At 40.6% G+C, this 72,089-nt stretch overlaps 1 non-coding gene across 1 annotated transcript; it reads left to right on the top strand.

Moving 5' to 3' along the window:
• The first annotated feature begins 46,840 nt into the window (after positions 1 to 46,840).
• Positions 46,841 to 46,947, top strand: LOC141650717 (small nucleolar RNA R71). The gene has a single exon (XR_012546735.1). It is a non-coding gene; the product is annotated as a small nucleolar RNA R71 (small nucleolar RNA).
• The last annotated feature ends 25,142 nt before the right edge of the window (positions 46,948 to 72,089 follow it).

The following is a 72,089-nucleotide window of genomic DNA, read 5'->3' as shown; positions in this document are numbered from 1 at the left end:
CATGAGACGTTTTGTGTAAGACATTGTTTCTTCAAAACCTAGGAGGTTAAATTCGTCACTTGTAAAAAATGATGAATTCATGCTACTTTTAAGAAAGTAAAGAGCTTATAACTTACAAAAGAAATTGTTTGATTAAAGTTGATTACTTCTAGAAAGTAATGAACAAATGACTTACAAGAGTATTTAAGTCACAACTCAATACAAGGCTTAGAGCCATGAGAATCCGAAATAAAAGGCCTGATTAGTGACAAAGGGTTTTGCACTAATAAAGAGATATTTCATAGCAAGATTGGTTGCAAAGGGTTTTGCACTAATTGAAATGCTTAAGTCTATTTGGATCTTCTTAGGGATTGTGTTTCATTATGAGGTTATGAAATACATAGCGAGTGAATCTAAAACTCACTTCTTCAATAGAAGGAATGTATTCAATACATGTCTTGAGTTTAGTAGATTCTTGCAATCCTAAGATAATGTGAAACTTAAGAGAGGGTCTTAAGTAGGACATCAATGATTCAGAATCAACATTTTGATCATGTGATAAAACATTTCTCGATAAGTCGAGAAGTTGTGTTTATACATGAAGTTTAGTGGGAGTTACGGAAATTTTAATTAGTCCGATATGTGGATGACATATTGATCATTAGGAATGATTTAAGACTTTTGGAGTATTACAATACATCTTTAATATCCAGATTTATGAAGATAAATCCACATGATATTAGCGTCAATAAGAAGTCTTATGTTGATAAGATTCATGACTAGTTCAATTAAATTGAACATATTTGATTGATTCCATTTGCTTCCGCTTTCGCTTGGGATCAATTAAATGAATAATGATGTATAACACTTCATATACTTTGAGTATGATGAATTGTTTCAAATCGAAATTTAAGTAATCTTTACCAAGTAAGCCATAAAGATTACCCTTAAGTGCTTGCAGAAGCATTAAGGCTATGAGCAAAGTGTTTATGATGCAATATTGTGTAAGGGTGTTACACAAGTGACAATTGACAATTGAGATTGTGCATGGTTTCCGACAAAACCATAATCAAAACACATTAGGATGGTTAAGATACCATTGTGGCAATGTTAATTAAGAAGTAGATTTTCTAGATTCGTTCTAGGCAATAAAGAACAATGAGAGATATTTATAACGGAAATTGAGTACACTTGCGATCATGAGATGTGCAAGAAGGATGAGTCCCGCACACTGTTAAAACAGTGGGAGCTATTCTTAGGCTAGAGGGCCTATGTCTTGATTGGATCTCGACACGTATTCTAAAAGTTTTGTGATGCAAATGTATACATTACAAAGGAAAACGAGTATGTAGTAAGGTTGAGTAAGGTACAAGAAGTTGATAAAACCTACTAACCAAAGCCTTCTCAAAGGCTAAACATGATGAGTCATACCATTTCAACTGAATTGAAATGAACAACTACATACAAGATCAAATTAGATTATAGAACATGAAATAGTAATCAAGCATTGACTATTCATATGTGATAATCGCATTTGTCGTTCAAGTTTTACTTTAAAACTCTTTTATTATACTTTGTTACATCCAAACGGGTTGTAGAGACAATTGAACCCCGTTAAAGTGAACACGGATTAGCATGGTATTCGCCCATAGTCACTTGTATGAGGTGACGTCTCGAAGTGACTAGAGTGTGATGCGATTGATGGCAAGTTCAAGTGCCATAGAGTCATGTGAGATGACTAGTCGATGACATAGGCAGACTGTTAGGAACACTTTGTCGGGCAGTGACCGCTTATAGAGTTCTGGCAAATTTATAATGTCTGGTCGTGGCGAGAGCTACTATAGTATTCTAATGAGTCGATTCTTTTGACTAAAGACTGTTCGCCTAAGATGGCACAGTTTCAGATTAACTTTGATTTGTGTTACTACGACCTTCGTAAATGGGGTCAAATGGGCATATTTTGGGTTATGATGGCTGTGGCTAGTCGAAGGGAATAAGTGCTATAGGAATTGTCCACCCCCTTGTCAGGGTTAAAACAATATCTCAGGGCCACTCGAGGAGTAATGAACTGGAAATGCGTGGCCACGCTCGGAAGGTATCTATGATAGATAAATCCGGTCAATCAGTTATTCTCCAGATCGAGGAAACCACTTTCGATATGATCACTTGCAAGTACGACCCGAAAGACACCTTGCATTGAGTGGGAGATAGTAATAGAACAAGAGAATTGGTGACGCACACTTGTCGAGGACAAGTGGGAGATTGTTGGGAAATGTGTCCTCAACAATAGTGCGATCACATGATTTAAATATCATTATTGAATCTCATACCAAGAATACGAAAGGGATGATACATTACATATATAGTCAACTGGTCCACACATATCGGTAATGATTGGCTGGCTAGAGTTTGACATGACTGTCGTGTGACTGTGGTGATCAGTTGATCCCTTGAGGTCACACCTAAAGGACAATTCCCTTAATTGAAAAGTTAATTAATTGTATACCGATACAGATTAATTAATTCCTTAAAATTGAACAAATTATTATAAGAGAGAGAATAATGACATCTTATTATAATGTGATTAAATGAGATTTCATTTAGTAATTAAAGAAGTTATATTACTAAAATTAATCGGTGTTTACGAAACACGCGAGATGAGAATGATAAGTTAGTTATAATTACAAGATATTGTGAATTATACTAACTAGTAATTAAATGACCATTTTATGAGAAAGTAATTTTATATTACTAGTCAATTTGTTAAATATGATTTATTTAATTTATAAATGATATTTAATTTGTTAAATATGCATTTTAAATTAAAACAAGACATAAGACATGTCACATGTCACATGACATACAATTGTACAATTGACAAAAATAAAATGGACTCCATATTACATGGAAAACCGGTTTTATATGTAGTAAGTGGGTTTTGATGGTTTTTGTTATTTAAATAATAAAATAGACATCATTATGACACCTACTACTAGCTAGCTTTTCTTGTGAAGAACAAAATCATATTGGGAAGAAAAATTTGACTACCCTTAGCCCTCCCAACCGGTTTTCAAGCATAGAAAATTAGAGAGAATTTTCTCTAATTAATTCATTCTTACTTTTTATGAAAAACCTCCCTTCTCTCTCTTGTTCTTCACAAAATTCATTTTTGTGAATCTAATTTGTTTAAATCAAACACTAATAATACTAAAAGTAGTATATGAGTATTAGTAATAGATTTTAAGGTAAACTACATTATAAACATCTAGTACATGTTCATTTGTGGGTTTAAGGGATTGTCTTGGGTGCAACTAATTGGAGGGCTTCTAATTTGAAGTCAAGAATGTTCATCCATTAATGGAAAGCTCAAGAATTAACAAGAAGGAGATCTTGTTGGTGCCCAATATGACCGAAATTCATATGGTGAGTAAATGTTTTCTTATCTTCTTTCATTTTAGTTTGCATGCATAAGATCACTTTTAATTTTATGACAAAATTAAATTAAAACATATATGAATATGTAAGTATATAGATCTATTTTTCCCTTCATCATAACCCGAATTTGGTAAATGGATGTTTAATTTCCTTTTTCACATGTAAATCAATCTAAATCCAACTTGACATCTTATGCTTGATATTTGGATTAACAAACCGACTTAGAAAGCTCACATGTTAGGTTAACACTTTTGGATGTGCATTCATGCATTTACACCGTTTTATCAACTCTTGCACTTAAACAACCACGATCGATCAGTAGAGGCCGCTAACGCGGGCGGGATTGGGTGTCCGATTAAAGGGCTTCCCAATACGTACCCTCACCCCTTACTCAGAACCTTTGGATAGTGGATGGCCTTATCCAGGGCGTACGAGAGTCATTTTAGGCATAGAATGCTAAAAGGGGGACGAGTCCTTATCTTTAGTACCTATGTCAAACACCGCTTTTTGCCTTGGTTGACCTAGGTATAAAGTGGATTCGAACGGGTTCCAAGCATCCCACAAATGCTTGGTGGCGACTCTGAACATCTCTAATCGTTTCGAGACCTTTACCGAGACGAAACCGACCGATCTAAAGCGATCCGGTCGAAAGCATTTTACGCCGCCGAGAGTGGCTTTCAAAAAGACCTCTGCATGTCCACAGATTGGCCTGGCGTGCAGGTGGCCCGCGACCGCGGATCGGCTTGCGGCCCAAATCCTCAGACCGAGACGTGGCCCATGTCCACAGTTTGGCGACTCCGCTGGGGAAAACTAGGACACTTGTGTCTTTGTGATCCTTAGAGTTGAAACTCGAACGAGGTCGTGGTTAAAGTGCATTAATTGATATTACGGTCATAAGTCGGGTTCCTTGTCCGGGCCCACAACCTAACCTTTTTCGAACAATTGGCTCGTCTCGTCGGCGTGAGTTTTTCTCATCCCCGCGTTTCGAATCCCGATTGAGTCAAGCATACCATTGACGTTACACATTTCTGTTTCGTCAAAGAGCTTTCATCACTTTCGAGCACGAGGCTAGGGCACCCTCCTAACACATTTTGTTTGGATTGGTATCCCTCTCGCAAATCGGGGTTTGATTGCTTGGTGTGTAACCCACCCTTTTAAGCCAAAACCCGTGTCAGCATTATGCATAATATAATGAAACTGTGAGTGCTTATGTGCTATATGATCATAAGTCCTTCCGTGTCATTTTCAAACTTTCAAAAACACCTTTTTATGCCGTTATAATGGCCGTTTCAAACCTCGGTCTTTCGCCGACCGTTGCACGCCTTTCTAGGCCGTCATAATGACGATTTTCAAACCCGGTTTTTTTATAACCATTTCAACACGCCTTTCTAGGCCGTCGTAATGACGATTTTCAAATCCGGTTTTTATAACCATTTCAACACGCCTTTCTAGGCCGTCATAATGACGATTTTCAAAACCGGTTTTTATAACCATTTCAACACGCCTTTCTAGGCCGTCGTAATGACGATTTTCAAACCCGGTTTTTACAACCGTTTCAAAACACCTTTTTAGGCCGTTATAATGGTCATTTCAAAACCCGGTTTTTATAACCATTTCAAATGCACCTTTTTATACCGTTGTAATGACGATTTCAAACCTTGGTTTTCACAAACCAATCAAAACCCCCTTTTACGTCGTCATAATGGCCATTTCAAACCTCGGTCTGTCGCCGACCGTTGCATTCTCAAAGCGCCCTTTTACGCCATCGTAATGACGAATTCTACCCTCGAATTATCAAAATTCAAAATCAATTTTTAAATAGAAACGTTTTTCAAACCGTCGTAATAACGATTTCAACCCGTGCAACTTTCCAAATTTCAAATCTCGTTTTCGAAATCAAATTTGGCTTTTCTAAGCCGTCGTAATGACGATTTCAATTCTCACAATTTTCGATTTGCATACCGCTTTCAAAGGTTAAAACGGTTTTCTAACCCGTCGTAATGACGAATTTAATCCTCACAATTTCCAATTTCAAATCTTTTGAAAACAAATTTAACCGTTTTCAGATTTCAATCAAATTTCAAATCATTTGAAAACAAATCTAACCGTTTTCAAATTTCTATCCAATTTCAAACCATTTGAAAACAAATTTAACCGTTTTTAAATTTTCAATCCAATTTCAAACCATTTGAAAACAAATTTAACCGTTTTCATGGCCATTGTGATGACGATTCCAAATTCTTCTATTCTCGATTTTCTAATCCGTGATTCAGAATTTCAAAAATCGTCTTCGGAAACAACACATTGTTTTCAGAGCCGCCGTAATTTCAAGTTCAACCGTCTTTTGGAAACAAACCTAAGACAACTCTTCAACTGATCGACTTTCGGAGATCTCTACTCTTCGGAAGCCATCCATAAAACGACAAATGAATCTTTTTGAAAATTTCTATTTTCGAAATTTCAGTCCACCTTTCCGATTCAGCCTCGAGTCGATTAGAGTCCAGTCGATATCAAGTCAAGTCGTCTAGATAACGTCGAATCTCCGCCGAAGTTAGTACCTACCCCTTGGTCCAGGCCGTGTCGCCTAATTGACGAGACATCTTCAATGGCCTTAGCAGAGTCAAAACCTGACGGGTTTTAAACTCGCATTTCCTCCACATTACGGGTCAAAGGTCAAGCATGTGTACATGTCTCGTCCAACGACGTCACGCCATCAACACACATCGAAACTGAGTCAAGAGTCGTCTGTCTGGGCATCACTATGCCAAAGTTGACACTCGAGTCTAAGTTCAACGTCATGCATCAAGAGTTCAAACACGAGAGGTCATTCACGATCTTTAATGAACTCATAACTTAGTCACACCGTTGCGTCTTCACGACGTATTTGTCTTTTATACATACGTGTCGTACTTGCCTTTGTTTGTGCGATTCCTTGCCAAGACAAGTTATAACGCCTATCATTATTTCAAATAGGAATCCCTTGGGTGCCATCGATCGCCAACCAGAAACTCAAGAAGCTGATCCATCTGCATCCACCATGACTCCTGCTGAAACCAACAACATGGTCCTTCGACTCCTAGCTACCGTGGAAAACTTGAGCACTCGTCTCTCCCGAGTTGAGGACAAAATGGCAACTGAGAATTTTCTCTCTTCTGATATTGAGCAAAGGGTTAAGCTCCTTGAAAGCCGGCTACTGGCCAACGACCAAACCAAAACCAGACAACCTCATCGGTCCTTCCCTGATTTGGGTATGCCTTATGCCACAGCCTTGGAAAGGCTAATCTCACAAGGAAAACTCAAACCGATTGGTCCAACTCCGGACCCTCTACCAAACAAGCGAGGTCGAAGATGGGATAGAAACCTCTTTTGCCAATATCACCAAGGTCGCGGACACGATACTGAAACTTGTGCCCCCCTGAAAGGTGTCATCCTTGATATGATTGAAAAGGGAGAATTACCACTACCTCCCTCAATAAACCACAAAAACAACCATCCAGAAAACCCAATTGGACACAGTCAAGAATCTTCCCTAGACTGCTCTCACCTCAGTCCTCCTGACGATGAGGAAATTCATGCAATTGATGAGGATGGCATACAAAGCGGTATAATGATGCTCTATGTCTCCATCAACAACATATTCTCAAAGTTGCAAGTGGCTATCGATGATTTGAACACTCGGGTAGCTAATTTGGAGAAAAGGGTCGGTACTACCGAAAATGAACCTAACCGCCAAGGAGAAAACCAACCCTTCATTCACCAACCAACATCTGTTGAAAACGAGGAACCGTCTGATGGTTCCCAAACCCAAGAACCCGCCAACAAAGAACATGAAATTGCCTCACCAAAATACCCTTCAAAATATCAAGCAACATCCGCAAAACCTCCCATTGACAACGGCCAAATCCTGCTTCCTCCCAGGATTGACAAAAACAAAATCAAAACTCACAAAAACATCCATAAAAACACCAATGTTGGAATCAGGGGAAAACATCAAAGGGTATTCACAGATCTGGGAATAACATATGGCACCGCTCTGAGGATACTTTCTTCAGAAGGATTACTACAACCTATTGGTCCCACTCCGGATCCAGAAGCATAAAACATGACCCAATTTTGGAATGGCTACGCATATTGTCGATATCACAGAGGCAAGGGGCATAAAACTGAAATGTGCTACGAGCTGAAGCACGCCATACAAGATGGAATTGAGGATGGCAGGTTTTCCACCTTACTCTTAACCACCCAGGACAAAAAGAACCGGCGGCCTTATAGGAAGTTCGTCGATTTGGGTGATCGAGAAGATGAGTATTCTGCCGATCAGTTGGTAAAAAGGAAAAAGGTAGATTCAACGCCATCCTATCAGCAAGGAGATGAGGCTTTAGTTAAACATGTCAGTGACTGCCTTCACCCAAATTATGCATCCCGTTTGAAGGGTTGTAACATCAAAAGCGTCGAGGACCTATCAACAGAAATTTCTCGCATCGATGAGATCATTAAAGGAGGCTCAACATCTGAGACCCCTCTCAAAAAGCAAGTCTTCCGCATTACGGAAGTAAAATATGTGGAGCCTTCTCCAAAAAGAGCCACACACCCGCAAAGACAATTTTCAGACTTGGGCATGCCTTATGCCATTGCTTTTAGAGTGCTTGTCTCTGAAGGACTAATCCAACTAATTGGCCCCACTCCAGATCTTACACCCAAGAAAAGAGGCCAGTTTTGGGACGGTTCCCAATATTGCCTATTCCATAGGGGTAATGGGCACAACATACAGATGTGCTGGAAGCTCAAATACATCATCCAAAACATGCTCGATCGTGGCAGGTTGTCTTTATCAACCCTAAATCATTTAATGGAAAAGAGTGGTCCCCATGGATGCCTTACTCCTCAAAAACGGGACAACCTTCTAGGATCTTATCCTTCCGGCGTCCCAAACAACGAGAGTGAAGTGCTCAAATGGGTCAATGCTCAAGACCAGACATTCTGCCGGATGCTTTGCAAAGGAGACCTTTGAAGAGGAAACATGATGATTAGGAGTTCGTATCTACGATTGAGTCTGAGTCCGAGTCCGAGTCTTAGGCTTTCTCATATCTATCCTAGTGTCTGTCCTTTTATTCCTAAGTGCCAAACTGGGGCTTGTCCCCATGAGTCACATGTATTCATCGAGTCTGTGCTAACATCTTATTTATCTAAATAAAAGCACAATTTCCAGCTATCATATATTCTCCTCTTTACCATTTTCCGCTGACAACGAGAATTGATTTGAGAGTTGATTTAAAACAAACAACATGTTCCAATTCAACGTGAGTACACTCGAGTGACGTTCCGTACCGAGTAAGCAAAGGACCCAAAACTCCGTGTCCATTCTCTTTACCTATTCCATGTCTGGAAATAGAAACCTTTCATTATCACCCAATTTAGAACGAGCTTCTATCAACGGGATCCTATGACGAACCCATATAACAAACCAGAACATCTCCCTGTTCATGATCAATGACGGAAGGCAAGCCCATTCCCCACAAAAACATCCCATCACCAAATTTCAACCTCTCACCAACGGGTACATCCCCATCCGCACCTTTACCTGCCTCGAACGAAGGATGGCAAAGAACCAATGCATCCAAGCCAAAGCTAAATCAAAAACCAAAACCAAAAGGTCGAAAGCCATTCGGCCAATCTCCAAACCAAAGTCAAAGCGAAAGGCCAAAATCAAAGGCCCAAGCTAATAGCCATTCACCCAAAGCCAAAGGGAAAGGCCAAAATCAAGGCCCAGGCTAATAACCATTCACCAAAAGCCAAAGCGAAAGGCCAAAATCAAAGGCCCATGCCAATATCCATTCACCCGAAGCCAAAGCGAAAGGCCAAAATCAAGGCCCAAGCCAATAACCATTCACCCAAAGCCAAAGCGAAAGGACAAAATCAAAGGCCCAAGCCAATATCCATTCACCCAAAGTCAAAGCGAAAGGCCAAAATCAAAGGCCCAAGCCAATATCCATTCGCCCAAAGCCAAAGTTCAAGGCCAAAGCAAGAACCAAAGCCGAAATCAATTCGCTCAAAGCAAAAAAAACCAAAGCCAAAGGCTACTCACCCAACGTCAAGGCTAAGACTCAAGCCAAAATCAAAACAAAACAAGATTGAAACCCTTTTCCCAAAACGGCCAAAATCCAAAGAAAGCATCCAACACACAAAATCCTGGACAAGTGAGTCCAAAATACCAAGACTAGGACCAACAAATCCAAATCCTGGACCAACGAGTCCAACACATCAAGTCCCAGACCCACAAGTCCAAAACACCAACCACTAAAACCTCAACCAAAACGCCTTCACCCCCTAAGTCCTTCTACAGACTGTTACAAGGAAACCTATCTAGGATCCTGGGGACTCCCCTCAAGATCATAACCCGAACTGCTTCACCCCTAAGTTCTTCTAGAGACTGTTGCAGGGAGACCTATCTAGGCTTCTGAGGATTCCCCCTCAAGCTCGTAATATCACACCTTAACCTTTAAGGTCCAGACATGGAAATATGATCCCATGTTATTTACCAACCATTTCGTGCTCAGGCCACATCAAGCCGGAGACCCCATTCCGCACCACACTACAAGCCGTTACCCTCCAGCCTAAACACCACAAAATTCTTGCTCCAGAGTTTTATCTGTTAAGCGAACCCATTATTACCAAGCTCCACATTCCCTAATGTTAAAGCCATTTTTCACCACAAACCCCACGAAGTCCTCGAATGCTTTGCTATCGAGAACGGGACATACCTAATCTACCCTTAGAGTCCACTTTTTAGTGTGCTCAAATGATAAGGAACATTTTCACAAATTACACCTCTTCGATTCATGATCAAGAGGTATTTATCTCCAATCAACCTTCGAGTCACCAAACGGAATTTTCCGTCGTGACGCTCAACTCCAGATTTTTATCTGTCAAACAAACCATTATTACCAAGCTCCACATTCCATAATGTCGAAGCCTTTTTCACCCTGACCCAGATACGGAGTCCTCGGATGCTTTGCTACCGAGAACGGGACCTACCCAATCTACCCTTAGGGTCCACTTTTTAGTGTGCTCACATGATAAGGAACATTTTTACAAATTACACCTCTTCGATTCATGATCGAGGGGAATTATCTCAAATCAATTTCTCGAGTCACCAAACGGCTTTTACCGTCGTGACCCACACACTTAAAGGTCCTAACATCTCGCTTAGGCACACAAACACATTCAGAACTACGATCTGGTTTGATTTCACTTCACGTGAATACGTAGGCAGTCCTTCATGGGCGCAACCATACCCCTCAAAATCATTTTAAGGTCCTAACAACTCGCTTAGGCACACACATTCAGAACTACGATCTGGTTCGATTTCGCAAACACGCGAATACGTAGGCAGTCCTATTACAAGGGCACAACCGCATACTCCTTTCACAACCATTTCCAATTTTCAATCTTCAACACACAACTCAGAACTACGGTCTGGTTTGATTTCGCAAACACGCGAATACGTAGGCAGTCCTCCAACAAGGACACAACCGCACACCCATTTCAATCTCAACCATCAACATCAATCCTCAAAAGCAGCCCACCCAGCCGCAAAAATTAATCTTATACCTCTTTACTGGGGGTTTCTTCCTTAAGACGTCACCCATTCCTTGTTTTTAAGTTCCCACCTTCTCACTCTGGGGGCTTCTCTTTCAAGACGCCACCCATCCTTTACCTTCAAACATTTTTTTTGAGTCTCAACTACAGTCCAAAATAAACCGCCTATAGCCTAGGGATCGGTTCGGACGATGACAAGGTCTTGGTTCCGCTCTCCGAATCATCATACCTCGAGAAGGGATCTCAAACGAACAGATGGTGGCGAAGATGTCTGGAGAAGATAATCAATTCATGTTCCCCAGCCGAGCGGATCTTCTACTCCGATGATTTGATACGCGTTGTCACCCTTTCTTGGCTAGGAGTTGCACTTACATGTGCAAAGTCTGTCAGAGCCACCCCCGTGTCGTGTCGATACCGACTTTGTATCACTTTCACGACCGCCTGTTTTTCAGTCTGTCAGTACGCGTCCGTATGAGTCAATGTCTTAACGGTCACGTGTCTCCAATCTATCAAATCACAGATCTACGAGTAACAAGACTCGCCTTTAAGCTTCACAACATTCAAAATTTCTATCTCCCCTCGCGTGAGATATTACGTGCTAGTTGCTTATATGCTAACTGCTCACATGCTTATGTGCTTACGTGCTTATATGCTTACATGCTAGTTTCTTTTATGCTAATTGCTCACATGCTTATGTGCGTACGTGCTTATATGCTTGCATTCAACGTGCTTGTCTATGCGACTGCGGATTTGTGTGGTCACTAACCATGCAGATAATCTTGAGAAGACAAACTCACTCCAATTAAGTACTGGGTTCTTCCCAACAAATGGCGACCCATCAAGTCCAAGGGCTATAACCCCGTCGATTACATGGCATACGCTACCTCCCAGCGAGCAGCAACTCATATCCCCGGCGAGTCCTGAGAAGTTTCTAACTCCCCAGCGAGTACCGATTTTCAAATGGATGTCACACATGCTATTTCCCACAGTAGATCTTTCGACCACCATGGCTGGCGAGCCTTTGTCCGCAAACAAGATACAACTCAAGGACGTATCCCGAAGATGCCTCGGGTACGACTCCTTTTCACAAGCTGGCGAGCCTTTGTTCGCAATTAAGGTATAATTCAAGGACGTATCCTGAAGATGCCTCGGGTACAACTCCTTATCACAGCTGGCGAGCCTTTGCACGCACACAAGATACGACTCAAGGACATATCCCGAAGATGCCTCGGGTACATTTCCTTACCATCAGCAGGCGAGCCTTTGTACGCACATAAGATACGACTCAAGGACATATCCCGAAGATGCCTCAGGTATTGCTCCTTCCTATGGCTGGCGAGCCTCCAAACGCACCGCCTTCAACACCGGCTGGCGAGCCTTTGCGCGCAAATTATTCAAGGACATATCCCGAAGATGCCTCAGGTATGACTTCTTCCTATAGCTGGCGAGCCTCTAAACGCAACACCTTCATCACCGGCTGGCGAGCCTTTGCGCGCAAATGATTGAAGGATGTATCCCGAAGATGCCTCAGGTATGATTCCTTCTTATGGCTGGCGAGCCTTTATACGTAGTCTAATGGACTTTAAACGACCCGAATCGAAAGTCGACAGACTCTAAAATGTTCCCGACGGCAGGTCCTTGACTCAAATCCCCGAGTTGCCTCGACGTCGCCCTTCCCGACGGCAGGTCCTTTGCTCAAACCTTTTTGAGTCGCCACGACGTCGCAATGGTCTTCAAGTTGTAATCTTCGATTGACCTGGAGATCATACTTTGACTTTCGCCCTGTCCAAGCCTCTGTCAAAGTGGGGGCTCTGTAGATACCCAGTATCTGCACCTTCCAAAAACCACCCCGATGATGATCGGACTATAACGTGTTTTTGATATGCGTGCGTGGATTGGCTATACATGAGACTGTTTAATGCACTACTCGGATATGAAAAATGATTTCAAAAGTTTTCTAACTTCATTTGCATTAAAATAACACTATTTAGAGTTAAAACCGTCTTCGGACCCAAAACCGACTCAGAAACCCGCAACTCGAGTCAACCTGAGTCAACCCGAGTCAAACCAAATCTCGAATATCAAAAATAATGCCATGAATGTCTTTATCATGTCATTTCCATTAAAATAACTCTATTTAGAGTTAAAACCGACACCGAGCCAAAAATCGACTCGAAATTTAAATCCCGACTCACACGGGTCAAACCCGAGTCAAAGACACAAAATACCTACCCCAAATATCACCTAAGATGAAGCTTACACGGCTAAGCAGCCATCAAAGACCATAAATCACAACCAACAAAACATTGGTTAGAACAAATGCAAAATCCAAATTTGCGAAAGGGACAACACACCCTATTGAGTCACAGGGTGGGTCGCGCCTAAAGCAGGTGTCTGCTTAGCCTCTAAGCAAACACAATCGACCTACCATCCCATATTTCTCTATAAATACACACCATCACACACCACAATCTTCACGCGAGTGTCCGCCCCCTCCTTCTCCCTTAAACTTCTATACTCGACTTCCTAAGTCACAAAATCGACACGTGTTTACGACCTACCGATCGTAAACACAAGCCTTACACATATTGTTTGGTACCGTCGCCGTGCATTCGACCGACCCATTCGACCAACTCAACATTAATCAACATGTTTTAATTAACATGCTTTCAACTCATTTTCAAAACAAAATCCTTTTTTAAGGCACTCTTTTTAAACTTCTTTGATCGCGATTAGTCACAACGAGAAAACCGTCTCTAAAGTCGTATACTTCGCAAACATCAATACACGTAAGTTTGAGGGTGTAAATATCTCATTTATTTCATGTCTTTACTGTTTTCATAACTTTATGAACATGAACAATGCATAACACGGTTCAAATATAGGTTAGACGAGCCAAAACTGAGTTTTGGCACGAGATGTAAGCTCCTTGCTATGCAAGGGAGCTCGCGCCTCTTGTGGGTCTCGGGTCAGACTCATCCGTGTTTGAGTTCGTCTTTCCTTCAAAACTTTATTTTATTCTTACTTCTTTCCTTTTACGGTTTTTACCATTTGAAATGTTTTAATTCATTTTTATGATAAACATATTTTGACCATTACAAAAATCATCCTTGGTTCTTTATACCATGACGGTTTATTCCATGATTCGATGATATTATTGGTTAATTACATTTTAATGGGTATTTTAACACCCTTTTATTTTATTTACCATTTTTCTCATTTGTTTACATTTGTAAACATATTAGTCATAATTCATAATCATCCTTGGTTCTTTATACCATGTCGGTTTAATCCGAGTACGATGACAAACTTGACTAATTACAAATAATTGAACTTAACATAATTAGTTCAAATCAAACATTTTCCTTTACCATTTTATTATGCTTTTCAAACATGCAAATCCGACAACGAATATTACTAACATAATAGTAATTATTCTGAGTCATGGAAATCATATTTGCAAACGGTTTTAAACAACCTTTTCAAAAACCAGGAGACGCCCCCTTGGGTCGGCTCATGGCTCGCGCCCCAAGGGACCGCCTGTCTTCACATTTCAAAACCAGGGCAGAGCCCCTTCCATCGCCAATAGGCTCGCGCCCCAATGGGGCTGCCTGGCGCTGTTCTGCCTCGTTTTTAGCACTTGTCTAGGACGATCCCGATTACGGTTAATCCGAATACATGACGGATCAGATTGACAAGCTTATGTTTTTACACTTTGTCATTTGACATCCTTTTTCAAATAAATGGATCGTGTTAAGCATCATAACCCGAATTTGGTAAATGGATGTTTAATTTCCGTTTTCACATGTAAATCAATCTAAATCCAACTTGACATCTTATGCTTGATATTTGGATTAACAAACCGACTTAGAAAGCTCACGTGTTAGGTTAACACTTTTGGATGTGCATTCATGCATTTACACCGTTTTATCAACTCTTGCACTTAAACAACCACGATCGATCAGTAGAGGCCGCTAACGCGGGCGGGATTGGGTGTCCGATTAAAGGGCTTCCCAATACGTACCCTCACCCCTTACTCAGAACCTTTGGATAGTGGATGGCCTTATCCGGGCGTACGAGTCATTTTAGGCATAGAATGCTAAAAGGGGGACGAGTCCTTATCTTTAGTACCTATGTCAAACACCGCTTTTTGCCTTGGTTGACCTAGGTATAAAGTGGATTCGAACGGGTTCCAAGCATCCCACAAATGCTTGGTGGCGACTCCGAACATCTCTAATCGTTTCGAGACCTTTACCGAGACGAAACCGACCGATCTAAAGCGATCCGGTCGAAAGCATTTTACGCCGCCGAGCGTGGCTTTCAAAAGACCGCTGCATGTCCACAGATTGGCCTGGCGTGCAGGTGGCCCGTGACCGCAGATCAGCTTGCGGCCCAAATCCGCAGACCGAGACGTTTCCCATGTCCACAGAACGAGGCTAATTCGGGGACTAAATATACTCAAATAATGGTCACATCAAATATCCCCAAACCGAACCTTTCCTCGTCCCGAGTAAAGAGGTGATAAAACTAGGACCCTTATTTAAACTATCCTACTAATATAGCCGACATGAGACAATTAGCGGGTCTCACTCCACCCCTTCAACTCAAAACAAGACAACCATGAGGTAGGATGCCTTCTTGCAAGGCAAGGTGGGTCTTGCCAAAATGGCGACACATCCAATCATTAAAGCACACAAAATCAATTAATGGATGCATCTACAAAAGAATAGCCACTTTCCTCATCTAAGTGGCGGAAATTATCTAAAGGGGAAGCAATTCAAGGGTACACACTCCTTCATAGATGCAATTTCTTCAAACTACTAAGCCTAGAAGGATACCAATAAATCACCTCCAAGTTGTGTCAAGCTAGGGTACCTTTGTCCTCAATCGTTAAATGCTTTTGTCAAGAATAGGCTCCCTATGGTGTTAGAAACACTAGAGGATCGCAGAATTCCCCCTCTTTCCTAGACAAGAAGAAGGGTCGTCCCCTCTCTACCATGCACAAAAGTGGATACGATGGATAAAGGGATTGATAGAATTTGAGTTTCAATTGGGAGTTTGCTTTTGTTTTTCCCCTCAATTTGTTGTGGCATATAACATTTGAGAACACTTTCTTTTTGCCATTTCTTTTGATTTTGGCATTTCAATACTTGACAATTTTCAACTTTTGCAGTTTCTTTTGAACATTTTCAAAGTCATCCCAATTTGTAACGAGGGTGCCTTATATTAAAGCATAGGAGTTTTCATTTTTGTTACTCCTCTTTTCTTTTGATGCATTTTGCAAACTTTTTCTTTTCTTTTCTTTTCTTTTCATTTCTTGAACTCAAATTTTGAATAATTTCTTTTTGTGCCCATTCCCTTTGATGACAAAAATATGGTAGAACATGGATGAATGATGGTTGCATGGTTTCAAGGGTCACCTTGGAATAAACGGTAGCCAAGGAGTTATCACACCATAAGGTATTCTTGACTAGGCCTTAATCCATGGGTCAAAGGATACTAGCACGACACATCCTAGGGTGTTTTACAAGTATTCTAACAAGCAAAGTCTTAAGAAGAAAAAGCATCTACTAGGGCCTATGTACACTTGTCAAGCTTCCCAAGTAGACGGTTTCACAAAATTTTTCTAACATGCAAACTACATGCCATGATGCAACTAACATATATATATCCTAATGCATATGCTTCTACCAACTAGTATGCCAAATAATCTAAATACAATCCTAAATTCACATTGTTTTTACCGCATCAATCAAAATAAAGCCACATAGTCATTAACATAAAGAGGAAAAAGGAGATTGGAAAGATCATACCATGCGGTCTTCAATATCCTCATGTCTCGGATGTGGCGTAGTCAATCAATGTGAACAAGGATGAACAAACACAATGTAACATTCCGTTTGATGTTATGAGGATTTTGGTAGTGTATGGAGTTAGTGTTGAGAGAGATATAATGGAGTGGATACGATATCGTGAGCCATGTTGTGGAGGTAGGAATAGTTAGTGGAGTTGGTGTTACGAGTTCATGTTTGAGTTGGAGTTTTGTTTTGAGTTCTTAGTCACGTTGTGGTGTCTTGATCGAGTTAGTATGTTTGTTTTCATGTATGGGTTGAACTTCGGGGACGAAGTTCTTTTTAAGGAGGGAAGACTGTAATACTCCGTATTTATGAGTCTTGGGGTACTCTATCGAGTAGGCCTTACTCTGTCGAGTAAGGGTAAGTTGCGTTTTAGAATAGTTTCTGACCTGTTGGGTACTCGATCGAGTAGCTGGGGTACTCGATCGAGTAAGGGGGTACTCGATCGAGTAGTCTTGGGGTACTCTATCGAGTAGGCCTTACCCAAGGCTACTCGATCGAGTACCCCCTTACTCGATCGAGTACCCCAGCTACTCGATCGAGTACCCAACAGGTCAGAAACTATTCTAAAACGCAACTTACCCTTACTCGACAGAGTAAGGCCTACTCGATAGAGTACCCCAAGACTCATAAATACGGAGTATTACAGTCTTCCCTCCTTAAAAAGAACTTCGTCCCCGAAGTTCAACCCATACATGAAAACAAACATACTAACTCGATCAAGACACCACAACGTGACTAAGAACTCAAAACAAAACTCCAACTCAAACATGAACTCGTAACACCAACTCCACTAACTATTCCTACCTCCACAACATGGCTCACGATATCGTATCCACTCCATTATATCTCTCTCAACACTAACTCCATACACTACCAAAATCCTCATAACATCAAACGGAATGTTACATTCTACCACCCTTAAAAGGAACTTCGTCCTCGAAGTTTACTCAGACTCATAACACCATCCTCCAACTGTCAACACTATACAAAATATTCTCACACTCTGAAGCATCACACTACTACAAGCACGGCCATGGCCTTTTATAAGTATTATCCACAAAACAAATCCCTCCTTTACGCTACGCTAACACTCTACTTCCAATTATATTACCGCATGCACCACCATGAAACTCTCTTTTATTGCATCCTACTCCTCTTAAGACAAATGTTACGTCCTCGTAACTCACTAATACTAAATCCTCAGCTATGTTTCATTACCCTTTTTACCACTACATGTCAAAGATAACCGTTTATAAACCAAACACTCACTATTCTTATATCCAAGGCTCCCGTACATAAACATTTCTCATTCCTCAACTCATTCGGCATAGCACCTAACCTATACCATAAACTCGTAGCAAATCGCCATACCCACTCTTCATTATTACTGCCAAACCAACATACCTCGCTATGTAAAGCACTTATCTTCCAGAAGCATAACTCCCGATCCACACTCGTTACGTATACTCACACTAGATCCTCAAGTTCCTTTCCTTTATTACCGCAAGCCTCATACATAACTTAACCTGACACTAATTCCCAATACCCTACACTCACTGTCTCAACAAAAGATTATGAACCACCTGCATCTTTCGGGTCATTACCACACATGTTCTACGACTCACTTGCCATTACCATGTCTACTGAAACCTTAACTAGAACAAGATCATAATTATTGTAACAACCTCTCACAACCGTGTCCCATTAACAGAATGTCACTATACCATGACAACAACGAAAACATATACAACTCTCTTTATATTAAACTCTACCCTCCTTCTCAAACTGAAACTTGTAAGAAACATTAGCAAACAAAACAATAGTCTATTTGTCCAAACTGAAACTCACAGGAAACAACAACAAATAAAACAACAATCTATGTATGACTGGTATGTATTTTCGAAAACTCGTATCATAATCATCCCGCCTACTCCACCACAACCGGTGACGGCATCACAACACCGCCACCAACAGCCACACCGTAGTGCGAAAATACCCGCATCACAACACTAAATATCGAGCCCGGATCACCACCCGAGGCACCACAACCACATCGATAGACATCACAACTACATACAATTCCATAAATACTGACTCGGAAATAACCTTTCGGACAAGAAAACTTACTCAAATCCACTTTACTCAATCACAACGCAACATATTATATGAATAAACAGATAAGCATCTCATGAACATCATCTCTACCATTTCACGGAATACACATGTGTTATTAATACACATAAAATTATAACTAGCCATGTCAAATTAATCAAATTATTACCCTTTTGGATATCATTCAATTAAACTACCGTATCCAACATATATATTACAGAACATTCATAAAACAGCTTTATAATTGTCACACCATACCACTTCTTGTGAGGTCAGAACCTCACACAAACATTTACACATATCATAGACCCGTAATCACAACCAACTAGTCAATCCTGACCACGTAAGTTACCACTCGATAAAGGTTACCTGTCGTCCGAGTTTAACTCATATGCCCCTCATAACATATTCCCCCATTCGCACAACCATCACTTCCTGCCAAATATAACCATACCTTTACTATTCAACTATTAGCATCCGCCTCATCTAACCACATCTTATACCCTCTCACAATCATACACAACAATCAGGTCCCTACCAAATCAACCTCTTTAGAATTGCTACCTTTCTAATATACCATCACTCTTAACCACTAGTGATAACACCACAATGCCACCACTGCTCGTATATCAAACCTCTTACACTCATATCAAAATAACATGGTTTTTCTCCTATTTTTGGTTAACATTCCAAATAACGAACAAAGAAACCCATCCACAAAATTACCTCAACATTATTCCCAATACTATCTTATTTGTATTGTCATCCAACTCTCCACCAAATATTTCGTATCGTGCCAATACTCCACCAACTTCCTACTCCCTTAATTCCTCGAAACTCATTATCAATCATGTTGTCCTGAAGCTCCTATATAACCTTCAGCTAACATCCTCGTGATACTATCACACATTTCGATGATTCCTTACCTTTATATCACATAACTCCGGTGAACATTTTCCTCAGCTTACTTTTATCCTTCTTTTCTCTTTACACTCAATAATACCAATTTAATAGCTCAACTCCTTATTACTTATACCTAACCCTTTAGTGCACCAATTACCTTCTCATCGCTCCAAAACTCAAATCCCATTATTTTATATCGATATCATCTTCCTCTTTCTTACCACAAATATTCTCTTATTATGTCATCAATCACCCTTGCCACTAATCCATCCATAGAATCAACGTTTATTGTTCAACAATTGCATCTCCCTTCTTACATCTCTAGAAATCAAAATTCCTTTCATACCGCTAATTGCCCAAGGAAAATCCACAATAGTTTCATCTCTTAATAAGCCAAATTCTCATCACTCAAACCCATGTCCTCAGCATATCTAGATTTCTCATTGAACTGCCTGTAGTACTCGACCACGTACATCTCGGCGATCATCTTAAACTTATCAAACTCCTCCCTCAACTTACTCCTCACATGTTCCGGCACAAACTCCTTCCTCACAGCCCTACGAAACTCCTCCCAAGGTATAGCAGGTAACCCTTGGTTGGTATACAACTCCTTAGCACTCACCTTCACCGAATCCCACCACTTGCCACCGCCTCCCTCGGATAAAATGCAGGCTGATCCACTCTCATCTCATCCGGACAATGGACTAAGTCTAGTATGTTTTCCATCTCCCTCAGCCAACTATCGAGAAGGTTAGGCTCCTCAACTCCCTTGTACTCTTTTGGGTTGAACCTCGCAATATAAAGGCTGACTTTAGCATGGTCAACTTCCTTCTCCTTTTCCTTATTCTTGTCCTCGTTCACTTTCTTCGGGTCTCAGTCAGAGCATCCTGGTGCTCTAACATCTTGACGATGTCATCAGTGGTCATAAGCTCGGCTCTCGCATACAAGGCATTTCTCTTTGGCGGCATCTTGAAACTATACGTATATAAGAAAGGGTAAACATGAACATGCGTACTAAACTTCAAAACACGAAAACTCGCGCTGCCCAAACCTACTCGATCGAGTATCCAAACCCACTCGATCGAGTAACGGGCTACTCGATCGAGTGCCCCTATGTACTCGATCGAGTACCCAAACTCCAGAACCAAACGGACCTTCTGATCTCTAACCCACTCGATCGAGTATCTAGGCTACTCGATCGAGTGATTTACTCGATCGAGTACCCCTAGCTACTCGATCGAGTGCCCCAAAACGCGATTCTGGTCCAAAATCGTCAAAAACCTATCCGATCGAGTTAGTCTCACTCGATCAAGTATCACTAATACGTAAAAGCTACCCGCATATTACGTCACATACTAACATTGCTAACTTTATAAAAATCGCATGATATCATAATCAATATGCTACGCATCTATTCTACTTATCAGTAAAATCAAATCATCATGCTATAAAAGCCACATTGTAAACACCTCAACATGCTATCATCTCATTAACATGTTCCACGTATCATTTCTTTTCACATGCTCAACTTCCTATTTCAACACCAACAATCAACACACTTCATCACTTTGTTGCACAAGTTAACAAGCACACATATATTCAACAAACACTCTCCCCCGTGACCGGTTCAAAGTTGTAGGGCGACCCCTTGCGACTTTAGGACGTCTCCCAAGCCCTTGCACTAGCTCCCACAACTTTTACCCCGGGTTCATTTTAATTGACTCTCTATGTTCATTAAGTTCATTGGTTACAGGTTTCAGGATCATCGCTCTGATACCATTTGTAACACCCCCATACTCCAAGTGCCTTACCAGGACCACTCAGGTATAAGGATGCCACCATCTCGGTTACCCGAGGCATGATAATCATAAGACAATGAAGAAACATACTTAATTAAATAAGTTTAAGTGATTACATTACAAAACCAACTGTAAGCAAAAATACAACTGTTCTCAAACTATAAACCAACTGAAAGGAACCGTCCTAACAAACACAGCGGAAGACTAAAGACCCTGATATGTGATGACTCCAACCCCAGCTAGATCCCACGCGTATCCAAGATATACCTGCCAAGCAACTGCTCACCACCCCGAATGGATCACCACGTTTTTAAAACATTTAAACGGGGTCGATTACTAATCACACAACTCAATATACATCAACAATAAGATAAACAGACAATTTGAACCGTCACACACACACACACACACACACCCCAACCAATTCCCATCATCTCAATCTTGATGTCCACTGGACCCACCACGCGATGGTGGACCGCAGCCGTTCCCACCTAAGCCCCGCTCATCATACCGAGCGATAACCCTGTCCCATTAATGTGCACATCCCTTCTGTGGCGGGTTCCACAGAAGGCGAAACTAGGGCGTGAGATCACTCCCGCAAGTGACCCCACTCAGCCGAGAACGCATCTCGAGAGCCATCAACGAACACAACCACAATCACAATCACAATTACAATCATCATATCAATCAGCTAATTACAGCACATCACCAATATCCCATTATGGGACTAATACTGAGTAGGAAATCCTACCTGGAAAGCACAACAAGCAGACGGTATCTACAGCTGTATCAAAACGCCTCTTCTATGAACCCTCCTCCTATCATATAACACACATAGACCATACATCACATACTACACATAAAAACCCCCAATTCCTAAATTAGGGTTTAACCAAACTTAATTAAACATTATAAAAACTATATTAAAAGCTTACCCTCGACGCAAGGAATCCAACGACACGAAAAACGACAAGAACCGACCGTCTGAACTCCGGGAATTGCTAAGAATACGATTAGGAAGGTGAAGTGGTTGCTTTCTCTCTTAAACAGGGTTTTAGGTTTTGTAAAAGTGATTTAGAAACAATGACGGAAGGTTATATATCTTAATCGCATAATTAACAAAACCCGAGAAAAACTCCCGAAACCGGCTTACTCGATCGAGTACCCAAGGCTACTCGATCGAGTACCCCCTTACTCGATCGAGTACCCCAGCTACTCGATCGAGTACCCAACAGGTCAGAAACTATTCTAAAACGCAACTTACCCTTACTCGACAGAGTAAGGCCTACTCGATAGAGTACCCCAAGACTCATAAATACGGAGTATTACAGTAGGCTACTCGATCGAGTAGCCGGTTTACGGGGAGTTTTTCTCGGGTTTTGTTAATTATGCGATTAAGATATATAACCTTCCGTCATTGTTTCTAAATCACTTTTACAAAACCTAAAACCCTGTTTAAGAGAGAAAGCAACCACTTCACCTTCCTAATCGTATTCTTAGCAATTCCCGAGTTCGACGGCCGGTTCTTGTCGTTTTTCGTGTCGTTGGATTCCTTGCGTCGAGGGTAAGCTTTTAATATAGTTTTTATAATGTTTAATTAAGTTTGGTTAAACCCTAATTTAGGAATTGGGGGTTTTTATGTGTAGTATGTGATGTATGGTCTATGTGTGTTATATGATAGGAGGAGGGTTCATAGAAGAGGCGTTTTGATACAAATTGTAGATACCGTCTCGCTTGTTGTGCTTTCCGTAGGATTTCCTACTCGATTAGTCCCATAATGGGATATTGGTGATGTGTCAGAATTAGCCGATTGATATGATGATTGTAATTGTGATTGTGATTGTGGTTGTGTTCGTTGATGGCTCTCGAGATGCGTTCTCGGCTGAGTGGGGTCACTTGCGGGAGTGATCTCACGCCCTAGTTTCGCCCTCCGTGGAACCCGCCACGAAAGGGGATGTGCACATTAATGGGACAGGTTATCGCTCGGTATGATGAGCGGGGCATAGGTGGGAACGGCCGCGGTCCACCATCGGCAGTGGTCCGGTCCAAAGGGGTCGAAGATTGAGATGATGGGAATTGGTTGGGGGTGTGTGTGTGTGTGTGACAGTCACTGTCTGTTTTATCTTATTGTTGATGTATATTGAGTTGTGTGATTAGTACTCGACCCCGTTTAAATGTTTTAAAAACTCGGTGATCCATTCGGGGTGGTGAGCATTGCTTTAGCAAGGTATATCTTGATACGCGTGGGATCTAGTCAAGTTGGAGTCATCACATATCGTGGTCTTTAGTCTTCCGCTGTGTTTGTTAGGACGGTTCCTTTCAGTTGGTTTATAGTTTGAGAACAGTTGTATTTTTGCTTACAGTTGGTTTTGTAATGTAATCACTTAAACTTATTTAATTAAGTATGTTTCTTCATTGTCTTATGATTATCATGCCTCGGGTAACCGAGATGGTGGCATCCTTATACCTGAGTGGTCCTGGTAAGGCACTTGGAGTATGGGGGTGTTACACACAATATATACAAAACAATATATACAAGACTACACTACAAAGGAAATTAACATGTTTTTGGATTTTTCAATTTTTTGGATTTTTCGAAATTTTTGATTTTTTTATGCATTTTTGAATAAAAGTCAAGTTAGAATTTCCCATCCCCACACTAGTATGGGCATTGTCCTCAATGGCCAATACGATAGAAAATTATGTAAGCATGATGCATGATTTCTAAACTAAATGCAAACTATACTAAGCTACACTACATGATGCATGTGTTTTTATTATGGCGGGGAGCATAATTTAAATTAGCTCCCGATGCATATGCATGGACTTCCCCAAACCAAATTTCAGGGTAGTTCATGCACATGGAATGCAATGCATGAAACTACAAATTGTCATTTTGGATTTTACAAGTTGGGAACAATAAAAAGAACACCTTAATGAAGCCAAGATGTTAGTCCTCCATGTTGCTAGGACTCCACAAACAAATGATCAAAATAAAATAAAGAAAACAAAAGAAGTAGACAAACCATAAGAGGAGTGAAAGAATGTAGGAGCCTTCAAGGTTTGCTAATCCTCCATCATATCATCATTATCATCATCTTCCTCCATAGATGTGGAATCATCTCCACTCCCACTTTCAGTTCCTTGCTCTTCCTCACTTTCTTCTTCCTATTCTTGAGCTTCTTCTTCTTCAACATTCTCTTGAACCTCTTCTTATTCACCTTCTTCATCAACACCCTCATCAACAATCTCCTCTCCACCCGGTCTTCCACCACTAGAGGTGCTAGGAAAGAAAACTTTCCTATCCGCCTAACTAGGCAAAGGACATGATGTATCAAGAAGTCCTTGCCTAGCTAGATGTAGGAGGGGTGGATATTGGGCCTTGTAAGCATCCACTCTATCATTGTAAGCTTGCTTGTGCATGTCCCTCATGAGTAGAGTTAAGTAATCATTTCCTACCTCGACATCCTTGGGTTTGAACTCGTGATACTCAAATGGGTAGGGTGGTGTGACAATGGAGGAGGAGGGTTCGTCAATCTCGCCTCTTTGTTGTTGAATAATGTACTCGGTCTCCTTGGAGAGTGGAAGAAGGTAGTTTGGTCGGTGAACACTCAATCGGCAAATCTTTGAAGGCAAGGTGAAGGATCTAGCTTCATTGGTTAACCACCCATATTTGGTGTCAAGAGAATCATGCTTGACCCACTTAAACTTGTAAATCATGGTGTCCATTGATACGTGCATTTTATATAGTCTTTTTAGCCTATTTTATGCACGTATTTCTATGCTTTTATCGTGGTTTTATGCTACGAAATGCCCCGAATATGCTACTTTGGTGTATTTTGTCTTAATTGCAGGAATGGACCATAAAGTAGTAGATTCAAGCCTAAAACATGTCCCTACGCATGCATTTGGAGGAAGAGTGAATTTGCAGCGGGAATGAAGCTATTTTGAGATGCGCATTGGAGTAAGGAAGTTAGGCGAGCCAAGAGAGTGCTTCAATTTGCTAGTTCCTGCTTGTAAGAGCCATATCTCGGGTTCTACAACATATATTCAGGTGATTCCAATTGGAGATGAAAGTTTGTCCTTTTAGCTTTCCAATGCCACCGGAATCACCCTGTTTGACCAAGTAACGAAGAAATGGCAGCCGTTTGAAGTTCAGTGCGCGAAGCAGGAATTACGCGCTGAGAAGTGCTCGATCGAGAGCCACCTATTCTGGATCGAGTGATTAAAGGGAAAGAAGTCCTCGATCGAGAGGAATTGTTCTCGATCGAGAGGAATGCCAAGGAATATCACTCGATCGAGTGCTTTAGTTAGTCGATCGAGTGGATTTTTGCTTCGGGCTGGGCTTTTTAGGTTTAATTCCGTCATTAGGTTTAATAAGCCCTGTTTTCTTATAAATAGGGGAGTCAGTATGTCGATGTAAACTCTCTCACACACACAGACTACTTCGTCCCTTTTCTCTCTGGTTCGAAGACACTGTTACTTTTGTTCTTCATTTCCGGATCCATTAATTTAGTAATTCTTTCTTCCCTTCTCTCTTTAATTTAATGTTTATTGTTTTTATTTCTTTTATTCCTGTTCCCCTTATTTCCATGTCTGGCTAAATCCCCTTAGTATGTTAGGATTAGGGAAGCCGTGGTAGCAATGCTTTAATTGTATTAAATAGGTTAGCCCTGCGATAAGAATTGTATTAGGCAATTTAACTGTTATCCGGTCGAATGAATGCATGCAGGAGACCATAAATCTAGTTAACCCCGACCTAGATCGAAAGATTGGAAGGGAAGGCTTGCTTAATTACAATAGGGTATAGCAGTGAGGGCGAAAGTTAAGCTGTTTACGCTCTAGGGCGGTTTAAGGACCGAAAGGTGACGACCATAGCTCTTCTTATCAATAGTCTAATCGCCTTAGTATTCTCGATAATATAAGATCTGATAGCTGCCACGGTGGACCGACTCCTAGCATACTCCCTTTCTCTTATTGTTAATTTCTCTCATCTTTTTCCCTCGCTTTAGTCTCTAGTTAGTTAAATCAATTCAAAACCCCCAATTGTGACACGGATAGAATAGACAAATAGATAGTACACCGCCTCCCTGTGGAGATCGACCCTACTTGCCGACTTACATTAGCGAATCTAGGTATTTTATTTTTGGTACGAAACGACAGATATCAAATTTTGGTGCCGTTGTTGGGAGGCAATCTAGTTATTTATTTGTTTAAATTTTATCTGTTTTTAGCCTCAGGGGATTTTTCCCTTGAGGCCGTTTTAATCTTTTGTTTAGTGCTGTTTTGATAGGCCTTACAGGTACTACCTAGACAGTTCTAGGTGAAAACAGTCAAAGGGAAGGCTTGAGTACCTTTGACCCATCACCGATGTCCCATTATATGGAACAGTAGGTGATCTCGCTACGGGAGATGTGTGGTTCTGCCACGAGCACAATGCAAATTTGTAGTTGTGCCGCCACATCCGACCTATCAATGGCCACCGCAACAAGATTCCCCTGATATACAAGGAGAAGACATTGCGGAGCTGAAATCCTTGATGGAGGCACTTGCATTCCAAGTACAAGAATATGTCTCGCGATTTGATGAGCTCGAGTCTCAGCTTGCTCAATTAGCAATGAGATGGAGAGAGAAGAGATCGCAGAGTCGACATATTTAATGAGAATGCTTGTATCACAAATGCAAGAGAGTGATAGATATATGGACGCTCGAATCCCGAACTGAGTCACAAATAGCTCGGTTAGCGGTGAGATGCAAGAAGAAGAGGTTTACCTTCTTTGAGAGCAGTTTTTCTCCTGAGGAAACCATGTTGCCCAATGATGAGGATGACTTCTATGACTCGGACGACGAGTTCCTTTCATATTTCACTGCCCCACGTGAAGATTTCAGCTCTATGCAGGAAGAATCACTCGATCGAGTGACTTATAATGGTCGATCGAGTGAATTTCCAGAAGACAGTCCTCGATCGAGTAATATCCCTTCTCGATCGAGTGACATACAGGAGGATAGTTCTCGATCGAGTGATGTTGTTACTCGATCGAGTGAGATGCGGGAGGAAGTTGGTCGATCGAGTGATTATTCTCGCTCGATCGATCGAAATGGCCATTGGGAGCTTTGGTTCGTCATTTTGGTTTGATTTGGATGACGAGTCGACGATGATGAAGGTTACGGTAAACCTCCCTATTCACAAAGTCGGTCGGATACACTTGAAGCTGCGATTTACGGGATGGATTCCACTGAGGAGGTTGATGAAGAAGCAGTTGAGACGGTGATTACTCCTAGCACGGAAGAGGTAATGAATTCCTTTATCTATGATCCCGTCATTAAGAGTGTTCAACCTGAGGTAGTAAACGGTAATTTCATTATTATTTGTAAATTGCCTCGTCTTATTCATGCTTCCTTTTTCAAAGCTGTACCCCCTCATATGTGGACGCATAATTTAGCAAATTCTCACCGTACATGTCATCTCAAAATTGCTAATCTGAATCGGGACCCCTATATATTGACAGTTGCTCCCGCGCTCCTTTATTATGTGGATAAATTTAGGAGCTCACATAGGAAATTTGTTAGACTCAAACGGTTGTTTAGTTTCTTTTCCTATTTCTGCATTCCACTTTGGTGCTACTTATGCTGTTGTGTAGCACATGCGCAGCTATTTGACAGGTTGTTGCGCGCTTTGAGCTGTTTTGATTGTAATTAACCATAAAGGCTCGAAGAAAAAGAAGGTCGAGCTGGGACCTGACTGAAGCTAGCGCTACCCGGGAGGCAACCCGGCGATTTTAATTTCACTTTTTTATTACTTTCGGTTGTAATAAATGGTTTTATACCATAGACTATCTCAGTGTGCTTGTTTTTGTCAGTTGCGGGCTGTTTTTCATTGCATTATGCAGGAATACGCTGCGGATCACTCGATCGAGTACTTGTTGTACTCGATCGAGCACTTTCGCTGCCAAATCCATTCGATCGAGCATTTCCTCTACTCGATCGACCACCTGCAAAAGGAGAACCACTCGATCGACCTAGTTACCTTTCGATCGAGCGGTTTTGAATGCCCGATTCACTCGATCAGCTACTATTCCTCTTGATCGAGTGCTATTGACTTGGATTAGCTCCCTGAGACGGTTTTCCGGGCCTTTAGCAACCTCCCATGTTCATGGTCGGTTTGGGGAGGTCCCCTTTATTCGCGCATTTTGTGAGTTTTTCTGCTTTTACTCTTTTCCTCCTTTAGTTTGCATTTTCCTTTCCATGTTTTGGTACAATGGGGGCATTGTACAGTTTGGTTTAGGGAGGTTATGCATCCATATCTGTGTCTGCATGTTGTTTTCATTGCATTTCAGTTATCACGTCTAATTTATGTTTGCATTGTTGTTTATTTTTGTTGAAAATTCAAAATCACATAAAAATTGAAAAAATTCATAAAAATTCAAAAAAATTTCATGTTTATTTTAGCATATAGGTTGAGTCGGAACGGTAGATTTCTATGATGACATTGTACTGCGATTGTCTTTTTGCTTAAGCCTTGCAATAAACTATTATTCTTTTAGCTTTGTCTTTTGCATATCTACGAGTTTATGTTTAAATTTAGCTGAACGAATAGACTTGACCTGAAATTTTGGCAACCTACTTATAATTTCTAAGGATTAGAGCCTTTTAAACTGGTGTCATTTATGACCAGTTTCATGTAGGATTGTGAGTAGTTACTCCTTGCATAACATGTATCATTAATTTGCACATATATGAAATTCAATTGCTTTTTGCCGTCATACATTCGGGTTAGTGGTTGGTATCACATGCAGGGAGGTGCTTACATTCCCTTTCTTTCATTTTTACCCATTTAACTCCACATTAGCCAAATTTGCCAGTTGACCCTTTAGCTACATCCAAATTTAGCCTGCCTTGTCAAGCTAGTCTAGATTGTTGTTTTGCGGTATATATTTCATTGTATCAAGTTCGGCTTGTATCTATTGTTTTGGAGTTGGTATTTATGAAGAAAAGGAGTTGAAAAAACGTGAAAAAGAAAGAAAAAATAATCGAAAAAAAAAAGAAAAAGAAAAATGAAAAAAAAGGAATGAAAAAGAAGAAACCGAGGAAATAGAAAGAAAAAAAAAAGAAAAAAAAAGATGTTGTTTGGTTGACGGTTTCTACTCCTATGTTCTATCCTATTTCATATGAGGAGTATGTTTGGTTTGGTTTGGTGAGATTTTATGCCAAATGAAGGGCATGTGCTTAATCCCATAATTGCTTAAGAATCGGATGTTGATATATGGTTTTGTTTAGGTACTAGCTTGATCACCTATACCTCCACATTCCCATAAATGTTTTGCCAATTCTTACCCATTGCCTCACTTTACCATATTTTTGTAAGCTCTCGGCTGTGACAGGACCTCGTTTGGTTGGAATGTATGTACGGTAGCTTGAATTGCCTATCATATTAGTTGCATGCATGTTATGTGAGTCGTAGTCTAGGTGAGCGACTATTTTCCTTTCTCTCTTACATACATATGTTCACCCTTTGCTTCATGAGAGAAAGAGTGATCCGTGAGAGTCCATTATTAAAGGTCTTGCAAGGTTGACGGTTTAGCTTTATTTATAAACATCTTATAACTCGTTTGCATTTGACTGTCTTGCTTTAAGTGTTAGTTTGCTTGCATTAAATTGGCTTAAGTGGGCATTTGTAGCTAGCTCTGAGTTATCTTTTTCCGTTCCTTTAGTTGCATTTTGGTTTACTCGGGGACGAGTAAAGGTTTGGTTTGGGGAGATTTGATACGTGCATTTTATATAGTCTTTTTAGCCTATTTTATGCACGTATTTCTATGCTTTTATCGTGGTTTTATGCTACGAAATGCCCCGAATATGCTACTTTGGTGTATTTTGTCTTAATTGCAGGAATGGACCATAAAGTAGTAGATTCAAGCCTAAAACATGTCCCTACGCATGCATTTGGAGGAAGAGTGAATTTGCAGCGGGAATGAAGCTATTTTGAGATGCGCATTGGAGTAAGGAAGTTAGGCGAGCCAAGAGAGTGCTTCAATTTGCTAGTTCCTGCTTGTAAGAGCCATATCTCGGGTTCTACAACATATATTCAGGTGATTCCAATTGGAGATGAAAGTTTGTCCTTTTAGCTTTCCAATGCCACCGGAATCACCCTGTTTGACCAAGTAACGAAGAAATGGCAGCCGTTTGAAGTTCAGTGCGCGAAGCAGGAATTACGCGCTGAGAAGTGCTCGATCGAGAGCCACCTATTCTGGATCGAGTGATTAAAGGGAAAGAAGTCCTCGATCGAGAGGAATTGTTCTCGATCGAGAGGAATGCCAAGGAATATCACTCGATCGAGTGCTTTAGTTAGTCGATCGAGTGGATTTTTGCTTCGGGCTGGGCTTTTTAGGTTTAATTCCGTCATTAGGTTTAATAAGCCCTGTTTTCTTATAAATAGGGAGTCAGTATGTCGATGTAAACTCTCTCACACACACAGACTACTTCGTCCCTTTTCTCTCTGGTTCGAAGACACTGTTACTTTTGTTCTTCATTTCCGGATCCATTAATTTAGTAATTCTTTCTTCCCTTCTCTCTTTAATTTAATGTTTATTGTTTTTATTTCTTTTATTCCTGTTCCCCTTATTTCCATGTCTGGCTAAATCCCCTTAGTATGTTAGGATTAGGGAAGCCGTGGTAGCAATGCTTTAATTGTATTAAATAGGTTAGCCCTGCGATAAGAATTGTATTAGGCAATTTAACTGTTATCCGGTCGAATGAATGCATGCAGGAGACCATAAATCTAGTTAACCCCGACCTAGATCGAAAGATTGGAAGGGAAGGCTTGCTTAATTACAATAGGGTATAGCAGTGAGGGCGAAAGTTAAGCTGTTTACGCTCTAGGGCGGTTTAAGGACCGAAAGGTGACGACCATAGCTCTTCTTATCAATAGTCTAATCGCCTTAGTATTCTCGATAATATAAGATCTGATAGCTGCCACGGTGGACCGACTCCTAGCATACTCCCTTTCAAAATTTGACACGTCTGTCGCGTACCTGTCAAAAATAAAACCTAACGGTCTCAACTAAAAATGTAGTAGAGGCAGTCGAGTATCGAATCCACAGGGAGGAATGTAACTACAGCTATCTATTTCTAATTCTAAGGTAACAATTGGGTTTGATTAATTTTTGGTTCTAAACTACGGAGTAAAAGGGAAGAGAAATAAAGGAAGAGCAGTAAAGCAAGAAATGAATTAAACTATCAATAAGAGAGAGGCATGTCGGAACTTCGGTTCACTACGGTAGTTTAACAACTTGGCAGTAAATGACTTAGACGAACTAACTGTGAGACGGATATTAGAAGGTCCTTTCGGTCCACTTCCCACCCTAAAATACCACTAACTTAACTTTCGTCCTCATTAGGGTAGTCTACTGTTTATAGCAGGCCTATTTAATCCAATCTTTCGATCCAGGGTTAATTGTAGCCAGTTTAATAGGTGACATAGAAGCGTGCACTCAACTAGGTCGGTGATTACGCTTATATTGCTATAGTGACAGAGTCTCTTATATCAATTCGCCTAATTCATTCACTACGTCGTCATTATTCTACCGCAGATCCCCTAATCCCAACATGAAGAGGCTTAGCTACTCATATTCATAACTAATTTAACAAAGACATAAAATCCCAAAAGAAGACATAACGGAATAATAATAAAACGCGATGATAGAAATTAGGGCAAGTAAGAATAAATGCATAAACAATAATTAAAGGCAACAAGAAGGTTAATTAATATTAAGAGAAGGAGGTGATTACAATCTGAGCAATCCGGCGTAAAGAACGACGAAATCCGAGTGCAATAATCCCAAGGTGAAAGCAACGTAAAAGTAACAAAGAGGGCTTTTTCTAATATGAATGATAGTAAAAAGAGATAGTCTAAGAGTAAAAAGTGATACCTAATTAACCTAGTAATCCTCGGTTAAATAGGAAAAGTCTAAGTGTTATGCAAAATAAACCAAACACGGCTAATTAAAGCCCACAGCGTCGAAGGCTTCTCGATCGAGTAGATTAGACTACTCGATCGACCATCGCCTTAGGGGAAACTCCTCGATCGACCTTCGTGGGACTCGATCGAGGACTAGTCATGTGTGGATCACTCGATCGAGTAAGCAGCAGCTCGATCGAGTCTTGGGAAGCTTAGGAGTCACTCGATAGACCACCAAGCAGCTCGATAGACCACCTGGGTCTTCAATTCAGCTCACGTCTTCACCAAAATGCTTCGTAATGCGTGCAACGACACTTCAAGTGCAGCATCTCACTCTGGGATGGTCCCGTCTCCTCTAAATGCATGCAAAAGGACAGAAAAGAGCATGGTTCCGCTACTTTCGCGATCATTCCTACAAAAAGGATAAAATACACCAAAGTAGCCAATTCGGGGCAGAATACCATAAAAACAGTATATAAATGCATATAAATACGTGCTGAAATAGGCCAAAAAGACTATACATTAGGCACGTATCAAATCTCCCCAAACCAAACCTTTACTCGCCCTCGAGTAAACTCAAAACTAAACTAATGGAACGGGAATGATAACTCAGAGCTAGCTTAACTTGTCTACTTGAACCACTTTAATGCAACAAAATCAACAAAGCTTAAAGCTAGGCAAAATAATACGCAAACGAATTATAAGTCGTTCGAAATAAAGTCGACCTATCGACCTTGCAAGACCAACAAAATCGGACTCTCACGTGGTCACTCTTCTCTCATGAAGCAAAGGGCAAATGTTATATGTAAAAGAGAGAAGAAAACAGTCACTCACCTAATCACTGACCTACATAGCATGCATGCAACAAAAATGAAAGACAATTCAAGTACTAATGCACACACTCCAACCAATAATGTCCGTCACAAATTTAGGGTTTGCACATAAAATGGGAATAGTGAGGTTCGGGTGAAAAGGCAAAACAAGTTATGGAAATGTGGAGGTAAAAGCGTCAAGCTAGTTCCTAACAGACCATAATAAACCATCCGGATCTCAAACCGACCGAAAGACTAACACAGGTGCCCTTCACTTGGCACAAAACTCACTAGACTGGAAGCACAATCTCCTCAAAAAATATGGGATAAAAAGGAGGAGTCAGACGGTCACAAAGTTCTCTTTTTTAAACACATCGTCTGAATCAAATTCATCGAAGCAACCAACCCTCTTGTCGATTGTACATCTTCAAACATCTTCTCAACTCTGACAAGAGGGGACTACATCTTACACAACTTTTCTTTCTTTTCTTTTGTTCACTGTACACGTGAATTTTCACATTTTTTCATATTTTTTTTTCTTTTCACTTCCTCCTTCCTTAATACAAACACCAACTCCAACGGGAATTACGGACCAAAATGCAATGGAAAACATACCACAAAAGAACAGACTAACTAGCTTGACTAGGCAGGCTTAGTTTGGAATGTAGCTAATGGGTCAAAAAGGCAAGTCTTGGTCAATGTGGGGCTAAATGGGTGTAAGATATAAAGAAAGGGGGAATTTGCAAGACCCTCCCTGCATGTGACACCAACCGCGGACCCGAATATGTGCATTTGACAAGAAATTGAATGTCATAAATGTGCAAAATGGACGAACATGCTATGCAAGGAGTACTACTCTCAAAATTCCTAATGAACTGGTCATGAATGTCACCAGTTATGGCTCTAAAACTCAGAATTTTTAAGTAGTTTGCCGTTTATAGGTCAAGTCTAAACAAATCGACTTATATTTGAACAAAAATTCGTAGATTATGCGTATGACAAAGCTAAAAACCATCAATTAAAGTGCAAGGCTCAAGTAATATGACAAGCTATAGTGCAATTTCATCACGGGAATCTACCGTTCCGACTCGACCTAAATGCAAAAATAAACGTGAAATTTTTTGAATTTTTGAACAATTTCTAATTTTTTGGATTTTTGATTTTTGAAAATAAACAACAAATGCAAACTGAAGAATTAAACGTGAATGCAAAACAAATGCAGATGCAGACTCAAAAGGATGCAATACCCTCCCCAAACCAAAACGGACAACGCCCTCGTTGTCCTCCAGCATACACCAGCAGAAAAATGGGGGATGGGGGTATACAACCGATAAAATAAAATGAAAATAAAGGAGACGAAATAAAAAGGTGAGAGAACATACAAAACACGAACTTCCCCAAACCAGCCAGAAAACTGGGGAAGTGAGTAGACCAGTAGCTACTCGTCGTCGGCACCGCCGTCTCTCAGGTACTCCGGCTCAACAAAACAGTCTCCCCAAACCGGCAACAAACAAGGGGGAGACTCAGTCGTCACCTCCAACCAGGTCCTCCGGGTTGGGTACGAACGGGGATCACTCGCCTCCTCTCTGCGCTCTCGCCGCCGCGTCGCTCTCGCCCGTAGCCGCACCTCTCGTGCTCACTGCTGTCTCTCCTCCTCTCCTCCTCTCGAGTCGAAGAAGACGGAGGGTACCCGTCCGCTGGGTATCGGTAGAAGGAAGGATGCGGCCACCCCTCTGGAATCGGTCGCTCCTCTCGGATATGGAACTCGTAAAGCGGGAATACAGCTAAAGCCATATCCCGCCTCATCTCAGTAAGGTACCTGCACATATCCTCGGGCGCCTCTAAAGCAGGAGGGCAGACAAAATTGGCCGGAAAAGCCGAACCAGAAGGAGGGTCAAGTGGGGGTGGAGTGAGTGAGGGTGTAGGCTGAGGCATGGGTGTCGGTCCAGCCTGGGCCTGAGTCGGGGCCTGGGAGCTAGAAGACGCTCCGGCCTCCCGCTTCCTCTTCTTAGTGGAAGAAGAGGGAGGGGTGAAGGTAAGGTGGTAGGTAGGTGGAGGTGGCCTCGCTCCCTCAGCAGCAGTAGGGAGCGGTGAGAGTGGCGGCAGGGTAGAGCACGGCAAGGTAACAGACGTGGAACCACAGATCTTCCACGTCCTCGCGCTCCCCTTCACCTTTGGGAACCAGGTCAAGACAGCCATGGCATCGAGGTCAAGGTAAGCCACCTCATCAGGTGCAGTGAGTGAAGGGTCAGTAGGGTAAAGGTGGCGGGCGATCCTAGTCACTAGCCCGCCGCAGACAATAGCGGTCTTGACTCGAGTCCCAATCCCGTTCCAATGCTGAGCTACCAGATAGGCAATGTTGAGAACAAACGGGGTACCATAGTCAATGTTGAGGTACCCCGCGAGAATCGCTAGCTCAGTGTTGGTCACGTTGTTGGACTCAGGGCGCCCAAAGATGGTCTCTCCTAACAGACGCAAGTAGTAACGGGGCGCAGGTAAGTGAATGTGAGCTCCCTTCCGTGAGTGGAAGGGAGTGTGAGACAGAGCAGCCCAGAGTGGCTGAAGAAGGTCTCGAGGCGGGGCAGTGAGGCCGTCACTAACTAGGCCTAAAACCTGCCCAAACTGAGCCAAAGTCCAGTGATGTGACTCGTTGCGGAGTCGAAAGTAAATACGAGAACTGGGTGGTCGGCGGCGTAAGAGTCGGTGTCAAAGGAATAGGAGCTAAAGAACTCGTACGTAAGGGTACGAATGGTAGCCTCCTGCATGGTAATCAAACCCGACATACCCGTCCCGTTCAACAAACTACAGACCTCCTCGTAAATGCCTAAGGTCTCTAGATCAGTCCGCGCAAGGAAACGGGTAGAGGAGAGGGGGCAACGAAGTAAAGAAACTAACCGTGTCCGGTGAGCCTCCGAAGTGAAACGTCACGTGGGCATCTTCGGTGCAGCGCGATAGCGCCCTCTCCCCGTAACAACGGACCTCGGACGGGGGCGGAAGTGAGGGCTAGCCGGCTAGCTGCTGGTGGGTCCTCGGTGGCACCATACCGAGCCGCGGAAAACGGGTCTGCAAGCCGCAAGCCAAAAAGAAAGGCCTGGGAGTGATGGTGGTGAAGCTCGAACCGAGCTCCCGGCCGAGCCGGGTGCGCCAGAGATCGTCCCCGCAACGAGACAAGTAGAACCGTCTTTGCAGTGGTAACCAAGGCGAGCTAGTGGCAACAAAGGGGCCACTTGCTCGCTCACGAAGAGCCGGAGGACGTGCTAGTAGAAGACAGGGAACTCGCGTCCATCCCGCAAAGTGTCAAAGGGCATGAATAAGAGACGATCTCGCTAACCGTGGTTAAAACAACCCGCTAACCAACATGTGACAAAGAAATATGAGGCCCTATCGGTCGAAACAATCGACGTACAAAGATACAAAACCAAGCAATTCCTCAAAAATTTTCGAAAAACAGAATGTGAGTGGTGATAATATGATAAAACAAAGGATCGCAAAAGGGTGAAAACAAAGATGAAAACCGAAAATGGGGGCATGTGTCACTCCTTGCGGCGAAAATAATCACTCACAAAGCAAGATTCCCAAAGAATTCACAAAGATATAGAGGCGATAGGGGACGGGAAAGCGATTAACAGCGGTTAATAACAAGAATAAGAAGGCGACAACCGCAATTACAAAGCAAAGCAACCGTCCGACAAATAAATTTCCGACTCCCAGGAACCCTAATCGCGAAAATCGCGCAAGATTCGAATTTATCATGCAAGAACAGCGAGGAGTTGCTAAAACATCATCAATTAAGCTAATCAAGGGCAAATAAACACAATAAAATCGAAACAAGTCGACTATACATGGAATTTTCGAGCCCTAACTTAAATCACCTCATAACAATTCGAAATAATTGAAGATAAAATGCAAAGAGGTTGAATGAACACTTACTTGATGATGATTGACCTACAAATTAGCAATTAAACTCCAAACAACACGCAACAAAGGCGGATTTTCAATTGGAAAACCGCAAACCCTAATTCCCTTAGAAAACCGAGAAAATGAGCATAAAAGAGGGGGAAAATAAGGGGGTATTGAAGATTAATTAGCTAGCAATAGAATGTAGGTGTTTGATTAGGTGGTTTTTGGGCAAGAGATGGGGATTTGGGGAAAATCAATCGCACAAAAGGGAGAGGTTAGACGGAATTAGGGGTTAAATGAAAAAGATTAGGGAAATAAAGAGTTTAAGAAAGAAAAACTCCCGTGTCCCTGTTCATGTCCTCGATCGAGTGATTTTAACCTCTCGATCGAGGACCTTTGATGTCCCCTTGCTCGATCGAATGTGCAGCCCTCGATCGACCAATTCCACTTTAGCCTTCCTCGATCGAGTAGACAATGGACTCGATCGAACCAATTTCCATTCGATCGAGTACAAAAGTACTCGATCGAGGACTTCCTCGTGTGAATTCCTTTGAATTTCCATCTGTACTTCCTCGAAATGCGTGTATTTCCCCAAACCTGCGTAAAACAAATCCAAACACATCCCAAAAATACCAAAAATGCAAAGAACACAGTCTATAGTCTTATTCTACGCTAAAAAGAATGTCTAAACTAATTGTCCTAATTAAAACGTAATTAAACCAATTCAAAGGAAATTCAAAACTTGTCTATTACACTTTGTTACACGGGGCATTTCCCGTTTAATTCCCATCACCGTCGCAGCCCCTTCGTGGGCTTCGATCGGAGGACGTCACTTCAACGATCTTCGACCGTCCTTTTTGACTTCCATGAACTTGAATTTCTAAGAGGAGGAGGAACATAGTTCGAATCTATGTAGGTTCGAATCTGTCTTTGTTCTCGCGCTCCGTCGCTTCCTTGGCTTTCTTGGCTCCAGTTTGAATGACAAAGTGGTTCCACCTGTCCTTTGATCGCTCCTTTCTTGCCTTCATCCGTACTGCAAAGAAGGACAACAGACGAATTTTCCTCCTTGTTGCTCTCGACCGAGGCGGAGGGTTAGCAATAATAGCAATATTCTCCAAACTTTCATCTGGAGTGTCAATAATAGGGTCAACAGAAGAGAGGGCATTGCAAGGCTGAGCTTGCATGGGAGCCCTCCGGAATTGGGACTGACGAAAAGTCAACTCCTCATCCCCTACCTGGAAGGTCAAAGTCTTCCCCGACATCTATCACTTTGCTCGGGCAAAGTGGACAAAAATGGTCTCCCTAAAATGATAGGGGTGTGCACATCTTCGGGGATATCTAGGACGACAAAGTAAACAGGAATAAAGAACTTCCCGATCCTAACAGGTACGTCCTCTGCTACTCCTAGTGGCCGTGATAAACTACGGTCGGCCATCTGGACAGTCATATTGGTGCAACTCAGCTTTGTCACACCAAGTCTCTTAGCTAGAGACAGAGGTAGTACACTTACGCTAGCGCCTAAATCGCATAGCGCATTATCAATCAAACTCATACCTATGTGACAGGGGATCGAAAAACTACCCGGGTCTGATTGCTTAAGAGGTAACTTATTTTGAGACAGGGCTGACCCCATCTCAGTCAAAGCGACAGTCTCATTATCATTAATGGTCCTCTTACGTGCTAAAATATCTTTCATAAATCGTAAATAAGAGGGTACCTTCATAAGCAATTCAGTGAACGGCACGGAAACTTCCAAGCTCTTCAAAAGCTCAACAAATTTGCTGAACTGTTGATTAATCTTGGTATTCTGCAGCCGCCTCGGGAAGGGAACCGTGATTGGGATTTCGAGTCCCTTGTTCCTCGCTTCCAAATTATCTTCCGGAGCGAGTTCAGTATCCTTCGGACGCTTCTTACCTCTCGAACGAGGTCTTTCTGGTAATTCATCGCTTAAACGAGCACTAGCAGGCTCTCGAATAAGCTTCCCGTCATTCATATCACTCGATCGAGCAGTGTGTTCACTCGATCGAGCTCCTTCTTCAGCAACTGTGGTCGATCGAGCAACATCCTGACTCGATCGAACAACCTCGTCTTCCTTTTCATTCGATCGAGCACTGTGCTCACTCGATCGACCTGCTTCCTTACAAATTCCACTCGATCGAACTGTTTCAAAGACTGGACTTGATCGATCGAGTAATTCCCGTGTCGTAGGTCCTTTTCTCTCGAACGAACACTGTTCATCATCGATGTGACTTCCCCGAGTCTGATTTCTTCATTTCTGGTCCTTCGTAAGAGAGACCGCTTCTCAACTCTATCAAATGCACCGTCTCATTTGGATTCTTGTCATTTTGAGTTGGCAAATGACCGGCTTTTCTCGAGGATTGATTTTCAGCCAATTGGGCAACTTGAGTCTCAAGTGCCTTGAATGCCGTGTCCTTCTGCTGTAATTGCTTTGCAATGGACTGCATCATGGACTTCAACTCACCGATCTCGCTCATCCCACTAGATGACGAAGCACCTTGGTTAGGAGGGTTGAAAGACGGAGGCTTCTGATAGCCTTGTTGCTTCTGGTGTGGAGGGATATAGGGCTGCTGCTGATTCGAAGGAGCGGTGGGATTGAGTACGTTGTTCTGGTTGCTCCACCTCAGATTGGGGTGGATATTCGGCTCATAATGAGTGTTGTTTTGCCTGTAATGTTGAAAGGCGGACGTTGCTCATAAGGACTAGGACAATAATCGCGACATGTCCGTCTACCCCACATCTCGTATGCACGAAAGGACCGTCTGTCATGGCATTAACCCGGTACATCCCCGGCTTTAGAGCTCCCCCTAGTTCGTACTTGTCGAACCTAGCGATGGGGGCTTCTAGTGCGGCCACGAAGAGGATTCAAGACTCTCCTTTGGTTTCCTCTTGAATTCCCGTATTCAGCCCTATGAGTGGCTAAATCATCTATTATTTTCCAACCTTTCGTCGGCCCCAAGTTGTCAGAAAATCGACCGTTGGCCGCTGCATCTAATATAGCCCTTTGATCGTCATATAAACCATTGTAAAAATGGTTGCATAAACTCCATTTCTCGAAACCGTGGTGTGGTATGGTACGCACTAGTTTCTTAAAGCGAAGCCATGCCTCATGGAAGTTCTCGTCGGGTCCCTGCTTGAAACTGGTTATCTGAGCTCTGATGGCTATGGTTCTCGAAGCAGAGAAATATTTCTTATAAAACGCCAATGCTAGCGAATTCCAATCTGTTATGCCGTGAGCAGCTTTGTCCAAATCCCTGTACCACTCCCTCGCAGCATCGCGGAGTGAGAAGATAAACATAGTTTCTTTGATCGATCACCGTCACGCCGGTGGGAGGAGGTATGGAGCGGCGATAATCTATGAAGGTCTCCATATGCTGGGCCGCGTCTTCCTTCGCAGCTCCCCCGAACTGATTTTTCTCGACCATGCTAATGTAAGAAGGCTTAGGCTCGAACTTCCTAGCGTCTCCAGGCAGTTCGAACCCCTTATAAAGATTGTCAGCGGTGGGCTCGGAGTGACTAGCAATGGTAGCTTCCTCGGCCATTTCGGGAAATTCTGGGAAAGTGGTAGATTCAGCTGATGAATTAGAAACTGGAGAAGATGGTGGATTGGCCACGAAAAGCTCGTTCTCATAAAAGCTACTGCGAGAACTAGACTCTTCCTCAGCCTGTTGCTCGAATAATAGTCTCCTTTTTACGCGTAGAGATCTCTCAATCTCGGGATCAAAAGGTAGTAGTGGACCACCCTGCGACCTGCGCATAAGACGAAACTAAAGACAAGATATGAGAATAGTTTAAGGAACGATGTTCCTTAAACTAAAAAGGAGAATTAAAAATAAAACAGCTAGTAATTGGAACAATTGCCTCCCCGGCAACGGCGCCAAAATTTGACACGTCTGTCGCGTACCTGTCAAAAATAAAACCTAACGGTCTCAACTAAAAATGTAGTAGAGGCAGTCGAGTATCGAATCCACAGGGAGGAATGTAACTACAGCTATCTATTTCTAATTCTAAGGTAACAATTGGGTTTGATTAATTTTTGGTTCTAAACTACGGAGTAAAAGGGAAGAGAAATAAAGGAAGAGCAGTAAAGCAAGAAATGAATTAAACTATCAATAAGAGAGAGGCATGTCGGAACTTCGGTTCACTACGGTAGTTTAACAACTTGGCAGTAAATGACTTAGACGAACTAACTGTGAGACGGATATTAGAAGGTCCTTTCGGTCCACTTCCCACCCTAAAATACCACTAACTTAACTTTCGTCCTCATTAGGGTAGTCTACTGTTTATAGCAGGCCTATTTAATCCAATCTTTCGATCCAGGGTTAATTGTAGCCAGTTTAATAGGTGACATAGAAGCGTGCACTCAACTAGGTCGGTGATTACAGTTATATTGCTATAGTGACAGAGTCTCTTATATCAATTCGTCTAATTCATTCACTACGTCGTCATTATTCTACCGCAGATCCCCTAATCCCAACATGAAGAGGCTTAGCTACTCATATTCATAACTAATCTAACAAAGACATAAAATCCCAGTGAAGACATAACGGAATAATAATAAAACGCGATGATAGAAATTAGGGCAAGTAAGAATAAATGCATAAACAATAATTAAAGGCAACAAGAAGGTTAATTAATATTAAGAGAAGGAGGTGATTACAATCTGAGCAATCCGGCGTAAAGAACGACGAAATCCGAGTGCAATAATCCCAAGGTGAAAGCAACGTAAAAGTAACAGTAGGTTTTTCTAATATGAATAATAGTAAAAGAGATAGTCTGAGAGTAAAAGTGATACCTAATTAACCTAGTAATCCTCGGTTAAATAGGAAAAGTCTAAGTGTTATGCAAAATAAACCAAACACGGCTAATTAAAGCCCACAGCGTCGAAGGCTTCTCGATCGAGTAGATTAGACTACTCGATCGACCATCAGCTTAGGGGAAACTCCTCGATCGACCTTCAGGGGACTCGATCGAGGACTAGTCATGTGTGGATCACTCGATCGAGTAAGCAGCAGCTCGATCGAGTCTTGGGAAGCTTAGGAGTCACTCGATAGACCACCAAGCAGCTCGATAGACCACCTGGGTCTTCAATTCAGCTCACGTCTTCACCAAAATGCTTCGTAATGCGTGCAACGACACTTCAAGTGCAGCATCTCACTCTGGGATGGTCCCGTCTCCTCTAAATGCATGCAAAAGGACAGAAAAGAGCATGGTTCCGCTACTTTCGCGATCATTCCTACAAAAAGGATAAAATACACCAAAGTAGCCAATTCGGGGCAGAATACCATAAAAACAGTATATAAATGCATATAAATACGTGCTGAAATAGGCCAAAAAGACTATACATTAGGCACGTATCATCCATGTCAATCAGATGACCTCCTTTAACTGCCACATAAGTGTTGTCTTTGTTGAAATTTGGGTTAAAGTGCTTGGCCAAATGGGTAACTAGTCCTCCATTCACAATGAAAGCGGTGCCTTCTTTACCACAATCGACATTAAGCCATCGTTTAACCAAAAGTCTAAGAGCATTATATGGCTTAGTATATTCCCTTCCTATGTTCAAGGCCGACTCAAGAAGAACACAATCGAGCTTGGTAAGATGATTAGTGCCATTTCTTGCTATCAAAGTATTTCCAATGACCTTATGCCACACTCTAATGCCCAGATGGTGAATTAATAGAGCACGACAATCATGAAAGCGCACAAATTTCTTTCCGGAAATTGCCTCCCAAAGAGGAGCGGGGTCATACTTGTCGGGGATCTTTGTATATTTCGGGGTATCGCTAAGGCCTAAAATCTTACTCAATTCGCCATAAGTGATGCGTCTATCAACATTTGCAAGACGAAACTCGATGTGGGTTCTAGTCTCCACCCTTGTGACTTTCAAGGAACTCAAAAATTCCAAGGTGAGGGAGGGGTATGTCAATTCTTTCATGGTAAACAATTTACCCAATCCCATAGCCTCAAAGAAGGTTTTGGTTTGTTCAAGAACACCCAACTTTGTCAAGGCATCTTCACAAACAAATTTTGTAGGCATAATGGTCTTCTTAGCAAAGAGAACGAATTTATCCCTATGAGAGTCGGAAGTGAAAATTACCTCCGGATAGTTGGATAATTGCTCAATGACCGGAGTTGTTGATGTTGTAGCTTCCATAGGGGGACCTTGTTGAACCTCCAACCTTGCCTCATGGACTACCAATGCCTTTGACAATTGTTTTGCTTGAAGAGTTTGTTGCCTTTTTGAAAGTGTCTTCTTTGGGGGTGCCTTGTTACCTCCTTTAGTTCTTGCCATTCTTGATTACACCAAAGAAAGATTGAAATCTCCAATTTTTAGTTATGCCCAAATTGATTTAAGATAAAAGAATGTTGCTTTGTATCTTAAAAATCGACTCAAAAGTTGAAGATTTTGGTGTTTGAATCAATTGTTGTTGCTAAAGGAGTGATTAATTTTTTGTTGTGGGGAAGTTTAGATTTGATTTTGTTGAATTTGGTTGAGGAAATTTGGTTTTGTTGATGTAGAGGATGAGGGTTTTGGGGGGGTTTTGGGTTTTTGGGTTTTGGGTAGTGTTTGAATGTAGAAGAAATGAAAATGAATGAGGGAAAGGGTTTAAGAGACCCGTTATATTTGAAATAGCAGCAGGGGACGAGCGGACCAAGGACTGGGACGCTCGGATTCTTCGCGTTTTGCCTCAGGAAATGGCACCACAGGACGAGCGTCTTTCAGCAAAGACGAGCGGATTTTCCAATTTGGGGCGAGCGTCTTCCTGGACGGACGCTCGGATTCTGTTACAGGGAGATACCTTAAAAATCAACTGCAGAAAGACGAGCGTCTTTCCTGTAAGACGAGCGTCCAGAATTAGACGAGCGGATTCTCAATTAGGACGCTCGGATTCTGTGACAGACCATTTTTTTGAATTCTGCAGCTCTGCCAGACGAGCAGATTGTATCTTGGACGCTCGGATTCCTTGACGACGAGCGGATTTATCTTTTGGTTGCTCGGATTCTTCCTTGACCACACGGATTCAGGTCCATCTGTGGGTACTGCATAACCCGTAACATTTTCATTCTTCAATTCTCGTGTTCTTCATTATAGGGGCACTACAAAGGTATGAATAGCCTAGGCAATTGCATTCCCTACACTAGGTCAAAGCACTACACATTAATGAAATTATAAGTCCCTCCCTTACTTCTCTCAAAATGATAAATATCTTGATCAAGGCACAAAAATATAAGTCCAAAAATGACAAAAATGCAATGTAAAAATTTGAAATGCAAGTTAGGGAGTTAGAATATTTACAAATGGTGGTTTAGGGAGGACTCCACCAAACTCTCATCCAATATGAGATGTCAAGGGGGCATGTTCAAGGTGTTGTTGATGTTACTCAACACCTTGAAGAAGTAGTCGAAAGCTTGTTCATTATCATGATAAAGGTCTTTAATAGATTTTTGCACTTGTTGTTCTCCGTGATGGTCTTGGTTCATAGCATTACCAATGTAGGGATTGAATATCCCTTCGAACTCATCATCCCAAAGACCGCAAACTTCGTCTACTTGATCATTAAAAATTTCTTGAGTTGATAGAGACAACTCTCCTTCTTTCTTGTTTTGGCCAATGAGGCCATCCTCTTCACTTGTCATGGGTGAGCTTTTCAAGCTCTCTTTGTTGCTATTCCCTTTCTCTTTTGATGGAGCATCATCAACTTTCTTTTTCCATTGTAATTCCGACTTCTTTCTATCATCCTTTCGTCTATAGTGATCAACCATGAAGCATGGTTCATGCAAACGGGGAGCTCTCATGGTCTTGTCAAGGTTGAAAGTTATGGTCTCGTCTCCCACTTCTAGAGTAAGCTCTCCGTGCTTCACATCTATCACCGCACCCGCGGTGTGCAAGAAAGGTCTACCTAGGATGATCTGAATATTGGAGTCTTCTTCCATGTCAACAATGACAAAGTCCACCGGGATGAAGAATTTGCCGATTCTCACGGGGACATCTTCCCATATCCCTAACGGTGTCTTTGTCGATCTATCGGCCATTTGGAGTGTGATGTTGGTACATTTAAGCTCTCCCATCCCTAGCCTTTTACTAACCGGATACGGCATAACACTCACACTTGCTCCTACATCACACAAAGCCTTGTTGATCGTGGTGTCGCCAATGGTACACGGTATTGAGAAGCTTCCCGGGTCTTTAAGTTCGGAGGTGAACTCCCTTGAAGGATTGCACTACTCACCTTAGTGAAGGCGATAGTTTCAAGCTTCTGGATCGACTTCTTTTTCGTAAGGATGTCCTTTATGTACTTTGCATAGGTAGGCACGTGATTGATTAATTCCGTAAAAGGAATCGAGACTTCCAAATTCTTCACAATTTCCATGAATTTTCCAAGTTGGTCATCAAACTTAGGCTTAGCTTGACGACTTGGGAATGGAAGTCTAATCACAATGGGCTCCTTCTCCTTAGCCTTTTCTTGACTTTTCTTTGAAACTTCTTCTTTTGTTGGTTCATCTTCCTTAGAGTTTTGCACAACTTCTTCTTTGTCACTAGCTTCCATAACTTCATCCTCAACTTACTTCTTTGGTCCTTCATATCTTGTACCACTCCTCAAGTGAATGGCACTAACCGTTTCATGTCTTGGGGGATTACCTTGAGGTAGTAATTGCCCCTTTTGTCTTTGAGAGTTTGAAGATGCTAGTTGGGTCAATTGAGTTTCCAACATTTTTGTGTGGGCTAGGATGTTGTTGATGGTGATGTCCTTTGCTTGGCTATCTTTTTGCATTTGAGTGAAAAATTTTTGTTGATTCTTTTGCATTTGGAGGACCGCTTTTTGAACATCAAAACCTTGGTCATTTTGTTGGTTGTATGGAGTTTGATTTTGATAACGTTGGTTTTGGTTGAAAAAGGGTCTTTGATTTTGGTTTCTCATGGGAGGTGGGGTGTATGTTTGTTGAGGGTTTTGAACATTTTGGCTTTTGTATGAGAGATTTGGGTGTAATTTGGTGTTTTAATTGTAATAATTGGAATAAGGGGTACCACTCTTGTATGCTTGAAAAGCATTCACTTGTTCATTTGTTCCCCTACATTCACTTTGGTCATGTCCTAAAGTTCCACAATTCTCACATATCCCACTTGGGATTGATGAAGATGCTACCATGGCATTAACATGATGCTTTGGTGATTTTGAGGCTTCTTCAAGTTTAGCCATAGCCTTCTCAAACTTCAAGTTAATGGTATCAATATGAGCACTAAATTGAGCACCCAATTGAGTAATAGAGTCCACTTCATGCTTTCCTCCTCTAATAGCCTTGCGAGGTCTACTATATTGTGAATTATGGACCGCCATTTCCTCAATATTGTTCCAAGTTTGATTATCGTCAACTTCGGTGAACATACCATTTGATCCCATGTTGAGAATATTTCTTGAGTCTTCATAAAGACCATTCCAAAATTGTTGTACCAAGAACCACTCGCTAAGTCCATGATGAGGACATGAGCGACAAATTCCCTTGAACCGCTCCCAAGCTTCATACAAAGATTCTTCATCCCTTTGCTTAAAACCCGTAATTTGAGCTCTTAACATGTTAGTCTTTTTCGGAGGGTAGAATTTTTTGTAGAAAGCTAGAGCCAACTTCTTCCAAGAGTCAATTCCAAGAGTAGCCTTATCAAGGCTTTTCAACCAATGTTTTGCGGTGCCAATTAGAGAAAAAGGAAATAAGACCAATCGAATTTGGTCTTGAGTCACACCGGTTTGTGAAATCGCATCACAATAGTCACAAAAAGTCTCCATGTGAGAGTGAGGGTCTTCACTAGGCATCCCCCCAAATTGGCTTCTTTCGACTAATTGGATAAATGCGGATTTAGCAATGAAATTTCCGGTTAAGTGTTGTGGTGTGAGAGTACCATTGGGTAGGTTCTCCTCGGTTGGTACGGAATGTTATGAAAATTTAGGCATTGTGGGTTGATTTTGTGATTGATTTGGTGTTGGGTTCTCCTCACCTTCTCTTGCAAAAGGGTTGATGAACTCAATAGTATTTGGTTGAATATCTACAACCTCACCAATACCTCTCAAAGTACCTCTAGCAAGTCTTCTATTGGTTGTCAAAGTCCATTCAATTTCATGATCAACGGGTAACAAGTTACCTTGTGATCTTCTAGACATGCAAAATATCAAACAACTCGAAAACAATTAGAACAAACCTTGAGGAGTTTTACTTCCCCAAGGCAAAGAAAGACACAACTAATAACAATCTAATAAAATCAAATCAAGTTAACACCGTCCCCGGCAACGGCGCCATTTTTGGTCGGACTCACTTGGAGCTTAATTTCCGGTTACTTGTCGTTAGGAGCACCTAGACCAAAACAATATTTATAACTTCACAAACAACTCTACTATTAGTAAAGAGGCAAGTAAAGGTCGGATCCCAAGGGACGGGTATTGATGTAGAATTTTCGATTGTAAGTAGCGGTGTCTAGGGGTGTCACGATTTGGGTTGAGATAAGAAGATCACTAAACTAAATAGCAATAAAAGTAAACATGGAAGATGATTAAAATGAGATGTAAACAATTGATTAAAAGCACTAGGGTGTCATGGGGTCATAGGGGATTCATGGGAATTGATCATACAAACATATTCTCAAATTATAAGCAAGCAATTATTGTTGTGATGGATCGAGTTGGTTTATATCTTACAATCCTAGGAAGGTTTGGGTCCCGGAGTCGAATCGATTAGATTGTACAACACCTACAAGTCGACTTAATCCTCCCTACTCAACTATATGCATGGTCTAATGAGACTCGAGTTGGTTTATGTCTTACAAGTCTCATTGAAAAGGTAAGTGATGGGTAAAAAATGCAAGGATTCATAGGCTCGCATTTCATCAAACATAACATGTGCATAAGTTGAGATCACAACAAGCAAGCAAATAAATTATGAAAACATATTAAATTAAGCATGAATCATCCCCCATGTTGGTTTCCCCTAATTACCCATTAACCCTAGTTAAGGAAACTACTCACTCATTATCAAGTTTAACATGTTAACAAGGTTGTCAATCATATTAACACAGCAAAACATGATGAATAAATGAAGATGATTAACAATAATTAAAAAGGGATTAAGAGAATTATACCTAATAATGATTCCAAAATAAAGCATAGAATAATAGAAGTACTTGATGAATGATTGGAAGGTTGTCAATCTCCCAATGATAACCCAAATAATCTTCAATTACCCAAAATAAAAGATGAACAAAAGAGAAATTAAGGAAATGAGATTTGTATTAATATTTGATTAGAAGTTGATTACAAGATTAAGAAGAGATTAGAATTATATAAACTACACTAAGTATTGATAAGAAGAACATGATTAATTAATTAGACTAATGGGGTATTTATAGTGGAAATTAGGTACACAAATTAGGGTTTACTAAGGGCTTAAATGACGATTAAGTCCTTGAGGAATCGCTCCTCTCAGAAAAGATGCGAGTCTCCTATTTGCTAGTCTTTCGAAAATATGGGCATCTTTAATGGAGGGGAGAAGAGGACGTATAGGCCTGTAAGACAATCCGGGCGTCCAAGGGTCGGGACGAGTGGATTCTGGGGTGGGTGGACGGGTGGATTGATGCTTGGACGAGCGGATTGGGGCGTGTTTGGATGGGCGTCCCTATGGCAAAGACGCTCGGATCTTTGCAGTCTTGGACGGGCGCCTTGCTACGCTGGACAAACGGATTAGGTTCCAGCCTTCCTTTCTTCTTTTCTTCCTCTCTTCTTCCAAAAATCCTCCGGGATTTAGTCGGGGATGCAAGGATTTCTTCATCATTGCCCATCTACTATAATATGTACAAAGGCCTTCTAGTCTTGTCTTCTCTTTGATGCTTGGTCATTAGATTCGATCAATTTAGCTTTATTTTGCCATGAAATTGCAAGGTTTGCACTCCTCTCCTACCAAGGAAACAAAACCTCAAAGAATATTCAAAACAAAGGACTAAAGATAGTAAATGACCCAAATATGCACTAAAAAGCATAGGAACGAGGCTAATTCGGGGACTAAATATGCTCAAATAATGGTCACATCATAAGTACTTAGTTGTACTGACCATTTTGCCATTCTGCCTGAAAGTTCAGGTTTTCTCAGGAGAGATTTGATAGGCAGGTTGGTCCTGACAATTATTGGGTGACTCTCAAAGTAAGGTCTAAGTTTTTTACAGGATATAATTAAAGCAAGTACGTATTTTTTAAGTAGTTCATACCTTGTTTCTGCATCCAGGAGACTTTTACTTACATAATAGACAGGGTGTTGTTGCCCTTCAACCTCCTTGATCAGGACTCCACTTACTGCGGTCTCAGTGATTTATAAGTAAACCGTCAGGGGTTCTCCTTTGTTAGGTTTGGCCAGTAGTGGAGGAGTAGTCAGGTAGGTTTTTAAATCTGGGAAGGCTGTTTCGTGTTTAGGCATCCATTTGAATGACTTATTCTTTCTGAGGAGATTATATAAGGGTTCGCATCTTTCAGATGATCTGGATATGAACCTGTTCAGGGCTGCAACTCTTCCTGTTAACCTTTGGATATCTTTAACTGATTTGGGAGACTCCAGTTTCGGGATGGCTTTTATTTATTCTGGGCTGGCTTCAATCCCTCTTTTTGTCACCATGTATCCTAGGAATTTGCCTGAAGAGACTCCAAAATGGCATTTGTAGGGGTTGAGCTTCATATTGAATTCTTCCAAGATCTTGAAGGCTACTTCTAGGTCTTTTACATGATCTTCTGCCTTTTTTGATTTGACCACCATGTCATCGATGTAGACTTCCATTATGTCACCAATTTGATCTTTGAACATCATGTTGACCAGTCGTTGGTAGGTTGCCCCTACATTTTTCAGGCCAAAGGGCATTGGTGTGTAGCAATATATGCCCCTTTCCGTGATGAATGCAGTGTTTTCCTGGTCAACTGGGTGCATCTTGATCTGGTTGAATCCACTTGAAGTGTCCATAAATGTTAGTAGCTCATGCCCTGTTGTTGCATCTACCATTGCATCAATGTGAGGAAGTGGGAATGGATCCTTTGGGTAGGCTTTATTAAAGTCTGTGTAGTCTACACAAACTCTCCACTTGCCATTCTTCTTTTGTACCACAACCACATTGGCTAGCCATTCAGGGTATATTACTTCTCTGATCATTCCCATGTCTACAAGTTTGTCCACCTTTTCATTAATTATAGAGTTGCATGCAGGGGCAAACTTTATCCTTTTCTGCTATACATGCTTAAATGAAGTATCAATATTAAGTTTATGAGTAATAATATTAGCATCTATACCAGTCATATCAAAGTGAGACCAGGCAAAACATGAAGACTTATTATTAAGAAAACTTACTAGTGCTGGTCTGATATTGTCAAGGACATCAGATCCTATCAGTACATGCCTGTCAGGATACTCAGGGTCTAAAATTACTTGATTTGTTTCCATTTGGATTTCTTCCACATAAGTACTCCTAACAGGGTACTGTAATTGCTAGGCGAGAGACTTACCTGCCTTGGAAGGTTTTAAGGATTCAGTATAACATTCCTGGGTAGACTTTTGTTCACCTTTGATGGTTGTTATTCCCCACTCTGTTGGTATTTTGACGCATTGGTGATAAGTTGAAGTGATAGCTCTAACATTGTGGATCCATGGCCTGCCTAGGATTGCATTATAAGATGAAAGGTAGCCCAGGACTCCAAATCTTTCATATGATGAGACTCCTTCAACGTATGTTGGCGGGTAGATTTCTCCCAGGGTGTTCTTGGTTTCACCACTGAATCCCACCAGGATGTTTGATTTCTTTATGATCTGGCTTTCATCAATCTTCATGGCTTTCAAGACATCGAGCATTATTAGATTGACTGAGCTGCCACCATCTACTAAGATTCTTAGGACACGTGTAGTTCCAATTTGCATGGTAATGACCAGGCCGTCATGATGAATATCAGAGATTCCCTGCATGTCAGTATCATTAAAAGTAATTTGAGGTAAGTTTCTAGGTTTAAAAGGAGATTTTATTTTTGACTCCCTTGTTATTTTCTTTGCAGCTGAGCTAGTCAGGCCGCAGATCTCAGATCCTCCATTGATGAACTTGACTTCATAGATGGGTGGTGCTGGAGCCAGGTCACGTTGTGGTCTTTCCTAGTCATTTCTTGATCCGTTGTCTTCCCTGTTCCTTGATGGCATCAGATCTTTCAGGTAGCCTTTCTTCAACAGGTAAGCCACTTGTCTGCGTAGTCCCATGCACTCTTCCATGGTGTGTCCTATGTCCATGTGAAACTCACACCATTTTGTTGTGTCTTTCCTTGAGTTAGGGTTGTCCGTCTTCTTAGGCCACTTGATAATGTCTCCCATGTTGTCAAGTCTTTTGATTAATCCTGCATTATCAACAGAGAAGTTATATTCCTGAATAGGGGGATAAGTGACACGTCTGTCGTGTACCTGTCAAAAATAAACTAACTAAACTAACTATATAGCTAGGGAAGTCATGTCGATCTCCACAGGGAGGCAAGATATCTGTAGAAGTCCGTCTATTTGGTCACAAATGGGGGGGGGGGGGTTGTTTGAATTGTTTTCTAAACTACGAAGTATAAAGGGAAAGAGAAATAAAGGGTAAGAGCATTAAAGGCAAGAAATAAGTTTAAACTATCAAATAGAGAAGGAACATGTCGGGAATTCGGTTCACTACGGTAGTCCAGTGACTCAGCTGTAAATGACTCAGATGAATCAATGTAAGACGGATGTGGAAAGGTCCTTTCGGTCCACTTTCTATCCTAAAATACCGCTAACTTAACTTTCATTCTCGTCAGGGTAGTCTACTGTTCATAGCAGGCCTATTTAGTCCAATCTTTTGATCTAGGATTAATTTTAGCCAGATTAAAGAAATAACTCAGAAGCGTGCACTCAACTAAGTCGATAAATACAATTAAATTGCTATGGTGACAGGATCTCACAATTAATTCATCTATTTCATTTACTACATCATCACATTCCTACCGCTGATCCCCTAATCCCAACATGAAAGGGGTTTAGCTACTCATGTCGCTAATTAAACTAACAATACTAACAGCAGATAGATTTCCAGCATTCAACATATTAAAACTATAATAAAATCGCATAAAGAGTAAATTAGGGCAGAAATTAAATGTAACGAAACGAAGAATTAAAGCAAACAAAAGATTAATTATTATTAAGAGAAGAGAAAGGAATTACAATCAAGCGAATCCGGCGTAAAGAACACAAAATCCGAGCAAAGTAAATCCGAGAACAAGGTTACAGTGATGAAGAATGTTAACGCAGTCAAGTTTGATAAAAGCTAAGTAGTAAATAAAATCTGATGCTAATGACCTAACTAATGCGTGCTTAAATAGGAAAATAAGTAAGTTTTGCGGAATAAAACATGACACGGGCTAATTAAAGCCCATAATAGCGAAAACCACTCGATCGAGTGGAATAAAACCACTCGATCGAGCAAAACCTCAGCAGCATCTACTCGATCGAGTAGATAGTTACTCGATCGAGTAACTCATCTTTCAGCAACTTAAGGATCGAGTAGAAAACTACTCAATCGACCAACCATGGACGTAAAAACCACTCGATCGAGTGGTAAAACTGCTCGATCGAGTCCTTTGTCTTCAAATCAGCTCAAGTCCATGCCTGACTGCCTCGTAATGCGTGCCTTGACGCTTCCCAACGCAGTATCTCAATCTGGAAAATCCCGTCTCCTCTAAATGCATGCAAAAAGGACGAAAAAGAGTACGATTCCACTACTTTCGCGTTCATTTCTACAAAATGGACAAAACGAACCCAAAGTAGCCAATTCGGGGTAAAATACTATAAAAACAGTATAAAAATGCATAGAAATACGTGCTAAAATAGGCTAAAAAGACTATATATTATGCTCGTATCAATAAGTATAGGAGTTACCTCGTTACTCATGAGCATAGTTGACTTCTGATCTATTAGGCCTAGCATAGGGGGATGGTCTGGAACTGCTTCCTCTGTGATTAAAGCTTTTCCTGTTGGATCTGTCATATCCTGAATTATTATCAGTGGTCTCAACCTTTAAACTTTTGTCTTCTTCCAGCCTAATGTAGCCAGGAGCTAATGCTTAGACGTCTTCAAAGGTCAGGCAAGGTTTCATAGTCATTTAGTGATAGAAATCACTGTCCAATGGTAGCTCCTGCCTGAAAGCTTCCACGGCTGTTCCAACATCACATCTGGGAATTGATACTTTCTCTTTGTTGAATCTGGTCATGAATGCTCCGATTGACTCGCCAGGCTTTTGCTTGATCATGTACAGGTCACTGGACCTCTTTTCAAGTTCCCTGGTGCTGGCGAATTGATGGTTGAACGAGTTTATTAGATCTGCAAAGGACTTGATGCTTCTATTTGGCAGATTTGTGTACCGCTGTAGGGCAGGCCCAATCAGGGTTGTTCCAAATCTTTTGCCCATACATACTTGTCGCAACTCACTAGGTATGGAGGCTTCTAACATCCTTTATTTGTAGTAGACTACATGGTTCTAAGGGTCTGTAGTTCCATCATAAATCCTCATGGATGGTACCACAAACTTCTTTGGAAAATCTATCTTTGCTATCTCATCCACGAAGGAAGAGTCAGCATAACTTCCTGGATTAGCTTTTTTAATGGCTGCAGGTACTCCAGGGATCTTCTCAAATTTCTCATGTAGTTTCTGGATTTCCTGGAGTATGGCCATCATTATAGCTGTGTTAGTTTGATCTTGAACAGCCTCTTCTTTTGGAGTATCTTCTAAGTCTGTGTCATCTTCTCCTGCTTTGGATTTTGATGGAAAGTCGAGAGTTTAGGCTATCAATAGCTCCCTCTATTTTGGAAAATTTATTGTTGAAGGCAATGGAAAGCATGAGCATTCCATTTTGGATATCGTCGTCTTCGAGGACATTAATTTCTTCGCTATCACGAGGATCGAGGAGATGAGAACACTCTAGAAATGATTCTTCATCATGTGTAATGATATTAGACCCAAGAGGGTCGATTTTCTCGGATTGCTCGACAGAAGGTGGCAATGGAAGCTTGCCCTCTTTGATCATATCCTAGATGGTGTGTTTTAAGAGAAAACACTCTTCAATATCATGGCCTCTACCTTGGTGATATAGACAGTATTTGTTGCCCTTCTAGAGGTTTACCTGCTTCTCTAAAGGTGGATCCGGAGTCGGCCCTATTGGATGTAGCTTACCTTGGGTAGAGAGTCTCTTCAAAGCATTGGCATAAGACATGCCTAGATCAGAAAGCACTCTTTGATGCCTCCCAGGTTTCCTTTCGGTTGTTTGCGGCTTTCTAGGACGACAGTTATTGCAAGAGATAGGCTTTGGACAGCCTAGGCTAGAGGTTTCTCTAGATGGCATGTTCTTTTCCACCATCCCATTTTCAAGGGTGAGGACGTGAATGCTCAAGTTTTCCACTGTAGCTTGAAATCGTAGGACCATGGCATAAACGTCTTGGAGAGACACGGTGATTGTGGCTTGAACTGCTTCGTGACTTTGCTGGCTGACGGAACTCGTCGGATTCCTACTCGACAAAAATGACGCGCATTACAACTCGATTCGACACGAGATCACGCATGCTAAGGCAACAAACAAGGAGCACAGGAAGGGACAAGTAACCACGAGGGTAAGATGACAGATCTAGACCTGACTTGTGAATTCGTGAAACGTCGTGAGCAACTTCTCGTGTTTGAATTCACGGTGCTTGACTTTAAATTTAGACTCGAGTGTTGACTTTGACGGAGTGACATTTATATGGTTGAGCTTATTGACGGGATTGATGACACGTGATTCTAACTTGTGTGTTTTAAGACAGACTTGACTCGAGGTGTTGGGAAATGTGTCCTCAACAATAGTGCGATCACATGATTTAAATATCATTATTAAAATCTCATTTTAAAGAATACAATTGGGAAGTAATTTTTACTGTCAACTGGTCAACATATATCGGTAATGATTGGCTGACTAGAGTTTGACATTACTGTCGTACGACGGTGGTGATCAGTTGACCCCCTAGGTCATACCTATAGGGCAACACTCTTAATTGATCATTTAATTAATCGTATAATGTTACGAGTTAATTAAATCACTTGAAAAATTGACGGATGATTTTGGAAGTAAAATTTACGTATCACATCGAAATGTGATTAAATGAGATACGGTCTGAGTAATTGAATTGTATCATTACTCAGATGAAATTATTGTTTAAGGAAACAATTGAATATGAATGAATTATTATAAATACGATTTATAAATTGGTGAAATATTTTGGTACAAGTAATTATGATTTACTAAGTTAATTGTTGTGTGTGACGTATTTTTTATTAATACGTTGATTTTTATTATGTTAAAAATACATAACAAATTTATGTTACATATGACATGTGACATATTGACAATTGACAAAAATAATATGGAATCCATATTATCATAAGTGCCGAAAATTGGAGGTGGTTTAGGCTAATATTATGGTTGATTAAATAAGTGGAAAACACAATCATTCTTAATATAGCCTAGCCATGCAACCCTAGTTTGCATTGTGAAGGCAAACAAGGGCATGCATTGGGTCTTTCTCTTCCCCCTTTCTTCCCTCCTACCCGGTTTCACCCTAGGAAAGACAAAAAGGATTTTTGTCTTATATTTTGATATACACTACATGCATAAGTGGGTATCATTCAAATATTCATTCATTCTAACTTCTTAAGTTTTTAAAAAAAAGAGAAAAATCCTCCAAAATCCCTCTCCTCTAACCGGTTTTAGAGAGCTAAAATACCAAATTATTTTGAGTCATTTTACACAAGATTAATATTGTACTAGTTCATATAATATTAATTCTAATTAAGAGTAAGCCTTGGGTATTATTCCTTGGGAGAGATCCTACACTTGGATCTTTTGTTCATCCAAAAGGAAAGCTCAAGAACAAAAGAAAAGGAGATTTCTTTTGTGCCCATTAGAACCGAAATCACAATGTAAGGATGATTTCTTCTTTATTTTGTTAATTAGTTTGCATGCATAAGACCTTTATTAATTTTATGACAAATTAATTTAAAATCATATATGAATATGTAAGTATATAGATCTACTTTTCCTTCAATCGGTATCAAGAGCCACGGTTGTTTGCATGCAAATCGGTTAAAAGTTTTTCCGAGTTATAAGAATAACAAATAAAACTTGTTAAATTTGTGTTATTATGATATATCACGAAATTAATTCATGCATGTTAATATTTCTGGTCCTAAAATGTTTTAGGATATTTTGGTTAATTTTACCGATTTTTATTGTTCATATTATACAATAATGGCATTTAAATATGATTTTATGAGTAAAAATGTCATTTTCGGTCTAAAATTAGCTATACTTCGAATTTTCCATTGATTTTTGGATATGTTGTCACATATATTATTTTGAGATAACCTGTAAATTTTCATAATTTTTGGACTTGTTATGCTCGAAAAATGGATTTTTCATTATTAAATTCGGATTTAGGTGAAAAATAGGTTAATATGAGTTAAATTTCGAATCTGGTCATAGAAATTTAATATGTTGTCACATGCAATTTTACAAGATGTGTGTAAAATAATTGGCTATAAAGAAGTCTTTTTTCATGATTTGTGGATTTTTGAAGAAAAATAGCATAAATAGTGACATTATTAGTGAAAAATTAATAAAACATAATCTATGACTTAGGAAAAACGTCTAATGTTGAATTTTATTATCTTTTTCAGATCTAAAATTGAAAAGTTAATGAATATAATTTTTCCATGTTTTTATGATTATTTTAGTTAAAACCGATAAACCGCAACATTGTTTTTCCGGAAAAATTTCGAAATTTTTTAACCTAAGTTTTTGAACATTATGAGTGTCATGGTATTTTTCCAGAATGTTCATGAGTTTAAATTTCAAATTTTGAATTTATTTGAAATTTTGTGATTTATTTGAAGTTTATAGCTTATTTTTGTAATTTTTAGTCCATTAATGAACAATTTTATAAATATGAGTTAATTATGGTCAAATTATTAGTGAAGACTAATTTTTGAGTCCTAAGAGGTTAGGGTAATTAACTTATGCATAAATATGAATTTATGTAATTTTTGTGATTGTAAAATGTTGAAATCACGCAAATCCGTAAAAACCGAGTAATATACGATATTGGCTAATTAAAGGCGATTTAGCATAAAATTGAGCATGTTTATACATATTATAATGCTGCATTTTCTTTATGATTGTCATAATTTTAATTTATGTAATTTTTGTATTATGTAATTTTACTTAGTATGGCCTTAGATTTTTAATTGGTATTTCCCGAAATGTATGGGAATATCGATTCGGTTGTAATTTTATTGTGATCTTGTATCACCGTTTTGTAATTTAATAAATTTATTTTATTTTAGTTACAAATGTATAATAGGAAATTATGTAATTTATTATGTAATTTTATTCATTCCGGAGTTCCCAAAGACGGATTTCTTCAAGAATGGCGATACATAAAGACGGTGTTACCTCGAGATGCGTGCCACAACCGAAGTTCAAGGGACCAATGGAGTTGGTTTCCGAATTTGTAATAGTTAAATAGTTTTTCTATTTTAGGAAAGGCCATACTAGGATTTATTTATTTTTATGCTTGCATTTTATTTTATGTCACATGCATCGCTAAATCGCCATAACTAAAACATGCATTTTCTTTTATCGAGTTTTTCGACCGTGTCAATTAAAATTATCGTAGTTCACCGCTTTAGTTCACTTAAAACGTGATAGATAATAAATTGACATGAGCTCTCGCTAAAACAATTAATTGAGACATAGCCTTACCAAATAGTAGAAACCATGAAAACCTATTTCGCGAGGGAGTGCACTCGGCTACCCCGGGGTACAAACCTTGTTACGTAGGGGAAGTGGGTGATAAATGTCTAATCCACCGAATTCATGTTAATGAGGGTTTCATCGGCTACCCTGTGCCTAAGTTAATATGGGTTTGGATAATGGACACATTTATTCGAAATTTGGATTGAACTCAACAAAAGTAATTGATAAGGGTTTCATCGGCTACCCCGTGCCCTTGTTAATGTGTTTTGGGCTATAGATAAACATTAGAGTAATTTTATCGACCAAGAGTTCTAAAAGTAGAATCGATTAAGAAGTTAATCCACCGAGTTATATTGATGAAGGTTTCATCGGCTACCCCGTGCCTAAGTTGATATGAATTTGGGTCTTGGAATCATTTATTATAGTTGGGTAGAGGTCACTATATAAATGTTCATATCTTGTTAATATTTTACAAGTATGATTTAAAAAGACAAATGTTAATATTTCCTTTTCCTCCATATTTGTAGTTCTTTACAATGAATCCATCAAATGCTACCGCACCAATAACTATTGAATCTTATCACAATGTTCTTGACGACATTTGCTCCAACCATGATTTCGACACCACTAGAGAACTTCATTTCGGGATAGGTTCGGATGGAAACCTTAACTTCATCACTACTTCTAAACCACCTACTACTACTAGACCTCGTGTGAGTCCGTCTCAGGAAGACTACCTCATACAATCTATAGGGTCTTTGTCTCTGGAAGATAAAGATGCCAAAGCTAGTGGGAGCTCAAGCAATCAAGCTCTTGCTTCTAAGGGCAAAAGGTTCAAGAAGAAAGGAAAGAAAATCAAAAACTTCAAGCAAGTTAATGATGAGTGCCATTATTGCTATGGCATGGGACATTGGCTTAGGAATTGTCCCGTATATTTGCGAAATATAAGGGAAGGACTCATCACTCCAAAAGGGTTTAAGAGATGTGGAGAGGCTTAGCAAGGGAGATGTGGATCTACGCCTTGGAAATGGAGCTCGGGTAGCGGCCGAATCCAAAGGAACTTATGTTTTAGCTTTGCCTAATGGATTTGAGTTGTATTTGCATAATTGTTTTTATGTGCCTACACTCTTTAAAAACATTATTTCAATCGCCATGCTAGACATGGACGGTTTTTGTTTTGTCATTAAGAACAATCGTTGTACTATTTCTAGGAACGACTTGGTTATAGGCCAAGCTTCCTCTATCAATGGCATTTACATTTTAGAGACCTCAAATCCGACAAATGATATTTATAACATTCAATCAAAGAAACTCAAAACAAGTGACCCAAGTGAAACGTTCATTTGGCATTGTCGATTAGGTCACATAAACGAGAATCGCATCAAAAGATTAATTTCAACTAATGTGATTACACCATTTGATTATCAATCATATGGTACATGCGAATATTGCCTACTTGGCAAAATGACTCGTAATCCTTTTAGTGGTAAAGGGACACGAGCTAGTGAGCTATTGGGACTCATACACACCGATGTATGTGGACCAATGAATATCACCGCTCGTGGTAATTATGACTACTTTATAACCTTCACCGATGACATGAGTAGATATGGGTATATCTATTTAATGAAACATAAGAGTGAAGCATTTGAGAAATTCAAGGAATTTCAAAACGAAGTAGAGAACCAATTGAACAAAAGGATTAAGGCACTACGATCCGATCGTGGTGGAGAATACCTTAGTCTTGAATTCGATTCACACTTGAAAGGTTGTGGTATTATATCACAACTTTCTCCACCCGGAACACCACAACTCAATGGTGTTGCCGAAAGGAGAAATCGAACCCTACTTGATATGGTTCGATCCATGATGAGTCAAACCGAGTTACCGAACTCGTTTTGGGGATTTGCAATCCAAACTGCAATTCTATCTTTAAATAATAGTCTCACTAAAGCCACCGAAAAGACTCCATTTGAAACATGGAAAGGAAGAGTTCCTAATCTATCCTACATGAAAATTTGGGGATGTGATGCTTACGTCAAGACAAAACCCGACAATAAGCTTGCCCCAAGATCCGAAAAATGCATCTATGTAGGCTATCCTTTGACCTCTCGAGGTTACTACTTCTACAAACCTCAACATAACAAAGTGTTTGTGTCTTCCGAGGTTGTCTTCTTAGAAAGCCAGTTTATTTCTAAGAGACAGAGTGGGAGAAATTTTGAACTTGATGAAGTTCAAGAGCCACAAACCGAGGTAGAGACGCAAGAAGATGTTCCTTCGTCGTCTAACGCGGTTGTACCTCCTCCACTAAGAAGGACGGGCCGAGTAATTCGCCATCCCGATCGATATGTGGGACTTATCGAGGAAGATGGAACACTCGATGTGTTACTTATGGAAAGTGACGAGCCCGCCACCTACAAGGCCGCAATCTCTAGTCCAAATTCCTCCTTATGGCTTGAAGCCATGAAGTCCGAAATGGATTCTATGCATGAAAACCAAGTTTGGGACTTGGTAGATTTGCCTAAAGGGGCAAGACCCCTTCAATGCAAATGGATATTCAAAATCAAGAATGGCATAGAAGGACATGATGATGTCTACAAAGCTAGGCTAGTGGCAAAAGGATTTACCCAAGTCCAAGGTCTCCATTATGATGAGACCTTCGCCCCGTAGCCATCTTTGAGATCCATACGGATTTTGTTAGCGATTGCCGCATTTCATGATTATGAAATATGACAAATGGATGTCAAAACCGCTTTTCTAAATGGGCATTTAGAAGAGGAGGTGTACATGATACAACCCGAAGGTTTTGTTGATTCTAAAAATCCTAACAAAGTGTGCAAGCTTAAGAGATCCATTTATGGTCTTAAGCAAGCATCTAGAAGTTGGAATCATCGATTCAATCATGTTATAAAGGAAAATGGTTTCACTCGAAGTGTTGAGGAACCATGTTTATACATGAAATTCAGTGGGAGCAATGTTGTGTTCCTAATCTTGTATGTCGATGACATACTACTCATTGGAAATGATATTCCAATGTTGTCTTTCGTTAAGAAGTGGTTAGGTAACCACTTCCAAATGAAGGATTTAAGAGAGGCACAACGCATATTAGGTATCCAGATCCATAGAGATAGATCCAAGAGGATATTGGCACTAAGTCAAGAGTCTTATGTTGATAAGATTCTTCGACGGTTCAGCATGGACAAATCCAAAAGGGGTTTGGTACCTATGGTAACCGGGACAATATTGAGCAAGACTCAATGTCCCTCCGAACCCCATGATGTTGAACGCATGAAGTTGATCCCTTATGCTTCCGCTGTTGGATCAATCATGTATGCCATGATATGCACACGTCCTGATGTCTCATATGCCTTGAGCATGACGAGTAGATATCAAGGAAATCCAGGTGAGAGTCACTGGATTGCAGTCAAGAACATCCTTAAGTACCTGAGAAGAACTAAGGATTCTATCCTAGTGTTTGGAGGAGACACTGAGTTGCGTGTTAATGGATACACGGACTCAAGTTTTCAAACAGATAGAGATGACTTGAAATCACAAGCTGGTTTCGTGTTTATGCTCAATGGTGGTGCCGTAAGTGGAGAAGCTTCAAGGAAGTCAGAATCATGATTCTACAACGGAGGTTTGAGTACATCGCAAAGATCGGGTCGCTAAGGAAGCTGTTTGGATCAGGCAATTCACGGAAGGTCTAAAAGTAGTACCTACCACCAATGATCCTATCACTCTCTATTGTGATAATAGTGGGAAGATCTTCCAAGCTAAGGAGCCGAAGTCTAGTAATAGATCTAGACATGTACTCAGAAAATATCATGTAATAAGAGATTTCATTGAAAGAAAGGAAATTGCGATTTGTAAGGTTGGGACGGATGACAACATAGCCGATCCGCTCACCAAGCCTTTATCGCAGGCTAAGCATGATGGACATGTTACGTCCATGGGACTTAAACGTGTACCAAGTTTTTTGTTAGATTTTGAAATGAAATAAAAGTGTTGTTTTTGTTCATGTTCATAATCACATTTGTCTTTTATCTTTAATTTCTACATTGTTACATCCAAACGGGTTGTAGTGACAATTGAACCCCGTTAAAGTGAACACGGATTAACATAGTATTTGCCCATAGTCACTTGTATGAGGTGACGTCTCGAAGTGACTAGAGTGTGATGCGATTGATGGCAAGTTCAAGTGCCATAGAGTCATGTGAGATGACTAGTCGATCACATAGGCAGACTGTTAGGAACATTTTGTCGGGCCTTATGACCGCTTATAGAGTTCTGGTAATTTATATAGCCTGGTCGTGGCAAGAGCTACTATAGTATTAAAATGAGTCGATTCTTTTGACTAAAGACTATTCGCCTAAGATGGCACAGTTTCAGATTTACTTTGATTTGTGTTACTACGACCTTCGTAAATGGGGTCAAATGGGCATATTTTGGGTTTTGATGGCTGTGGCTAGTCGAAGGGAATGAGTGCGATAGGAATTGTCCACCCCTAGTTAGGGTTATAACAATATCTCAGGGCCACTCGAGGAGTAATGAACTGGAAATGCGTGGCCACGCTCGGAAAGTAACTATGATAGATAAGTCCGGTCAAATCAGTTATTCTCCAGATCGAGGAAACCACTCTCGATATGATCACTTGCAAGTACGACCTGAAAGACACCTTGCATTGAGTGGGAGATAGTAATAGGACAAGAGAATTGGTGACGCACACTTGTCGAGGACAAGTGGGAGATTGTTGGGAAATGTGTCCTCAACAATAGTGCGATCACATGATTTAAATATCATTATTAAAATCTCATTTTAAAGAATACAATTGGGAAGTAATTTTCTTCAACCAAGTCAACATATATCGGTAATGATTGGCGGACTAGAGTTTGACATTACTTGTCGACGACGGTGGTGATCGATTGACCCCTAGGTCATACCTATAGGGCAACACTCTTAATTGATCATTTAATTAATCGTATAATGTTACGAGTTAATTAAATCACTTGAAAAATTGACGGATGATTTTGGAAGTAAAATTTACGTATCACATCGAAATGTGATTAAATGAGATACGGTCTGAGTAATTGAATTGTATCATTACTCAGATGAAATTATTGTTTAAGGAAACAATTGAATATGAATGAATTATTATAAATACGATTTATAAATTGGTGAAATATTTTGGTACAAGTAATTATGATTTACTAAGTTAATTGTTGTGTGTGACGTATTTTTTATTAATACGTTGATTTTTATTATGTTAAAAATACATAACAAATTTATGTTACATATGACATGTGACATATTGACAATTGACAAAAATAATATGGAATCCATATTATCAAAAGTGCCGAAAATTGGAGGTGGTTTAGGCTAATATTATGGTTGATTAAATAAGTGGAAAACACAATCATTCTTAATAGAGCCTAGCCATGCAACCCTAGTTTGCATTGTGAAGGCAAACAAGGGCATGCATTGGGTCTTTCTCTTCCCCCTTTCTTCCCTCCTACCCGGTTTCACCCTAGGAAAGACAAAAAGGATTTTTGTCTTATATTTTGATATACACTACATGCATAAGTGGGTATCATTCTAATATTCATTCATTCTAACTTCTTAAGTTTTTTAAAAAAAGAGAGAAAAATCCTCCAAAATCCCTCTCCTCTAACCGGTTTAGAGAGCTAAAATACCAAATTATTTTGAGTCATTTTACACAAGATTAATATTGTACTAGTTCATATAATATTAATTCTAATTAAGAGTAAGCCTTGGGTATTATTCCTTGGGAGAGATCCTACACTTGGATCTTTTGTTCATCCAAAAGGAAAGCTCAAGAACAAAAGAAAAGGAGATTTCTTTTGTGCCCATTAGAACCGAAATCACAATGTAAGGATGATTTCTTCTTTATTTTGTTAATTAGTTTGCATGCATAAGACCTTTATTAATTTTATGACAAATTAATTTAAAATCATATATGAATATGTAAGTATATAGATCTACTTTTCCTTCACGAGGTTCGTGTATGTGTGTCCCGAACGTGTCATTAGGAGAATTTGAGAGACGGATTTTGAAATGACTCGACGTGTTAGCCTCGAGTGTGTGAGTCGAGGTGGGGAAATGTTTAGATCCTAACTGAATTGGGGTATGGGGCCCAAAATGACGGCGTGACGCCTTAGGACTTGACTTGAATTTTGAAAAGACCCAAAATGTAAAGGAAGACGGGTTTATGACTCGACAGAATTCCGACTAGGACATAGTCGATTTGAATTCTGACTCTAACTTAGCCCAATTGAATTTACATATTTACATGGTTGGAAAATGTTTTGGTTTAAAATGTTTCATTTTTTTTTTACGTTTTTTTTGTTTTGGGTTTTTTGAAATGGGTTTGAGGCCCGAAGTTTGACTTGATATTTGGACAGAGTTCCGACTCATTTGCGCTATTTTGAAAATGTTTACATTTTGAAAGGAATTTTATTTTACAAAATTTCGTCATAGTTTTGTTTACAAAAATGGTGATCACGTATATGATACAAACAAACATATGGGCATTATAACGGTATGCTGAGTGCATTTATAAGGGTTTTGGCTTAAAAAGGTGGGCTGCCATACCAAGCAATCAACCCTGGTCTGTGGAGAGGTTCGTGCCAAACATGAGTAAGGCCGGTTCTTAGTCCATTTCCTCGAGTAGTGAAACCCTTGATACAAACAGGAGTATGCACCATGGTATGGTTGACGTCAATCGCTATCTATCTTTAGGCCCAAATAGGAATTTGGACCGTCCAGACGGGACGATTGGTCGAATAGGTTGGGTTGGGCCTAGGAAGGCCGAATAAAATGACCTAGGAAGGTCGAGTAATGAAAACCGACAACTGTCTCGTATAAACTATTCCCTAACCTTGTTCAAGTTTCACCCTTAGCAACACGTAAGTGTATTTTCCCCAGCGGAGTCGCCAAACTGTGGACATGGGGCCACGGGGGCGCTTGGGACAAGCGTTTGCATTTGTGGAGTTGCCGCCAATTTTTATGGGAAATTGGAACCGTTCGAATACCTCGCGTCATGTCAAGACACAAAGTAATGACATGAACACTAAGAACTCGTTATCCTTAGCATTCTATGTCTAGAATGACTCTCGTGGATGCCAATGAACACGGATGGTCACAAAGATCTTGAGTAAGGGGTGAGGGTACGTATTAGGAAGTCCTTTTTTTGAACACCTAATCTCGCCCGCCTCGATAGCGGCCTCTACTAATGATTAGGGAAATCGTTCATATTTGATATGTTGTCGATTATATGCATGCAATGAAACATCCAACGTTTTGATCCTAGCATGTGAAAATTAACTAAGTCGGTGAACAAGTAATTTAGCACTTATTAATGTCGAATTAGGGTTTAGAATTAATTACATGTGAAAAATGAATAAACATCCACGATAAATAAATAAAAAATGATAATGAAAATTAAAATAAATAAATTACAATGGATTAATTGATGTACGTCAAAAATATACTTAAGACGGACAATTTAGAGAAAAGAAAGGAAAATAAAATAAGGTTGGAAAATATGGACAGATTAAGGGTGATATTACGGCTAATAGTCAATTAATTACGTAATTAAAAGGATTAGGTCAAAGTAAGAACGAAAGTTCAGAGACAGAATTCACCCCGGAACAGGCTCAGCATTGTTGCGTTCCTTGGAAGAGGCGCAGTGGTCACTGCATCTGTTCCTGAGGTGAGTTCTGGCTGTGAAGTCAGAACTGCGAATTGTTAATGTTTGTTGGTAGGTTTAAGGATTGATTATTGATACTTGACTCAAGTGAAAGTGATTTAGCATATTATTAACACGTGAGACCGTCATAAAAGCAATAAAACACGAGTTAAAACGAGTTAAGACGGATTATGAACAAATTAAAACGAATTAGGACTAATTAGGTTAAATAACGAAGACGGAAACGAGTTGAAAGACGTGATAAACTGGAAACAAGCGGTGAAAACATGTTCCAAAGACGAATTCCAGAAACTTGATATGAACAAATCGAGCGTCTAAAGTCCGGGATTGATTTAATGGCGAAAACCCGCAAATATCGATTATAAGGGATTTAAACCGTAAATAAAATACGATATTTATTAAGAATATATTAGAATTTGTATTATGTATGGAAAAAGGAAGAAAAGAAAACAAAACAAAACAAAAGAATGAAATCAACAAAGAACCGAGGAAGAAGAAGAAAAGCAGGAACTGCGGCAGCCTCTGAAAGAGGCGCAGCAGATGCTGCGACTCTTCGAAGAGGCACAGCAGTTGCTTCGTTCCTTCTCTAGGTCTGTTTACTGCTGATTTGTAAAAACGGTTTGATAAAAGGGTGTTTAGAAGTCGGTTTTAAATATGTTTTTGACGTAAATCTTACATTAATTAGTACAAAAATAAAATACAATAAAAAATATGGGATTTACACCCTCAGACTTACATGTTTGACGAAACGAGATTAACTAAGTTAACGTATAGGGATTGCTCGACTCGAATGTATGTAGAAAGTGCCCTCGTTAGAGGATTTAGATTAAATTGACTGATGTGTAGTGGCCTGGTCAAATTGGTCGGTCATACAACGTGACTAGAACTCAGAATGATCTGAGCTTATGTGGTCGATTGATCAAGCACGTAGGCGTCGAATGCTTAGAGCACAGTTTTAGAATGCAAAGGGAGAAGAGAAGGGCGGACACTCACGTGAAAAATATGTGGAACGAAGGTCCCTATTTATACTAAAAAATATGGAGATTTATGGAATGACTCTAACTTTGGAAAGAAATCACGGAAAAATCTGAAAACTGGCAGAAAAGAGCTGGGGAAGAGGTGCAGCATCTGCTGCATCATTTCCCAGAGGTTTCCTCCTGCGGAAGAAAGAATTCCGCGTTTCTTTTATGGAATTGCGGTGGATCTCTACTTCCTTATTCTTTAAAATAAGATTTTCGGGATATATTTTACCAAAAGATATAATTTCAATTTATGAAATAAATATCCGAAATATTCTAGGACGTTCCGATTCGGCATTTTGAATGGTTTCTTAGAAAATGAAGCGATTTTTGACCCGGACTCCAAATGAACTCTAATTATTGTCAAAACGACCGTATAGGCGCGTAGATGACGACCAAGGGGTAGACACAAGTATTTGAGCTATCACTTGGTGATAAACTTACAAACTGTCATAAATCGTTCCGCGTACCAAACATACGGCCCAATCATCACTGAGTGGCTGGCGGGAGGTGAAGAAATGAGGTATCTACAGTATGTCAAGCAAAGAATAGAGTGTTTCAGACAACATGGGTCAAATGCCTTTGTGCATCGAACGGCGATCAGAGACAGCCTATATACACTTCCTTACAGATGAAGAGGAAAACCCAGGAGAACCTTGGTTTCAGGCCATTCTAAATTTCAAGCTTAATTGTACATATCCACCAGATATGAATAAGAGGGGGACAACGCGATATTCACCTACTTGCCTCTCAATACCTCCTCATGCAGGGAGAGTTGTACAAAAGAACACCACTTGGTGTCATTTTGCGTTGCCTTGATCATTCACAGGCACAGAAAGTAATGAAAGAGGTTCACGATGGAGAATGCGGTCCTCACATGAGTGGACCTATGATGGCAAATAAAATTACGCGTCTAGGGTATTACTGGACGACAATGGAGTCATATTGCATCCAATACGTCAGGCATTGTCATAATTGCCATATCTTCGGGAATGTGCAATAACATGTTCCTCCCCCAATGCTATATACCATGACATCTCCTTGGCCATTTTGTGCTTGAGGAATAGACATCATCGGGATGATCACTCCAGCTGGGACAGGAGGTCATTGTTATATTTTAGTAGTTATCGACTATTTTACTAATTGGGTCGAGGCAGCATCTTACATTAGCCTTACAGCCAAACATGTGGCAAAGTTCATACAAACCAATATCATTTGTCGATATGGATGCCCACATGAAATCATCAGTGACAACGGGTCATATTTTCAAGCCGAAGCTGAACAGTTTCTAGCCAAATATAAGATCAAGCATCACCATTCCTCGCCATATAGACCTCAAACTAATGGCGCGGTAGAGGTAGCTAACAAAAACGTCGTCACGATCCTCAAGAAAATGATCGACAATTATCGCGATTGGCCTAGCAAAATATCCTTTGCATTATGGGGATATCGCACGTTAGTTAGGACGCCCACTGGGGCTACTCCTTTCTATTTGACTTACGACATGGAAGTTGTACAACCAGTAGAGCTAGAGATTCCATCCCTATGCATTTTACTCGAAAGTCAAATTCCAGAAGCTGAATGGAATAGGGATAGATATGATGAACTCGTCCTCTGGGACGAACGAAGGCTACGCGCATTACATAATTTGCAGACATATCAGGCACGTATCAAACGATCCTTTAATAAATGGGTAAAACCCAAAAATACCAAGGAAGGGGATTTAGTACTCAAGTCAGTCATAGCTCTCTTACCTGTCGATCCACGGGGAATATTTAAACCTAATTGGGCAGGACCATTTTTGGTCAAGTCCATACTTTTAAGCGGTGCGGTTAAGATCACAAACCTAGATGGGAATGAGTTTTCTAATCCGACTAACCTAGACCAATTGAAATGGTACTACCCTTACAATAGGATAAAACGCGCCTCGCGTGACGCGTGTGCCGCTCTTGCGACACGAAATAAAAATGGTCCCTGGCCCGCGAAAAAGCTTATGACATTTCGCTCTTGCGTTTTTGACATTTTGACATCCTCATATCATCAAATAAATTGAATTCCATTTCTTAGGAGTAAGTAAAGCACACGCTTATTTTTCTAAGTTCATTACAAGCTCTTGCTTCGAACATTTATTCTTTTACATTTTTTCGAACTACGTACAGGATTTGATTTCATTTATTCTAATGAATACATAGGCAATCCTTTACAGGATACAACCCGTCATTTCAAGATGTAAATAGAAGGACATTTGTATGTTGCATTTGAAATTCAACAAGAATAAATAATGAAAATTTATAAAAGTTTCTTAACTAATAATCATTTATTCATTACTCCTTAAATAATAGTAATACGTCAAATACATATAAAATAAAAATGCTGAAAATTAAAATGCTAGGCTAGGATTCTAAAAACCCCGCCATTTATTAAAACTCAAATAATAAATAATACTATTAAAAATGACCAAGACTACTCTTCCATTTTCCCCTTGCCTTTGTCACATTTCCTGTCTCGACCACGAGCGGGACGCTCTTGCGTTATTTCCAACCTAATCACTAACGGTCGTTCTCGCGGTCTAGCTTTCCCATTTCGATCCACCACCATCTTCTCAACAGGAGCATTCTTTGGTTTATTCGATGAAAGGACGACCCGATATCCGGCCTTTTCTTCCTCCTCGGTTAAGTACTTTTGATTCTCCTTCCCCCACTTCGCGGATCTTATAGTCTACGGGCTCGTGCTTTCTTAGCTTTTCCCGCTCCTCGAGAGTGCTAGCTTTCCTCCACTGTAGATATGAGTCAGATACCCATAACAAGCCAACCAGCACGGGTATGAACCACATATTCCTTTGGGCCCATCGAATTGCCCACTCCCGATAAGACTCTGAAGTATGCGCCAAGGTAGTTTGAGGGACGGTGTCTAGCTTCGCGATTTTCTGTCTTAGGCCCACTTGCCTTAATCTCTCCGGAAAAGTATATACCATGAATTCCAAGTCGGGAACGCGAATTGACCGTGTCGGATCCAAAGACGATACTTCAGTCACCGATCTAAGATGCCACCATGGCACGATCCACCTAATTAAGGGCCCACCTTCACTCTTCAATTTATTTTCCCAATAATTGCATACTCGAGTGAAGTCCACCATATATAGCCTCGTTCTTATCAACTGGGGGCTCAATCAACCGTAGCCTTTCTATTAGCCAGATCTGCAAAAAAGGGGACGGGAGTCAGTATCCAAAACCGGCCGGGGGAAAAAAACGGCTGAATAGGATAGAAAACGGGTTCTTACCTGTAAAATAATAGGACTCCCAAGATAAGGATACTCGCGGTTCGCCTTCCTATTGTCCAATCCTAGAATGGTCTCCCCTAGAACTAAGCATGATGGGCTCCTGCGCAGTTCCATTTGCTCCACTATGCCTAAAAATCGAGAGTCACCCCTCACCTCATTGTCCACATGCCCTCGTAGGACATAGCAATAAAGAAGGCAAAATCCATAAGCTCTAAGCCTCGATGCATAAGAGACAGTAGGGTCCTCCCTACTTATAAATCGATCGACAAATTCAAACATACAGACACCTTTTGAGGTCACAAGACGGTCTACCTCAGCCTTGGTCAATCCAAACAAATCCCTAAATTTATTTGTATAGCCTTGAGAGCTAGGGGGTATAGCCGGAACACTTTCTGCGTCCCATCCTCCAACCGCAGCAATTTCTTCTGGAAAGGGACAAATTTTGCCTCCCGGAAAGGCAAATACATGAAAATTCGGGTCCTAATATTCAAGACAAGCATCCAGAAAGGGGCTACTTACCTTCACTAGCTTAAAACTTATGATTGAACCTAAGTTAAAAGCATCCATGTCATGTTTCTCTACATTTGTAAACTCATTCGTCCACTCCTTAATGCGACTTTCAAAGGCATCCATTTTTTTGGGTTAAATTTGAGAAGATATATGAGATTTTATGTAATAGACAAAGTCAAGGAAGGGATAATTGTGAGAATAAAAGATCAACCGAAGCCTCTATTTATACTATCCAACGTTTCTTAATTTCTGCCGAGAACCGACAAGCTGGAGAGAAGACGCAGCAAAAGCTGCGCCTCTTCGAAGGATCGCAGCTCTTGCTGGGCCTCTTCCCTAGGCTTTTTTCCTCGTTTGACAGTCGTGGGATCTTTCCTAATATGTTTTAGTTAAAGTTTCCTATTCCTATAGGGACTTAATTTGGTAATTTGATTAATTACCAAATTTATGTTTCCTAATCTTTTACGGGTCCGCTTTTCGAGGCAAAATCGACATTTTCACCAAATACGCACAGTTACTCGTTCTTATTTTCTTTTTTTTTTCTCGGAGAATCATTTCACTCCCTCTTTTCAAAAATATTTATGACACACTTAGACGTTTCTTTTAAATTCTTTTTTTAGGGGGTAGCCCTCCCTACCGTCCGGTCGCGTCATTTTGTCATTTTGTCCATTTTCGGGCCCCTTTTTTTTCTCGCGCTAAATTCTTTTTTTTCTTCGCGCTAATTTAGGCCATCTTAACTATTTTGCTATATGTTTTGCTTGTGATTTCCTACGTGAATTTCGGCAGCAAGATGGCGCAAGCCGTCACATGTCAAACCTATTTTTTCAAAGCTAACCTGCAGATACAACAAACACCCAGCAGCAAAGGCACGCAGACCATCATATATACAACCAAAATGCTTATACATCAAAATACGGGCTCCTGCCCAAAATGACATCCAAAATGTACAAATATACAAACATAAGTCAGCACAAACTAGTCCTGACGACCCCTCAACTCAGCCATTGTCGCCTCAAGGGCAGCGATCTCAGCATCTCTAGCCTCGAGCTCTCTCAGCAAACAGGACGTCTGCGCCAGCTCACGCTCCAGGTAACGCTCCCTCTACACAAAAAATGGAGTGATACTTCACTTCGCAAAATTGGGGGTAATAAAAATAAAGACGGGTACAAAAGGTTCATACTGTTGGGAAATGTGTCCTCAACAATAGTGCGATCACATGATTTAAATATCATTATTAAATCTCATTTTAAAGGATACAATTGGGAAGTATTTTACTGTCAACTGGTCAACATACATCGGTAATGATTGGCTGACTAGAGTTTGACATTACTGTCGTGTGACGGTG

The sequence above is a fragment of the Silene latifolia genome, chromosome 3 (assembly GCF_048544455.1).
Source record: "Silene latifolia isolate original U9 population chromosome 3, ASM4854445v1, whole genome shotgun sequence".
Classification (NCBI taxonomy): Eukaryota; Viridiplantae; Streptophyta; class Magnoliopsida; order Caryophyllales; family Caryophyllaceae; genus Silene; species Silene latifolia.
Note: the sequence above shows the minus strand (reverse complement) of the source record. Positions and strands in the feature narration are given on the sequence as shown.